This window comes from Dryas octopetala, chromosome 3 (genome assembly GCF_963921425.1).
Source record: "Dryas octopetala chromosome 3, drDryOcto1.1, whole genome shotgun sequence".
Lineage (NCBI taxonomy): Eukaryota > Viridiplantae > Streptophyta > Magnoliopsida > Rosales > Rosaceae > Dryas > Dryas octopetala.
Window position 1 is genome coordinate 23434273 of NC_141368.1, and position 60955 is coordinate 23495227.

The 60955-nt window shown below is 35.5% G+C and overlaps 1 protein-coding gene across 1 annotated transcript; it reads right to left on the reverse strand.

The window, feature by feature from the left end:
* Positions 1-16083: 16083 nt before the first annotated feature.
* Positions 16084-37272, reverse strand: NRPD1B (nuclear RNA polymerase D1B). The gene is made up of 18 exons (XM_086237370.1): positions 36939-37272; positions 36112-36195; positions 35692-35818; positions 35433-35548; positions 34734-34787; positions 33472-33639; positions 31976-32134; positions 29999-31894; positions 29687-29862; positions 27659-27734; positions 27416-27558; positions 26573-26730; positions 23694-23968; positions 21819-21992; positions 21572-21712; positions 19951-21461; positions 17393-17507; positions 16084-16618 (listed from the first exon to the last, which is right to left on the reverse strand). The coding sequence occupies exons 2-18, from the start codon at positions 36190-36192 to the stop codon at positions 16376-16378; spliced, it is 5613 nt and encodes a 1870-aa protein (XP_086093496.1). The 5' UTR covers positions 36193-36195; positions 36939-37272; the 3' UTR covers positions 16084-16375.
* Between the last annotated feature and the right edge of the window lie 23683 nt (positions 37273-60955).

Consider the following 60955-nt stretch of genomic DNA (forward strand, 5'->3'; position numbering starts at 1 on the left):
TGAGGAAGAGCTCCCCTCAAATACCTTTACCGCTCGATTTTAGAATTTCAGTGATGATTAGAGCATTTTCTTCTACCCCACGTGCTTTTCGCGTGATGTGAATTGGCAAATTTGGCTCGTTCCTAAACCAAGATAGAAATTGGCTCGGTACTAAGCCGAGCGAGATTTTGGCTCGGTCTTAAACTGAGCCAAATTTGGTGTGCCAAAACAGCAAACTTGGTGTAGTGATGAGCTAAGATCTAAAAATGCAACATAAAATTTCAATAGAAATGCAATATCAATTTGTGAAAATGAAAAATGCATTCTAAAATGAATAATGTTGCATTTATAGACCAAATGCAACATTTCTGTTGCATTTTCCAATTTGTCCCGATGAAAAATGCATTTGGATTCATCCGCATGAGCTTATAAATGAAAATGTTGTATTTCAGAAGAAATGCAATATTTTCTTCATTCTTTTTGGTATTACCTATGTTGATGCGCAAAATTCGTCACACAGTCAAACTAGCCTCTGACCTCCATGTCACTCTCCTTCTACCTTGCACATTAAAACTAAGAACACTAAGCGCAAAGAGGCATCGGTGTGGTACCAACTAAGAACCTTCCAACGCTCAAGTCAATAATTACACATTTCAGAGTAGTCTAGAGAGCTAGGGTTGCATATCTTATCTGAGGACTAGCGTGCCCTATTTAGGTGATTATGGCCAAGGGTCTCCTAGTCCTTGTACAATTAGGGTTCTTGACAACTTGCTGCCTAAGTCTTAACTTAGGATAGGCCACGACTCCTGCAACAGAAATGCATTTGGTCTATAAATGCCTAAGTCCTTGTCATCATGAACCGACATCAATACCGAGCCATCTCTAGAGCACCTCCCTCCCAGAGTGTCCCATGGGTGTAAGCCTCCGAGACACTCCTACAACGAAGCCCTAAGCCTAGATCATTGGGGCTTGGGGCTTCCGTTAATGCCAAGGTTAAGGGGAGCTTAGCATTGCGCGTCCAATGTACCAAAGACCTCTTAGGCCTTGCGCCTTTATGATATCGAGCGCTCGTATCCATGCATGGCCGCCAACACATGGTCCATCATAGGCTACAACCTGTGTCTAAGCCCAGGCTTGCCAAGCCTCACTTCTCTTTGCCCATTGGTCGCCAAGTGTGACACCCCGAAACTGGAAACGCCACAGCGGCACCCGTCTTAAATATCCCAAGACTATAATACCCCTTACCCCAACTATTATACTCTCAAGCTCTCTAAAATGAGTTAAGCCATTTTTGTTGAAAAACCCGAGTTGGAACAAAGTAGTAAAAATGCAACGAAAGAAATAACTAAATATACCTCATATTATAATTAATAATAAAGAGTACCAACCTGTGAGTGTTATACGTTTCAAATACATTAACCCTAGTTCTACATAATAAAGCAGTAGATAAAGAAAAACAGTAGATAAACAGATATGTCAGGATAGTCCAACATACGCCAAAGTGATTCAGACATCAATAAAGTGGTGCAACAAATTGGACTCATGGGTAGCCAATGAGAGATACCACCTACGAGGATGAAAGAGAAACACCACCATGGATCCAAAGAAAGGATCTAAACCAGATAACAAGGCTAAAGCTGACAAGCTGCAAGTGCCACGTCCACGACCTCAGACCTGGTCGCAAACAACTGGATTATCTACACTCATAAGAATACAGTAGGGGGTAAGCATCACATACGTTCATCGCTTCCCCTCGTGGGAAATCATGATTAGGTTTGAAAACATTATTAGAAAAAATAGGATTTCAAGGAAAACAATTAAAAGCAGTGCATACCCAAAAAAAAGGTATCAATACCAATAATATTGTAACCAATGCCAATATAATAATGGATAACGATAAAGCCAATAATTAGTGAGTAAAACATTTGCATGAGTATCCATTTACCTCGTAATACCACATTGGTTAGCCTTTTTCAATGGCGAGAGTATCCATTTATCTCGTAATACCACATTGGTTAGCCTCCCCAGAAGGACATTCGACTAACCAGTCCGTACTTACCCCTCTAGAGGTTTAAGGGATCGAAACCCAAGGTCATAACACATGCCCTTTACTCTCAAGTCGCCCAAGGTATCACACAAAGAAAACCACACACAGATATGTCATACAAAAATCATGCACTTCTTTGTGAAAACATTCCCTCATATATATATAGTACGAAAATATGCAAGAAATCCAATAATCGGGATATGGTACCTTCCCCTACCTGTTTTACCAAAGTGTGTCCCTTGCCTGATCAATTTCATGTGTCTAGGTCCTACTTGTACCTGCTGAGAAATTGGAGATTCGAATTCGACAACAACTATTATGAACGTACTAAACGTACTCCCAACCTTTGTCTCTTAAGACCAGGTAAAATTCAGAGGTTTGGCAGTAGCATAACTGCTAGACTTCTCTGAATTCTTGATCTAGCATGGCCTTGCTTTTCGAGGAAAAAGTTCATGTCAGATCGTTTGGTTTCTACCTAAATTCATTTTAATTTATTGTCAAGGAGGTTGATCAGATATGAACCTACAATGTGACTAGGTCAGTACCCAACGCCCGTATACTCATGGACTGACCTTAATTGTCACGTCGTTTGGTTACCACTGATATGACCTCAATATTTATTAGGTTGATTTGATAACAACAATTAAATAACGTTTTCTTTATAACCACAACTTAAATAACAACAGATTAAATCAGCTAGGTTAAGAGTATACCTGTTGAAGACCTCCCACAGGCAAATTCTCAGTACTACTAGACTTGCTAAGTAACAAGATTAAAAAATTCTAATTAACAAAAGATTAATCTAACAAAATTTCAATAGAACTTTGACAGGTATCAAGAAATTACCTATGAAGCTTAGAAATGACTTTCTTAAAACTTCATCGAAACCTAGCCTTCACACTACTAGAATCGAAGAGCACGTCACAACGATCGAGTAGGTGAAAATGGATCGTCGATCGAAGCTCAAGAACTTAAGATAAATTGAAAACAAGATTTGAAGTGAAAGAAAGAGATGAGATGAGAGAGATAGAGTCTCTTGGGAAGCATGTAATTGAATGGTGTGAAGGAAGAAGCGCACGGACCGGGTATTTATAGGAGGGAAATCTAAGTCAAAATAAATTTGAAAATTTCTGAGTCTTACACCAAGCCCACAAATAGACCTTGGCCCCTTGGGTCACAAGCCCATGCGCGGGGCTTGCCCTATCTACTAGACTGTGGAGACTCCGTCGCTGCAATCGTGGTAGACAGCAAGCGCCGTCACGGTGTGCCTTAACATCTGTGTGCTCTTGGCATCGGCTTGCGGGTTTCCCATTCGGCCCGTCTTGAAACACGGACAAAGGAGTCTGACATATATGTGAGTCAACGTGATTAAATCCATAAGGCACAATGAAGTTGTCACACCCCGAACCCCAGGTATGTAACACATGCACCTATCTTGAATGTCCCAAGAGATTAATGCCACTAATCAAGCATTAATCCCTCAAGATACCCAAGATAGGTTGAGCATTTTAATTTAATGGAACCAGATTAGATCAGAGATAATAAATAGTGGAAAACATGTGAATTAAAAATAAGACTTCTTTATAAAAACCAATGTCCAAAGTTACGGTAGTTCATTACAACCTTGAAGAATTAAAAAAATTTGAAATTTATAGCAAGCATAGAATAAAGGTTTCAAAACTACGCAAACATATAATTAAACTAAATAACTCAAAACCATCCCCAAACAATTGAGGTAAAATCAATCAAGACATACTTCGATACGAGAAAACAATCAAATGACATCACCAAATAAATCCAGATAATTGACAAGTCTCAAGATGCTGCTCTACTCGACCCTCGTCCAAGTTCGCCTCTTTACCATGTTCGTACTTATAAAAACATCCAATAAACATGGAACAACAAAAACAATATAGGGGTAAGCATCTCATACGATCATAGCTTCCCTCAGGGGACCTTGTCAGGTTTAAAAACCACAAAACCTTTCTCAGAGAAAAAAATCCTGAAAATCCTTTTCCATTAGATGTTTACATCATCCAAAACAAGTTCTTCAAACATTTCCTTTAAAATAATTTACAAAACATTTATAACCCGGCTGTACAGCAATATGGCAAATATGCATAAAAATCCATAAATAACAATAATATAGATGGTCGATACACATAAGGTACGATTATGTTCAGTTATAATCAAAGAGGATAGCATTTACAGCGAGAGTGCCCTGGTAAACAGAAATAGGAACTCGTAATTGAGAAACCGTATTAACTGCCACTTGATCAATCATGGGTCTCCGCTTCGCACAAGCATACGTAGCCACGTATTGGCTTGACTAGGCTCTCCATAATATACAGATCAATTCTTCTAGAAGGTTTAGGGATTTGAACCTAAGTCACGTACTACACTACCCGAACTCTCAGACCAATCATACAAATATAGCATGTTATAATAATTTAAAAACACAAACACACACAAAGTTCATAATCAAGAATGGAGGATAAATCCCCCTACCTAGAATCCAATGCTCTTCACGTATTCTCTTACATAGCCTATGCATCCTCATCCGTCTCGAATCCATCGCCATCTTGTCACGTCTCAAAGAAATATTTCAGTAACTGATGTTCCTAGTGTCCAAGAATACGACAACTTAGTCAAAAGTTAAGTTCAACACAATCTCGTTATGACCCATCCTTTTAGGTCACACGTTCCTAAATACTCTAGTCCTAAGTGGCCTAAACTCTACTCTTTAGGGTTTTTAAGTTTCTAGTTAATTTCAAAATCAAACCACTTGACTAATTGCCTTGGTTTAAAGCAATTCCACAAATTAATTTATGTTAGAATAAATCAAATCTAAGTATTATCCAAGTATTTAATTAATTAGTATTTCTCCAAAATATTTCACTAATTAATCAAGTTTGCATAATAGCTTAAATCTAATTTAATCTCTACAAGTTAATAACCTTCAATTAATCTCCAAAATAAGGTTACAACTAATCATGCTTAATTAACCAAATAAATTAAGCAATTAAGTCTCCAAAGTAAACATAGGCATGCTTAATAAATAAATAAATAAATCATAATTAATTAATTTAAGCATGCATCTTAAAATTAAAGCCTAAGAAAAATAAATAAAGCTGAAAAATAAATAAAAGATTTACCTGGTTGTAGACCTCCAAAGTTAGACTCCACCCCTAAGGGACTCCTCCAAACTTGGGTCTTCTTTTCCAAGAAAAAACCTCAAAATGTTTTATTAGGAGGGAGCTTCTCATAAATATGAGCTTGCTCCAGAATAGAAAGAATAATAATCTTTCTAGACAGAGAAAAAGAAACAAAAGTTAGAGTGAGAAGCTCTCAAACTCTATTTGGTGCTGCAAGTGAAAATGAGGTACAAGGGTCATTATTTATAGGCATAAGGGGGTGGAAAGAAGTTGTAAGTTTCCAATGTGGGATAGGATGCTCAAAAGTGTCAAAAATAAGGGAAAACACTTAAAAAATTCGAACTGGGTCATAATTACCCTGCAGGTTGCCCGACTAGAGAGAGAAAATGGAGCCGGGTGGGCCTGTTACTATTCACACAGGTCAAAGGGCTGACTGGTTCTTTTAATCAAAATCGACGATTGAGATCTAGTGGGCTTTAATGAAGCTTAATGGTCACAATTAGATCGTGGAGGCGAATCAGGTGTGGCGCAGTGCACGCACCTTTCGTGCGCCTGCTGGGTTGGCTTTAATTAGCTGACGCCCCGTTAGCTCTGACTGGCAAATGTCAGCGCGCCACGTGTGCGTTGTTAGTCCCAGTCATCTCCCTTTTTTCTTTTCTTTTCATTTCCTATTTTTCCTATTTCTCCAAACTTCGTTAAATCACTAAAATTAGTTTGAAACTTCAAATAATTCTCCGAAAAATCCTACGGACTCGTATTGATGAGGACTAATTTCTTATAGCCTCAAAATAGTTAAATCACTTTCAGAAAAATTATGAAAATTCCTCATCTCATAATTTAATTCTGAAAAATGAAAACAAATAAAATAATCACCAAACTCTTGAATTTCCTTTTTCAAGAATTCACTTCCACAAAACTAAACTCCAAGACCATGACCAAAAGGTCCAAGTTAGTTAAAACAAGGTTAAGGAAAACTTTAATTCCTTAAACAAACCTTAAGAACAAGGTTAAAGACTTAAGTTATAAAATTAATATAAGCCGAAATTCAGGGTGTTACAGAAGCTGACTAGCGGGATCCCCTCGTGGGTTGCACCGCCGACCGACCTTGATCTTCTGAGAAGGATTCGAGTGAAAGTATGTCTGTCGAGACCCGAAAGATGGTGAACTATGCATAAGTAGGGCAAAGCCAGAGGAAACTTGTTGAGCTTAATTTATTTCATATTTTATATCCTAAAGTCTTATATTTTAGTCATTGTGTTTTAGCAATTTTGAGTATTTTATTTCTTATTTTAATTATTTAGATTATTTAGTATGTTTTATTAATTTTTGTTTTACTTTCTAGATTTAATTAGGTTTTATTTATTTTTCTAGATTAGTTTTTATTTTGTTATTTTTTATTTGTCTTTAAATGGTTGGAAAGATAGGTAATGAATGATGGTTGCTTTCGAGGTAAGAGATAGAGTTGAGGGAAAGGAGATGCCCTCTGCAACAAGCATCTTCTGTCAAATTGATAAATTTTGAAGTGTTTAAGTTTTATTTTTTATTTTTTTATTATTTAAATATTTTTTTCTAATGTGGTAGTGTGTCAGGCCCACCTGGCAAATATTTTGGAGGAAATTAGAAAGGTCAAGGCTGACATGGAATTGGGCGGGATCAATTCTGGTGGTGACATGTGGTTGCTAGCTAAATGCCACGTCATCACATAACGGATCTCCTAACGAAGGTACTAAATTATCATGAATTTGAAATACAGGTACGCGGATCCCACTTTTTGAAGACGGGGGTACTAAGTTGAAATTTGTGGTATAGTCGAGATACTAAAATGAAGTTTACCCATATATATATACAACGTCCTTCTAATGAGGGATCCTGCATCTAACACTAAATAAGGGATGGGCTTGACTACCGTTGGATCTCATTAAAAGGCATCTGCCGGCTGATGTTATAACCAAGCAAATAACTCATTCCCAAACAAAGACCCACAACGTGACTTCACCATAGGACTGAGAGAACAAAATGTAGCTAGCTCACGAAGATCCTGAGGGGTGTAAGCCTCTCACGAAAAAGATCTTCAGACAAAGAAAGATGCGAAGAAAAAAAAGAATCAGCACGGGTTACAGAGAAGATCATGGCAGGTTGCAGGAGAAGCTCGTGGCGGGTTGCAGGGAAGCTTGCAATAGGGAAGGGAAGCTTGTGAAGAGAAATCTCGCAAGTTGGTGTGAGCCTTTTAGGTACGTTCTTTAATTTGGATTTATTATTGGATTTATTATTTGGGTTTTTGATTTGTTTTCTTCTTCTTGTATGAATTAGGTTTTGCTTGCTTTAGGATTTGAAATTGGGTTGTTCTTCGATTTGGGGCTTTATTCTTGGATTTTGGGGCTTTCAAAATGCAGATGTAGTGCTTTGGGATGGTTTTTGTAGAAGCTAATGAGATGGTAGCTCCATTGCAAAGTGATTCATAAGTAAATTCATTTATGTGTGATGCCAATCATCAAGAAAACAATGAGTTGAAGTCGTTTAAATGTCAACCATTTCAAACAGTGGAAGAAGTTGAGCACTATTACACTATGTATGCACATAATGTTAGATTTTGACATTCGAAGTCACTTAACTAAGAAGAGTAAGGATAATGGGATCACAAGGAAGGAGTTTGTGTGCAATAAAGAAGGAGAAGACCCAAAAGAACATAAAGGTACCGAAAAATGGCGACATAGAGTAGGAAGAGAGAGTTATAAAGCGAGATTGATAGTTGTGAAGTAGAAAGTAGGTGGATTTGTAGTCACCATCTTTGATGAGGCTCACACCCATGACTTAATAAGCCCACGAAGACGCCACTTGATGAAGTCTTATCGTCAGTTTTCAAGTGCTCAAAAATCATTAAGTGAACAACTAAGCATGGTGAACATACCCCCTCATAGACAATTTGACATTTTTGGAGTGCAATCAGGAGGAATTAAAAATATTGGTTGTACAATATATGCAAGATATGTACAACTATCGCAGAGATAAGCGTGCTGAGTTGAAGGGGCACAATGGAAACATGTTACAGGACCATTTTCTGTTGGAACAAAAGAGATTATGGATTCACTTACAAGATCGAAGTAGATGATTCACAGAAGATAACTCATTGTTTTTTGTCAGATGCAAATTCTAGAAAAGCATATGGTTTCTATGCCGATATAGTTATCTTCGACATTACCTACAATACTAATCGGTATGGGATGATATTCGCACCAATGATGGTGGTAAACAATTATGGCTATACAATCATTTTATCTGGGACATTCTTGAGTGACGAGACTACAAACTCATTCAATTGGTTATTCAGAGAATTCTTGAAAGTTATGTCAAGTCATGCTATTAAAATGATCATTACTGATCAAGATCTAGTAATGACAAAAGCAATTTCAAAAACTCTCTCCAATACGTATCACAGATATTGTAGCTGGCATATTCTAAATAAATTCTCCGAGAAACTTGACACGGTCAAATATACAGATTACTAGGATGACTTTAAACGTTGTGTTTGGACATCAGAGATTAGAGATGAGTTTGACTCAAGGTGGAAGGATATTCTTGAAAAAAATGGGTTAGAAAAAAATTAGTGGCTGCAATCACTATATGAAATTAGATTTAAATGGGTGACAACCTATGTAAACCATGTTTTTGGAGCTAACATGTCTAGTAGATTTCACATAATCACTTGTTTGATTATTGTGTAACCTTACTTTTCATAATCGGGCATCATAATCTGATTAAATAATCATTCGGTTATTATGATGATAACAGTTTTTTTGAGAATTATATGTTTTGATTATGTTCATTCATGAGATGCTGGGGTGTGCATCATGTTTATGGATTGCTATATGGGTACGATTTAGTACCAAAGATGGATATTATGGCATGTTTAACTGCCGGAGATGACCTATTTATTGAGTTTAGCAGCAAGTGCATGGTTGACCTTTCTAGTTGGAATTTGACCTATTAAACAAGTCGCATAATTGATTGCATTATTGTTATTTGAAAGGCGAATCATATGTATTCAATTAATTGGTATATGTATTGGAAATACCCGAGACGGGTGTAATGGCACGGTAGTTGCCAGTTTGCTTTGGTAATAGAGCAGATTTGTTATGGTATTGTGATGGCACGGTAGATGCTGGTTATGCTCTTTTGATTGAGCAGATGCATGATTATATATACTTTGGCTATATTATTAAGCATTTGAATTGCCTAAATGGTTTCCATATTATTGTTGGAATTTGGTGAAATTGAGAATTATGATAATCTTGATGCCTGAGTTTTTTGTGAACTGTTTTGTTCAATAAATGGTACAGTAGTTAAAACGGTACTCAAGATGGATGTGATGGCATGACTAGCTGCCGATAATGGTCTTTTGAGCTGTTTTCTATATTGGATATCATAAGTTAATTAAATAGTTACTCGGTAAAGAAATTAATGTCTATTTGAAAACTATTTGTTATAATTGTGTTTGTGTTGAGCTAGTTGGGCCGAGACACAGTTGATGGGCCAGGCAAGCCGGCCAAGATACAGTTAATGGTGGGCCGGGTAGGTTTGATACAATCTGGTGGGCCAAGTATGCTAAGTTATAGATTGACAAGACCTGAAAGTAAAAGGTCACCATAAGAGTTGACCATGGGTTTCGATCCCCTAAACCTCTGAAGGCGATTGTATGTTGCAGGTAGCCAACAATCAGAAATGAATACTTTCGCTACCAGTTCAGTTTTTACGATTAACCCAAGTAGGGCAGTAGTTAGCCAAAATGAATCGGTCGTGGGAATGTTAGTTGTGTTAGTTGTGTTGATTGGTGGTTAGTGCCTTATTGATATAGGTACTTTGATTCTACCTCCAAATCCAGGTACGCTTTGATATATGCATGGATTGTGATGTGACTTGAGGTGTTATGAATTGCTCATTATCACATATGTTAATGATTGTTTATCAGCATTGATGATTGATTATGTTGTATGTGATATATCATGATGATTATGCCACTATCTTGTTTGATAACCTGGGTGTTGAATTCGATTATGAATTTCTCAATGTACTTGTTGATGAACTTAAAATCATTTAGTGGCATGTGAACCTCTTATTAGTTATTGCTATGACTGAGAGTCATTTTGAATTGATTTGATGTTGTTTGAGCATGAGTTGGTTGTTATTCAACTTTGATTTGGTCTCTTGCTGATTTGTAATTTTGACATAATCTTGTTGTGGTTGTTTATCAGCTTTGATATTACTTCATGCTGAATTATGATGGTTGTTGCCACTGTTTATGTGTGTGATAGCCTGGATGTTAATTCCAAGATTGGTGTTACAGGGTATTTTTAAATATCATATTGCTGAGTTGTGTTGTTTGTTATTATATGTTTATGTTTTCTTGTGAGTTTGTTCACCCATATAAGCTTCGTAAGCTTATCGGGTTTTTTCTTTAACCTAGTTCACTATTCAACGGTGTAGCGGTTTATAGAGTAGTCGAACTGTAGAGGCAGCGTGGAGGAGGGCAATTGGTAATCCAGGAGTTGATTTCTCTTTTGTTTTTATGTAAAGAGTATCTTTATATTTACTTCAGCTTATTAATATTCAAAAACTGTTTGTAGAGATTACGATTCATTTATATAATCTTGGGGGTTGGTTTTTTTCAAAGTATTTGATTTAACGTTGCTGGATGGTTATCTCTGATCTAACCCAGTATTTTATTTTAAAACTCAGCCTTAGAATTGACTATTCGGTTCTAGGAGCGAGTTACCAGAGCTTGGTAATTCCTTCTAGGTCTGAATCATCAATGTGACGATGTCATGCATCCAAATCTTTCAGGTCGGGGTTTTGGGGCGTGACAAATGGGAACCATTAGCTTTAATGACTTAGTTACTAATTGATAAAGACAATTAGTAAGCCCATAAAACAAGGGCTTAATTTAGGGTGATCACTTGACATAATTTTTTCTTAAGTAGGATTAGTTAGCTAATTAATCTACTTAGAGAGTAAGATTAGAAAATCAAAGCTTGGATTAGTTGACCCAAGGCTAAATCATCAATTATTAGAGAATAATTAATATTATCTTATTAATTAAGATAAATGATTAATTATTTAATCATTAGTCTTAACCCAAACACTAAGCTTATTTATTAAAGCATTGGGATGACATTATGGTCAAAGGACATTTGACTTTTATGTTTCACGTCCGGTAAGTCACATATATAATATCAAAGAGCTTGGGGCAATAATGCAAATAGATAAAAGATGGTGATAGGTGGAATTAAATGGGTGAAGGAGAGTCATCCATTTAAGATGGATGAATCTAGTCCCTTGGGTGACTAGATGAGATTAGCATAAAAGAAAGGGCAAAGCCCTCAATGCCGCACCCTCTCACAAGGATGAAATCTAGGGTTTTATCCATTCTCTTCTCCATCCTCTCTCTTCCTCTATGAAAGCTTGAGAGAAAAAGATGGGTTTTGTAGAACCCATCCATCATCATATCTTTGATGCCATATCTAGAAAGGATGTTAATTTAGTAGCCAAGATCACTCATTTCTCTTCATCTTTCCTTCTCCCACACTTGGTGTGGACTAGGTTTGGAGAGATCACACTTGGGGTCTTAAGCCTTTAGCCTCGATGAGAGTTCCATGAGAGATAAAGTGATCGAGTTCACCCTCTTGGTGGAGTCAAACCTTAAAGATGGACATGGAATGAAGGCATCTTCATGGATGTGTGCAATCTTGGGTTGCAATCTTGGGTTCTACCCAAAATGATTTTTAAGGGGAATTTCTCATCCTATTGTTATTTCTATTTTTTTAATGTCTCATACAACCTAATGATCCTAGGGCTAAGGGAAAAGATGATTAAAATTGAAAATTCACCATGCTTCTACACTTGGATGTTTGATTCTAAGTTCACCCACCTTTCCCTTCATTGACCCCATTGAAATTTGGGTAATTCAAAAAAAAAAAAATGAAAAAGAAACAACATACAACCTCACCAAATTTGGTTAAATAAGGAATGACATGTGAGACCCACTCCGCATTGTAGTTTAATAATCAGAGTCATCTATTTTATAAATCTTTATACAAGAATCACCTTTGCAAAAAATTAAACAAATCGGAAACCGTTAAAAAATCTAATTGTGATTGAATAAATAGACAAACATAGTTAAACGATTAAAAATGATGACCATCTAATAAAATGGTTAAACGGTTTTTGATTTATCTAATTTTTTGTAAAAATGATCTTTGAATTGAGACTTAGAAAACAGACAACTTCAATCATCGAAATACAATGCAAAGTGAGTGCTACAAGTCATACCTCATTATGTCTAAAATGAGGTATACCTCAAAAGGCTATGTTTATATATAGTAAATAATGAATTTATTAAAATATAGGTCTTCACATGTTCAATGCACATAACGTCTTTTTCAGCGGCGTTTTTGTTAAATGAACACGCTCTTTCTAACGACTCTTTATTCTCACTCTCATCCCACTTTTCTCGTATCGATCCCTTTCCTCCCTTTTCTTTCTCTGTCTTTCTCTCTTTTGAAATCTTAAAATTTGTTGGGACTTTCATACATTCCTAGCGAGACACTCTCCTATTATCCTTTTTTTTTTTTCATTGTCTTTCACTCTTTCTCTATCTCATTGTTGAAGAAGATTGACAAAGAGATCATATGTGTTTGATGGAAAAAGGAGAGTCCTTTGGGGGCAATTATAGGCAATAATGGGAAGTACAAAAATCGATTCAATCATTAGGCACAACACATATGAAATGCGAGGACCTTATATTGCTTGTAATCTTTAAAGCCTTATGGGTTGGAATTCAGCTTCAGATTCAATCAAAGAAACTTATTAAGGTAAAATCTTAACCATATTTTTCATTTCGACATAAATTTGTTGTGTGTAATTTTCAAGGTAAGAATCATTGTATTGTATTCATTTTTTCATTTGTAGATACGTGGTATTGCGAATGGGCATTTCTTTGCTTTTTTTTTTTTTTTTTTTTTGGTATTTTGTTCTATACACACCCTTACTAATTCTCCATTTTAATAAAATCAAAACAAATTGTCTTCTTAATTGTGTTCACTTCTTGGTCTGGTGTGAGGGAGAGAAGGGGAGGAGAGAGAAGAGAAAAAAGGCAGAGAAAGATAGGGAAGGAGAGCGAATAGAGATAAGAGAGAATGAGGGGTGTTCTTTTCACAAAAATATTCTTCAAAATGAGATCACATGCATTATATTTAATCAACTTTGTCGTTTCAAACCTTATTTATTGTAGTAAAATTTAACGCAAAAAAATAACGGATTGATGTTAGCTACCACATTTATGGATGGTACAACAACTTAAGAGTCACATAACTGATTTGAACATTTGAATTATTAATCGGGTCATAGTTCTATTAATAAAAAACTATATAATTTTGGTATTGTGCTTGTTTGGCTCATTTTTCACTTGCAATTTTCAATTTTATTAGATCAGACATATGTGGTTAACTAACATTTGTAAGTACAAATTAGTATTTCCAAAAGTTAAATATTCACGTGGTTGCAAGGGTATTTCGATATTGGATGTTCATATGTAGTACTTTTTTTTTTTTTTGGCCACTATTCATATGTAGTACTTTAAGGTAGTACTAAAGACCCAATAGCCTTGCACATGACGCCATGTAAGCATTTTGTCAATTAGTTTGACAAATTAAAATCCTGATTTGATCTTAGTTGCAATCTAATTAACTAGATAGATGCGATTTACTTGAACCAAATTGAAAAATGTCAACATTAAAGAGACTAAAACTGTAATTTTGACCTTTCTTTTTTCTCCTCTTAAAACCCTAGGTATAATATGTTTTTTTTTTTTTCGCCGAAATAGGATTTATGGTTTAATACATAAAGATTGATGCAACCATGACTGAACTATATTGGTGACTGAGTCATATTGGTGATTGAATCACATCAGTCATATTGAAATTCATAAAAGTTTAGGATTTATAAGGATTCAAAGTAATAAAATTTTAGGGTTTCGAATTAAGATTTTCGGTTTATGATTCTTTTTTTAGAGAAAGTTTTATGATTAATAGAGCTTGTTAGAGTTTATTAGAATCATAACTAAGTTGTTTTGTGACTAAATTAAATTGGTGATGGTTGGGTAGTAGTCACAAAGAACACAAAAATCAGTGATTTTAACGGATCTCACCTCAAGTGGACACACTCCTATAGCTAAAATTTCTTAATTTTGGAGCCACACAATGCATCCCAAGTCAACCATCCAATATACACTTGGACACATTAGCTGAAGATTGTAGAAATTCCAATTGGAAATAGTTATATTACAAGCGAAATGTGCAAATTTGGTTGTGAAAAATAGCCAATAAAGCAATCTCACAAACATTATGTAGAAATCACACAACATAGTAAAATTCTCATACAAAATACAACTTAGCAAGATAAGCAGCCAATATATATATATATATATGTGTGTGTGTGTGTGTGTGTGTTTCTGTTGGAACCTAGAAATGGGAGCTAGTGTGTAAACAAGAGATGAAAAACCCTCCTGTTAGTTTACTCCTTTCTTTTTTTTTGGTTGCCTTGGCTGGTATAATCCATGTATCTATAATTGTCTCTAATCCATGTATCTATAAGGGACAGAGGATTTGGGGACAAGAGATCCCTACCCCTAAATTCTAAAGAATGCTGCTATTTGCACACTTTTTTTTTATTCTTTTTGCACACCCCCACCAACTTATTTTGTGAAATTACTTAATTGACACAAAAGAAAATTACTTTAAAGGACAACCCACATCATTTGGGAAAAAAAAAAAAAAAAAAAAACCTCTCCTTACACACTTCAAACTCAACACTCCTAAACCACAACTACACACCTCACCCTCAACCTCACCCTCAACCTCACCTCCAACCACAACCAAAACACACCCCACTCGTGACCTCACCTCCATCCCAAAATTTCCGATACTCACCTCCCGCCGTCAACGCGCCTTCATCACTGCCATGCATCATCTCTCCACCATAGCCATTGGAAGTTGGAGGCATGCCCTAACCTAAAATTTTTGGATTTGAATGTAAATTTAATGCTTTCTTATCTAATTTCAATTGGTTAATCAGTCCCAATACATTTTTCGTCTGTTTGTGATGATTTGGAGTGAGATTTTTTAGAGTGCAAGAGTGAATTTTCTGGTTATTCATTTTCGGATTCGCAGGTCGTTCAACACTGGTCTTCTGAACATTTCGGTTTCGTTCGGTAGTAAGCTGCCGAATGAAACTGAAAGGTTCGACAGCTTACTACTGAACGAAACCGAAATGTTCGGTAGACCAGTGCCGAACAACTTGCAAAACCCTATAACCCAAACCCGAAATTTCAATCTTGAAACCTAAAAAATCCACACTTCAAATTATCTCAAACAAAAAAACATAAGTCTTGAGATGGATTAACCAATTTAAATTTGATAAAAAAACCTAGATTTGCATATGAATCAAAATAATTTAGCTTAAGGCATAATTATAGGTTGACAACAATGACTATGATGTTGTAGTAAGGTGGTGAGACCACCAACAACAAATTGACAGTAGTGAGTTAACGACGATTTCGACGGCTGAGTTAACGGCGGTGGTGACGGCTCCGATGATGATGTTGGTATACAAGGGTGTGTTCTTCGCTAGGATTGGGTGGGCGTAAGGTTGGGGGTGGGGGTGTGTATTGTCTAAAAGAGTTGAGTGTGTGTATTGTTTGAATGAATTGAGAGAGGTGTAAGAAAAATTTGGTAAAAAAAATAAAATTGGGGGTATTTTGATAGTAAGAGGGGTGTGTTAAAAATAAATTTTACATTTTAAAAAATGGTAGAAAAATATATAGGAAGTCAATTGAGAATATCAACAAGATTTCTGCATTCCATCTATAATTGATTTTGAACTGCAACACAAGTAAAGAGCTCACTTTTTCTGCCAATTCAGGGTTTGGGTTACATGTATCCCCAGTAGCTATCAACAGGATAACAAAAATGCTCTGATATTTAAAAAAGAAAAAAAGAAGAGCACTGATTTTGTCAGGAGCTGATAACACATGCCCAGTATATATACAAATAAAAAAGCAGATGAGCAGAATGTTTACACCTAATTACATCATAAAGAAAGAGACAAGAATCTCAAAATGACATGTCCAGGAAGGAGACATGGCCTACTGTGTCTCATTCTGAGTGTGCTCAGGCATGGGGCTTTGACTTCGAATGGGGGTCCGCTCCCGATTCCCTCCCGAGCGCGGTTTTTTGAAATACTTTCCAAGGAATGTATCAGCAACATCAGGATACTTACACCTGATGTAGTTTTCCAGACATTTCCGATACGAAAAGTCTTCTTTATGTCCACTCGTTGATACAACAAAAAAGCATCTGCTTTCCTGGAAACTGCCGTGCCTATCAACCTAACATATCCATTACCAACCATCAATTAGTGGAACATGATACCAAATAAATCATTTAATTCATAAAGCAAAGTGCATTATAAAAGAACACAACATAAGAATTATAGTGGCATCACAAGAGAATGGTTCCCAGAGGAAGGTAAACAAGAATGGACATTCCAGCCTTGGAGGACTAAAAACCCTTTCCCCATCATTACTTATCCACAGACCTGAAAACTCTTCAAATGGACCAGAGTGCAAATTCATGTTTAAAGACAGACAGACAGACAGACAGACACACATATATATATATATATATAATATCTATTTCCTTTAATATTCCTTTTATCTGAAAGATTAGATCTCTACTTCGGCAGCCTTGCATGAAAGCTAAACCAAAGACAAGAAAATGGTTTTTCCAATCAAACCCTGTCCAAATCATCACATTATGTGTAACAGCTCTTTTATGATGATAAACTTTTTTGACGTAAGTAGGGTCCGGATTTTCCATTGAGCTTGGTATTATTTACAAGCCATATATAGAAATTCAGTTTGCATCCTCATATTTGCTGCAGGAAAAATTTAAGTATGCAACCAAATAAATTATATAAATGGCCAATCCAGGAAATTCCATATAAATGTTCTGCTTCAATAACAAATAAAATGAACATTAGAAATAATCAATAAAAAAATAAAATAATCAGTCACAATTTCCCAATCTAATGCATCATATGAGAACAGAAATATAATTATAAAGAAAACTTAGTGAGGCAAGAACAAGGTAGACAAACATACTGTGATGTGATCAATTCCAGAACCCATTTTAGCAGTTTTTTCCGGGTGGTAATCGAAGATATTATCACGTATATATGACTGATCATCAGCAGACAGTGGATCTCCATCATTGTACCTGGATAAAAAAAATTTAAAACAAGAAACAGGTGAATAACAACATTGTCAAACACTATGCAAAGATATTGCAGCCGGCGGATAATGCCCCCAAATGAAACCATTTCATTTATAAAGAGATCGGTCAAGATATGAAATCCCTAAGAGCATCTCCAGAGGAAAGTCAAATGAAATATGCCAAATTTATCATAGTACTGTACTTTTTCTTTTATCTATTTTGTTATATGATTTTGTAAAGATAGGTTTTAGACTTCATACATACATATTTTTTTATAGGAAGCATAATAATTATACTAATGAGAGTAAGGAGTACAATCAAAGTGAATCAGCAGTCCACAAAAGATACAATCCTCAGCCTACATTAAACAGATACAAAAAGAAAAGTAAATCGCACTACATCATCCAATCATGCAGGAACAGAACAAAAGACAATCAAACTACAATCTGGACAACTACGATAGAGCAGCTTCCCAGTCCATATTAAGAGGCAATCTTGAAATAAAGAGACCAAATCCCTCAGTGGGGAGCGAGGTGCAAAATCTAATCTCATAAATATTCCAGACTCCATGACTTTTCCTTCAAAGATTAAACTGTTCCTAACCCAAATCACCCAAAAAATCCGCTAGCACAGTAATAAACAGTATTCAAATCATTATTATTTCTGGCATATTTGAAAATTCATGTAACTGAAACTCTTTTTTTTTTTTTTTTTTGGTGTTGTGAAAACAGTTCAATTTGAAAAAAAAAAAAAAAACAGCCCAAACAGATAAAAAGTTGCATTTGGCTGGGACAGACAGTTGAGGAAACTTTGACAAGGCACATGACAATTGGCATAAGTGATATCCCCATGCAGCCTCCATCTTGGAGAGTGCCTTGGATCAACAAGAATACCACAAAGAGGAAAAACAAAGAAAAACCAGCAAGGTATGGGTAGCATTTGACACAACTCCTGAAAACTGTGTACCATATAACAGTATACATTCAATATTCGAAACAAACATTTTCCAAAACAAGGAGCATTCGTTAAGTAAATATAGTTAGCATATTAATGAACTACAAATTTGGTAAGCACTCTTTTCTACATCCAAGACCCCTACCTTTTAGTATATGGGTAGCATATGACAAAGAAGATGACCTTTGTCCAATTTCCTGATGAAGGGTAATTTGATGGAGAAATCAAATTTGGTATTTAAATAAAACTCGGGATTTAATAAATGACACATTCTAATTTTCTTGTTTGGGTTCACAAACAAGGAAGTTCTTAAATTCAGCCTGGAAAAAAACGTGGCATATGGTGGTCATAAATTCCACCTAAATAAGTGGTATTTCCAAATTCTAAGAACAAAATTTTAATAAAGAAGCTACAACCACAACCACCAATCCCCTCCACCACTGCTGCTGCCACCGTCACGAACACCACCCTACCATCATCATTATTACAACCACCACCCTACCACCATCATTATTACCACCACCACAATCATGATCATCGTTCCCACCATTATCGTTGGCACTGCTATCACAACACCATCACCATCACCACAACCACAACTCATTTACAGATTAATGCAGGCATTTTTGGTCCCTGTACTATGGATGAGTCGCACTTTGGTCCCTGTCATTTCAATTTGAATTTTTCAAGGACCATGGTTCCATTATGTCGCAATCAGGTCCAATCCGTCGAAACCGAGACAGCAAATGCAGACGTGGCACCAACTAATTGGCTCCAAGTAGACGATTTTGACAGATTGGACCTGATTGTGACATTATGGAACCACGGTCCTTGAAAAAATCAAATTGAAATGACGGAGACCAAAGTGCGACTCATCCATAGTACAAGGACCAAAAACGTCTTTTGGCAAAAAAAAGAAATTATACATTTAAATTCCATCAGACTTTATAGGTTTGCCAAACAAGAATATTACAAATTCCATAACTTTAAACTCAATCTTTTTAAATTCCATCATTTTAAAATTTCTTGGTATTTTTAAACTTCCTTATCCAAATAGTACCATCGACGAAAGGTGATCTTCTTTGTCCTATGGAAACCAACAAGTTGAGTATAAAAAGCATTAATTTCATAGCAAACTAAATTATTTATATGTGTTACTAGCTGACAGCTCAGAAGAATTGCATAATCTATGAACAGCATCATTAGATCATTCAATGGAACTTATGATCTGCAGCCCCTCACATTTTTGTTTTCATTTTTCCCCATCATTTTCAAAATTTTAGAAGCATTTACTGCAAGGGAGGATATTTGCAAGGAAATTCTCCTGCGTTCAAGAAGACTCTTACTTGAGAGATGACATCTAACAATTCAAAAAGAATATTTTCTTCCAATATAAGGATCATTTCTCCTTTAGAAGATTGAAAAGTATCCTACATTTTGATCTGCAACGCTAGTCCTAATTTCTACAAAATTTTATAAATAGAAAACATACCCAGATTGATGCATTATCCTTCGGATAGAGAGCATAATTGATTCAATGTTGGAAAGAACATCTTGTTCCTCGGAACTGAATATATCCAATCTTTGTCTTGTTGCGGTATATAGTCCACCCATGCTAGAATCCTCATTCCCCATTCCAGGTGATTTAGCAGGACGGTTCTTACTCTTCCACTCCCCAGAATTTGAACCCCAATTCCTCGCACCTTCAAAACGGCTTCTCTTGGTTTGTCCTCCACTATTCTGTCCCCACTGATGATGTCTTTCACCAGCATTTCCATCTCCAGAACTTGGTGAGTCCCACCCATGCAAACTTGCAGGTTGATTCGACTCAAGTTGAGAGGCCTGTCCTTGAGAAATTTCAGGATCCTTTTGCTTCCCCCAAGAGCTTTGTGAAATCTCAGGAGACTTTTGCTGCCCCCAAGAGCCTTGAGAAATTTCAGTAGACTTTTGCTGCCCCCAAGAGCCCTGAGAAATCTCAGGAGACTTTTTCTGTTCCCAGGAACAATCATCATTGGTAGAGAGCATATCTTTCTTCTCAGCATTTTTCATGCCCCAACCAGACCAAGCATTCTCCTTTTCTTTTATTGTTCCTCCAGCAGCAACAGCATCCCAACCATTGGATCTAGAAGAGTCCTCTTGGGTTTTCATGGACTTGACATCTATTGATTCAGCTCTACCCAACCCCCTACCAGACCAAACATTCTCTTTTTCTGTATCTTTCCCCCATGCAGGCGTTTGACCCCAACCATCAGATCTCTTAGAATCGTCAACAACTTCGGCAGAGACGACGTCTTTCTTTTCATTGTTTTCCTTTCCCCAAGCAGACCAAGCATTTTCAGTTGCTGTCTTTGTCCCCCCTGTAGAAAAAGCATCCCAACCATTAGATCTTGAAGAATCCACTTGGGCTTTTGTGGACTGGATATCTATTGATTCAACCCTGCCCACCCCTCTACTAGACCAATCATTTTCACTTGCTGCATTTGTCCCCCATGTAGATGTGGAATTTTCTCTTGCTGGATTTTTCCCCCAGGCAGATGTGGCATCTTCTCTAGCTGTATTTGTCCCCCATGCAGTCGTGGTATCTAAACCAATGGATCTCTTGGAATCCACTTGGGCTTCTGCTGAAATGCCATCTTGTGTTTCACCTTTATCTGTCCCCCAACCTGACCAAAGGTCAGGTACTGCCGCAGTTCCCACATTTTTGTTAACACCCCAGTCCTTCCCATCACTAGAACTGGTGTTGAAAGATGAATCATTTTCCCAATTTGATTTTCCAGGAGGATTCTCTAAATTATCCTGGAAATCAACAAAATCTTCAAACACAGGCTTATCAAAACTAGAGTTAAGTTCTGGTGACAAGCTCAAATCTGCATTTTCATCTTCCAGCACAAGATCATCAATTTCTGCCCCCAAAGCTGCAGTAGTTGATTCTTCTCCATTTGCAGTGCTCACCATATGCAGAAAGTTGAAAACATCTACCCCACCCTCTTGATTCATTCCCACCTGGAAAAAAATTAATATGTACATGGTGTGAGACATTCCAACATCAGATAGGACTAAATTCAATACAACTGAGAATAACTTAGACAAGTGTGTTAAAAATCATGAAATACCTCTCTTGTGTCCCACAGGATATCAAACCTGGAGCCAGTACCAACAGCTACATGTTTACCCCAGGAACATGATGCAACTATGCTTGACAAAGAATCCATATGACATTTTTCGGCTGCTTTCTCAAAACACTTTTTTGGTGTCTACAACAACATATGATGGAAACTAAAATTAGTTGTAATTATAGTTCATGTAACCAGAAATTCTGCCCTTCAAATAATTAGACAAGAAAAAGGTCCAATTACTTACAAACAGTGTTGCTTCTGTAAATGGTACTTGTATATTTAGTGAGCGAGAAAGTGCTTTATAACCACCAGCATTGAAGCCAACAAAATTTCCAGCGCATGTCATACTGTTTGCTAAGAGGATAAGATGCTCTTTGAGAACACCTTTTGCCACCATTGCCACTGCAGTTGAGAGGCGCTGCATAATCAATCACTAAATGTAAGTCCTCAATTGAGCTAATAAAAGTTTCAACCATAAGAAGGATAGGATATCTCATATTCCCACAGAGTTACGCTAATATGATCCAATTTTCCTAGACAATTAAATAAGTTAAATTTCATATGATGTACATGATATGGGTCTAATAAAGAGGGTTACATGCCACAGGACACCAGAAATTCAGCAACACTATAAAGTAAAACATAGAAAGTTCTTTAAGAGGTCCACAGTAAAGAAAATCAATCATATGAATACCTCGTATAACCACCTGATAGGTACATGTATGATAGTTAATTAATAAAGCACAGAAAACAAATGGACGTATAGGGAAAAAAGTCAAATTTATACACATGATATAATAAAGAACTGCCACTAGAAAGAAAGGGCAGTCAAGAATTAAATGATTTGCAGAAGAAGGCTAGAAATGAAACACTCCGAAGGTAAAGAAGCTTATTATGTAGATATAATGGAAGGTACGAGACACTAGGGGTGAATTTTCAACTCACTGCTGTAAAAAGATATAATCCCAACACAAAATTGTACAGAGAGTTGACTATTGTTTTTTATGAGAGTTGACTATTACTTGACAGGAACCTGAAATTAGCAAACCTGGTAACACAAATAATAAAAAGGCTGAGTTGGTGTCAAACACCTAATTTTGACAGGACAAACTATTTAACTGGTATTGTATGAGGGTTATGTCTTCTTTTTTTTGTTTTCTTCTTGATTTGTACTATTCAAATCTTGGTAGAAGAGAAAATTACAGATTTGGTCCACTTATTTTATACTTAGTTTAATTTTGGTCCAAGATTTTTTTTAAGTTCTGTTTTAATTCACTAATTGTTTCATTTGTTCAATAAAGATCCAAATTTGTGACTTTAAATCTTTTGGGTTGTGTTTTCTTCAATTATAATTGAAGTATAAGTTATATTTCATCATTTCTTAGTCATAAAAACAAATTTGAAGTATTATATAATCTAAGAGAATTGAGATTGAGTGAAGTTTGAAAAATTGGCAGTTTCGGGTACCCTATTTTGGGGTCAATTATCTTGAGTTTTAGAACTCCAATTTGAATGATCTTTATATGGTTGTAAAGAAGAAATGCATAGCTTTAAAAAAAGTATATGTTTGCTGAATTTGGGTGAGATTTAAAAGATAAAAGACAGGCCAAATTTGAGAAAACAAATCTGGACCTTTATTGAACAAGTGGAACAATTAGTGGACCAAAACAGAACTTAAAAAAGATTGTGGACCAAAATTGAACTAGGTATAAAATAACTGGACTAAATTTTTAATTTCCTCCCTTGTAGAATTAAGACTTTTTTCTTAGTTTTTCCAGCATACGGATAGAGCGCATTATTATTTTATAGAAGCAACGCGTAATGGATTTAGTTTAGGGATAAGGAAGTCCTAGTCTTAAGTTTTCGGTTCACAAGATATGTGTCTCTCAAAACTTAAAACATAAACATATGGAGTTGGTGTCAAGTCATACAACTCGATAAATTAAATAGGTTGGGTTAGGATGACTAGTACTAAAATACATGACCAAAACATGATATGCCATGACTCTACTGCTACCGCTACTAGAAACAAATACCTATAAAAAGCATTGCTTCTGATACAGGGTTGTAAAGTACAAGATCTGAAAAGAAGAAAAATTACGAATCTCTATTATAGTACCTGAACTGCTTGATCAAAAGCACAGGAAATCCCCAACAATTCCTGAACTTGTTTGATAGAATATGGGATGGAACGCCTGGTGTCAATTAGGTGAAGCACAGGAAGGCAGCAATCCAGTACTATTCTCCATGCATCACCACTTTTCTTGACGACTGATTTCTCCAGAACAACATCCAAGGCCAATTCACCCTTCTGAGATTTGTTTGGGCTTCTTATCCAAGTTGTTGTATCTGGATTAATCCAAATTATATTCGCTGAGCAAATCCGAGGGTCACCTGTCCATTCAATAGACATGATTAATTTGAGAACAAAATCAATATAAATTTTTTTTTTTATAAGAAACACAGACTTTATTACACCAAAAGTCTATGAGTAACAAAAATAATGTCCAGCCATGAGCAAGAGGTCCACCATCTAGACAAAGCTATAATAAAATATCCTCAAAACAGCAAAGAATAAACAGCTCCTATCTACCAGCCCCAAAACTCCAAAGATCAACTGCAGCAACCCAAGCATCAAGTGACTTTTCAACAAGTATTAGTTTACTCCCCAGACTTCTACTTTAGAAATTTTAGCAGTTTTGAAATTGTGTCAATTTGAGACATGCAGTCAATTTTTTCGCATGCCATCCAATTTTCCATTGAAAATGCTCTAAACATACCCCCAAATCTTCTTTTGCTAACCACCCTATAATTTTTTCTCATAAACTTCTAATTTTACCCTTAATTCAACCACCCCACCACCTCCTTAAACCCCCCACCAACACCAACACCACTCATTTGCTAAGCAAACCAACCATTTTGCATGCATTCCTACAGCTAACACTGTAGCTACAAATGAGATTCTGACTCAGACCCATTGGCTTCTACATTAGCAACCCTCAACTTTTTCCAAGAATCCACATTTTCTTCATCACCATATTTCTGCAGCTCGCTTCATTTCTGCATCAAACCCCAAATATTCCACCTTTTGTGCCATCTTTGTGACTTAGAATCAACCCCATTTGAGGCAACAAAAGCAGCAGAACCAATGCAAACTGATTCAACGCTAACACCACCCTCTGGACAGTCATCTTTATTTTTTTTTATTTGAATTAAGGGTGGACCAAAGTGCCCTCAAAAAATGCCCACATGATGGGCATGTGATGTTTTCTAAACGGAACTTTGCATGGAATCTCATAAAATTGACAGTGGGTCACAAATTGAGAGAATTTCAAAACTCTGAGTCCTAAGATTTCTAAATAAGAAGTCTGGGGAGAATTTTGGCAGTTTCCTTTAATATAATCAGGAAGGGTACAAAACAGAGGAGAATTGATTATAACTACCCTGACGGTTCCAATCTCCATTTTCTTGCATCAACTATTTAGAAAGAAACGCACCCTCCGACTCTATTCGGAAACAAATGCACCCTCTTTCCAGAACCAGTAAGAATGCTGACAGCTCCCCAATTTCCAACTCATTCAAATTTCTTCAAAACTCAAGATCTCAAGAATATGGAAACTAGGACAACTCCACCAATCTTGAAATAAGAACATTGAGAAATCTGGACAGGAAATACAATTCGGGAAATAGAGATGCCCGGGACTTCACCTCAATCCAAGCACACTCCCAAACTTCACCTTCTCCCCATTCCCCACAGCGAAATATCCTTATGATGGTTCAAATTCTTCAGAAATATCCTTCCATGGGCTTCTACTTGACCCTCGCTCAACTACTGTTGCATCCTATCCATTAATAGACAAGCCATACTTACTTTTTATCACAGAATGCCACAAAGCCCCATCTTCCAAGGGAAACCTCCAAAGCCATTTACCAAGCAGAACTCTGTTTTTTACCCTTGACTTGCCAACTCGCAGTCCCCTTTTCTCCTTAGATTGAGACACCAACGCCCATTTAATTAGATGGTCTTTCATTTCCTCAACTCCTCCCCACAAAAATCTCTCATCAACCTTCCAACTTATTAGCCACTCACAAGGGACCTAGAACAGGGATAAGTAAGAAGTTGTATACCTCCCCAGCACTGCTTCAATTAATGTCAATCTCCCGCCTTTTCCCAACTTTGTAATTTTTTCTCTGCCTTCTCCACTACCAGATTCCAAAAATTCACAGCTCTAGGATTACCTCCCAATGGAAGACCTAAGTATCTCATTGACCAAGACCCCAATCCACAACCCAAAGAATCAGCTAGCATCTTAACATTATTCTCTTCCGAGTTAATGGCCGCCATAGAACACTTGGTTTTATTAATTTTAAAACCAGAAAGGACACAAAGTAATCCAAAACCTTTATTCCAGGACTGCTCTATCACATTTCAGAAAATAATTGATTTATATATGTAACCTTAAATAATAGAAATTTCATGGTTTGATCCAAAATGGGAAAAATTTGACATGAGTTGCCCATGAAGTTTAATTCAACACATGACGAGAAAAATCAGAAAAGAAAAAATAAATAAATAAATTTACAACCAAAAAAAGAGATACTCTCTTGGTTTTGGTGGATAAGTAAATCCAATCCTGAAGCAAAATTTTTAAATCACCAAACTTGTATAGAAAACCACATCAAATTGGAGAAAAACGGACTCAAAAATCATAATTTAATCTTGTGAATGGAAAGATATCTGGGGAGTGTGTTCATTTTGTACAGTTTAAGCAATTCAGGAGGTAATAAGTCCTACTTTCACATAACAATCGCCTGGGAGGGGGGGGGGGGAGAGAGAGAGAGAGAGAGAGAGAGAGAGAGAGAGAGAGAGAGATTGCAAATATTTCTGTTTCACATATTAGTCACAAAACAAATGAAAAGAGAGACAGTCACTGCAAGCAAGGAAACTTAAATCATAAAGTAGTTTTGCACTTTTTGAAAATTTACTCTAAAAGTTACCTTTAATTATTGTTTCTAGAAGAACTGGGCAAATAAAGTCAGCAAGGTATTGCGAAGTGGTTTCTAACTCTGAATTATTAGTATCTGGATAGAAGAACATCAAGCATGGCGAGCCAGATCTATTGTCAGCCGATGACCGATGAAAAGAGCAACATTCACTGCAAAACAGGAAGCTTAAATCATTATCTAGTTTGCACTTTTAAACATATACCACTATTCTTAGTTATAGCTATAATGTGGAGTCAAAAGTAAAATCACATAGAAAACAGGGCAAAGGGAAACGGATGGCAACAAAGTACAAATATTGTAAACAATTATGCCTGTATGCCATGTAAATAAGTACTACATGCAACTAATTTTGACTGCGTTTAAGGAGACACGAATCTTCTTTTGAGATTGATTCCATGACTCTGGGGGTTTTAAATCCAGTGCACAGGAAAAATTCCTAAAAGGAAGCATTTACATGGTGCAGCAACAACAGTGATGATCTTCCTACATTACTGTGTTGGGCTTTGTAGGGATGGTGCATCTCTTACCAAATTATTGTGTTTCTCTTTTCTTTCAGAACTTCTAGTGAAGCTTAACTAAATTGCAATTATGAATTCAAAGAAAAAAACCAACCTCTAGAAAAAACTAAAAGAATAAATGAGAAACGCAGTTTGCAATGTTCCTCATTTTTGTTCAATAAATTTACAAATATCGTATTAACCAAAATCCCTTAAAGCTTTGATCTTACCTCAGTGCTATCTCACATATTAAATGTTCACCACACAAATATCATAAATGATCGAGTCCATAGAGTAAAAATAAATATGATACAATTATCAGCCAGAAAAATTCAACCTGAAAGACAAAATTGTCCTTTTAAAAATATCACCAATGTTCATCTTCTTCTTCCCAAATTTCTTCCTCCGAAATGATATAATAGTTTCTTGGCATTTTTGAAGAATATCATGCATACTAACATTTAACTTCCGTAACAGCATCTGTTCAATAAAGCTCTTGTTAATCCAAAGAAGCAGGCAACAGAAACTTTGTAAGTGAAGATATAAACCAAATTTATAATAATTTGAAAATGGTGCCAACCTCATTGAGATGAATATGACCAACAAGACCAGAATCCATTTCCTTACTACCCGAAATAGCTCGCTGATCGTTATATCTGCATGTAAGAATTATTAATAGCTCATCAAGCACATTGTTACTCAATTTATACCACTGCCAAACAAATTAAGTTGAACTTGAAAAAGAAGACAGAAAGCAACACTTAATACATGCAAAATTCCATATCTTTTGTCAATTACATGGAGACCACATAATTTGCTGGTAGTAACAGAGCAACATATTCTCACAAGATAACATGACCTGATCTCTCTCTCTCTCTCTCTCTCTCTCTCTCTCTCTCTCTCTCTCTCTCTCTCTCTCTCTCTCTCTCTCTCTCTCTCTCTCTCTCTCTCTCTCTCTCTCTCTCTCAACAACTGATTTTGCTAAATCAACTAATTTGAAAAAGCAGAGTATGCTACCTATCCTAGGTGGTAAGGTTTCATCAGTGTTGTTCTGCATCCCTGGACCCCTACTTTTGTCCTGATCACCCCTCTGATATCTCAATATTATTGAACCGGAATTTTGGATAATTAACACAAAAAATTATGGATCAGACAGCTACAAACTATTAAATATACATGTCCGCAAAGACACCAAGTTTTCTAGGTAGCAAGTTGCGGAAGGCATTTACAAAATACTCAAAATTAATTCCTACACTTATTCATGTTTCAAATAACTACTCCAGAATTTTAGCATAATCTCCTGAGAGACATGAAAAATTTTCTAGGAAATAGTATCGCACTACAAGCAAGATCCACTAAATTAGATATCAAGACAATTCAAGAATACATTTCAAATTTTAAACCTATACTATTATAAAGCCAAGCCTCAACCTTTAGTGTTACAGGCTTCACCAAAAATAAGTTTTCCTAAATTACCCTTCTAATACAATTTGTTATCCTAGACAACCATATTATAAAAGATAAAATTGTAAAATCAAACAACCAGGTAAAAAATAAATAAAAGAAATTTCCGTTACCAAAATGCATGCCTACGTTCAACATAAGTGGGTTAGTTACTTAGTTTGTTATGGTTATTAAAAAGAAATAAAATAGTGAAACATCATAATTATCTCGAATAATTTGGGGGCACGTAAATAGCAATAGTGCCAACATATGCCGAGGGAAGCAGCATAGATAGTTAAAGCACGAAAGAGGTAGTAATAGTTATTGCTTCCCATTGTGGGTGGGGGCCATGGCCATGGGTCAAAAGCTTTTAAGAAAGACTTGACACAGATATACACACAATCATAGCTCCAGTTCTTGGATCACCAAGCATCAAAGAGTAAGATAGGTTCCAGATATTTTGAGTTCAAAATCTAACTGGACACCCAATACACCTCTTAACATGATTGTTCTGATTCTGTAAACCAAAGAGGAGGTTTTGTGAAAATGATTTAAGAAAGGGAAGAAAAAGAAGGGGAAAAGGAAATAAAATGAGAGAGAAACCAATTTAAGGTATAATCAAGACTGAGTCAGCATTAACAACCCCAAACAAGTAGGGCCCATGCATCATTCATAAAAACACTAGACTGTGCAATGGTATACTGGGAACATACTAAACTGTGCAATGGTATACTGTGGGTGCCAGAAAATTTATAATAAGACGAGATTAAAGTAGTCAACGGACAGACAAACAAATCCTCTATATAAGCACTTAATGCTTATAGTAGTGCTTACTGTAACTCACATCTCACAAGATAAGCCATCCAGAATATTTGAATTTTTAACAAAAATTTGTATCAATAGAACTCAATCATGAAATTAGGTTTGTTAAGCTTGACTAAAGAGAAAAAAAATATAGCACATGGTGAGACAACCAAAATATCTATAAATTAATAAAAGTAAACAATGCCAAGAATATGACAACTGACAACATAACCAACATGGACTAAAGGACTGAAGTACACACACATACCTATACATGTTTGTACACCAGTGCAAGCATATATAAATACTTATTAAATATATGTAAAAATGTTTCCAAAAAAGGATAAGAGCCAGAGCATACTCAATCATAAATTCGACTGCAGTATCTTTAAGACTGACTTTTTTCAACTGATTCTTAACCAAATATGCTGCATGTTCTCGGCAGTACTTCCTTCCACAACCACAGTCATTCAGATACAAGATTACACGGCGATCAATGAGCTCATTCTTAAAGTTGACTTTGCAAAGCAGTATTTCCTGGATAAAGAAAATGAATATTTAAATTATGATCAACACGCATGCATGCACTGCACCCAAAAAGAAAAAAAAATATATGAAAATTCAAGTGTTGAAAAGAAAGGGACTATCAAATTCATCAACCAATACTACCCACCTTCATCATCTCCCATGAAGAGTTGCTGCTTGGGGTAGAATCAAGAACTGCCTTATATGCAGGATTTGACATAGCAGTTGCAGCTAACACACCAACAGGTTCACCAGGAGGGAACAGATTCTGGGGCCTAGATCCGGTCTTCACTCCATACTCAAATTGGATTATAGAATTGCTACAAACATTTCTGACCGTGCCATCATAGCAAATAACAACATCCCGAAGTATGGCCATTAAATTTTTAAATAGAGTCCCAGGTTCAGATAATCCTCTTGAGGACCGAACAATCACCTCTCGTGTAGCAATGGAGTGAACTATCTCCTCGTATGGATCTAAACCATGAAAGAAACAGCTTTGAATTAGTCCATATTCTGCAGAGGGGTAATCCATGCTGTCAGATGGATATTTACTATGATAGAGGGAAGCCACATCCTCAACCAATGTCTTCGAGTAGAATTTTCCCTTATCAGAAATTTGCAGACCAAGGAACCCAATTTGTTGCACCACTTTATTAATGGCGGAATCACTCTTGGAGTCAATTAAATCACCCAATGCGGATGAATTTAAGATAAAAGTTGAAACTTGTGCTTTCACAGCTCGGATGTCATTCTCCATTTGCAACTCCACAAGCTCATTGTATGTTGACCTCAATTGAATCAACAAAGGAGAAATAACCTTTTGAATGTTCTTTTGAATGTCTAGTATGGACACCCTGGATATGGAAAAATCTTCCAAGCCAACACTGAACCCTTCTGAAAACAAATTCTCCATCAACAAGGGCTGTAGAGAATTGAAGAAATTGAGAACATCTTCAGCACCTTTCTCAAAGAAAATAGATGTACCAATGTCATTGATCACAGTTGGCATAACACCTGTATTAAAATCAACGTTCAGTATCTCACTTTTACAGACATGGTACATGTCCCCACAGCAGTCAAAATCAGCTGGCAATGCAGTCTGCAATATCTGCAACGCAGTCCAATATGGGTGAACAGAATTAGCTTTCAATAAAGCCGGTCGTGGCAGTGAAGATGAAACAAACATGGCCAGCTGCTGCACTGATGCTTTGTCCAAAAAATATTTCTTAAACATGACCTTTAAAGACAACAGCGAATCAGTGGCCAATTGCAAATTTAGCTTGCCACTATGAGAGCTAAGCAGCTGCTTCTCCACCGAAAAAAGCTCCAAAACTTCTGCCTTTGCAGCAAGCGACTGGGGATAAAACAAGTGGATGCAATCACCATCGAAATCAGCACTTAAGGGCCCACAAATGAGAGGATTTATCTTCACCGCATGGTCATCGTGCACATACACTTGCAGTGCTTGCAGTGAATGTTTATGGGTAGTTGGGGGCCTATTTACAAAAACAAGATCCCCATCCATTATCCTCCGATGCACCACTTGACCAGGCCTCAGAAATGTGTGCCCCTTTGAACCTTCGCTTAATGAGTAAGTTGATGAACCATCCCTATACGTTAGGCACAACTTGCTATCTACCAGCTCTTGTAGATAACTAATGTTATGCACATTAACCTTCTCCTCAAATGTGATTCTTTGAGCAATTTCATATGGGATGCCTACTTCATTCACCCTTCTATATGCATCCCCAGTAATTACTGAGCGGGAAGAGAAGCCTGAACCCTTTCTGATGAACAATGTCCTCATTTTTTCAAGCCATGCTTTCGTTGAAGAATCATTCAGCTCCTTGCTTACACCAAATCTTGCATCAATATCACGAGATGCCTTTCCAGTGCCCCTAACTTGAAGATACTTATCAACTATTGCTTGCAACTCATTAGCTTCAACAATTTGAGATTCAAAATTTGCTGTGCCAGACCTTGAACTGTTGATGACTTCAACTTGCTTTAGAACTTTTTTGAGCATTGCAATTGAAGGATCCTGGAAAGTGACATGGAAGTACTAGTTATAACCAATCCGACAAGAAATGATTAAGGTCCATTATTATGCCACGCAACTTACCGCAGACATAACACTAACACCATCAGAAATTTCAGGCACAGACAAACAGTTTGGAGGGACAGGTATATGACGCAAGATATACCCATCTTGAGGAAAATAGCCTTTAGCAGCAAGCTTTTTCCTGGTTTCTTGAGGGATTCTTTTGAGAATCTTCTCTACCTGGTAGTCATTACCAAAATCAATAACAAGTATTAGGAGACAATATCATGTGCCATAAAATGCATTTTTGAAAAATGTTACAATCAGCACAAAGAAGAAAGCGCCACAACATTCTGTAAGATCAGTACAAACTTGCATTATTTTTTGAAAAGAAACATCCTTTTATTAATAAAAAAAACAGAGAGTACAACATAGTGGATAAGATATCCACTTAAACACTAATGATAAAAACTTACAAAACAGACAACTAAACACACCAATAACAGAACAAAAACCATCAACAATTAAAACGCTACAGCCTTCCAATCCATCATAATGACCACAAAGGAATAGTCACTAAATTCTGAAGAAACCAAAGCCCAAAATGGACTCGCTCCCACAAAATTCCCATCTCTTCCCCCTTAACATCCTCAAGTACAATTTGCATTATGAATGATTGGAATTTAATATATTTGGTCAGAATCTATTTATATACGTCTGGCCAACTAATTTAATTTATAAAATAAACAATGCCAGTTGAAAATGCAGGGAGCTGACAGAAGCAATAGCACCCACTGATCAATGCATTCAATAAATAAAGTAAGTTGTACAGGCATCTGAGACTAAGGTGCTCTATTCACCAGATTACTGTGATTAGTGAGAACATGTGAGCAAGTGTGTCATTCTAGAAATAAAAATGTAATGGTCACAATAAAGCAGAAAATATTTCCCACTAATTAAAACAGCATAAAAATAAAAGTGAAAATGAGCAAACCAGGAATTCAACTATAAAAAAGCACCCCCTGATCAATGCATTCGATAAAGTCAAACATCCAAGACTAAGGTGCTCACTTTCCCAGATTACTGTGATTAATGAGGATGTCTTTGTGTGTGGGCAAGTGTGATTAGTGAGAACGTATGTATGTGAGCTAGTTTGTCATTTTAGAAATAAAAAGAAATGGTCACAATAAAACAGAAAATATTTCCCATTAATTAAAACAGCATAAAAATAAAAGTGAAAATGAGCAAACAAGACTTCAACTAAAACTAGCACCCCCTGATCAATGCATTTGATAAAATCAAACATCCAAGACTAAGGTGCTCACTTTCCCAGATTACTGTGATTAATGGGGATGTCTTTGTGTGTGGGCAAGTATGTCAAACTAAAAGATGTAATGGTCAGAATAAAACAGCAAATCTTTACCACTAACTGAAAAAAAAAAAAAAAAAGAATAGAAATATAAGTGAACTACAAGCAAACGTAGACTTCAAACCACATAACTGGACAATAAAAATCAAATGAACTTCCAAAAATGTGACATGTGCAAGGAAAAGCAGGCAAGCAGTGAAAACCTAACCTCACAAGGAAGCAAAGTGCGTTCAACACCACCACCATAAATAAAACCATAGATTCCCAAAAAGTTCCAGAAACCCGGTGGTACTTGTTTCTTAGGAGGTAGTTTCAACTGCAAGGAGCATGCACCATCTGTTGGTTTAATCTCTACAATTGAAACTTGCGAAGCATCCTGCACAAAACATGGCAGACCATAAAACTTGTAGATGGAAAATGCAGAGAAAGCATATTGTAATATCTTCCAAGTTCTATGCAAAAGTAGCCCAACTTCAAGTGCAACACCCATTTTAAACAAAAAAGATATATACTTTAGATCAGAATAAATCCAAGTTAGTCACACAAAAATCACAAACTAAATCCCATCCTCTGTTAAATACAGAAGCTGATATATTAAAAACTATTGATATTTGCATTCATCTCCAAAGTTCAGTAAAATAAGCTGATAGAAGAATACATGCCCAGTTTATAGAAAGCAATGCCATCTTACAGTAAATGCAACTCAAATCAATAAATCCTTAATTCTAATTGGGTAGACTAGAAAAAACACATTTCGTGCCAGTTGAAAAACATTTTTTATCCAGTTATGTTACTTTTCAATTTTTTAAACACAGTACACCGAATTTAAGAATCAAACCTCTGAATGACCCATCACTATTAAGTGCATGGGAACATCAAGAGCAACAGATTCAGACATATGAGATAACACAAATGATGTCCTGGAACATGTATAATGCAATCCACAATTTGACCTTTTTTTCACAACTTTTTAGGGTCGAAATAAAAGAAACTTTACTTTTGAAGGAGCTAAGTTTGACATCAAGATATAAAAGCTTTCTTCCAGAATAAATGGATACTTTTTCTTGATAAGAAACACACTTTCATTAACAGAATAAATGGATACTCACTCCTTCAAGTACTCAATTACTGATCTTTTTGCAAGCTCATGGCATGTATGTGATTCCAATACAACTTTTTGGAAACTTAAAAACAATAAAGCACAACTTGAATCACCAACATATACTAATCGAAACATAGTATAATCAAAGATTGCTAGCTAGAAGCATATAATAGTAGTTGTGCAACTGAGGCTCAAAAAATTGATTCATTGTGATAGTTTTTATCTCTGTGTGTGTGCATGCGTGCACAAATGCATGTGTCTGTGGGGGGGGGAGAGAGAGCGAGAGATCCACAAAATTACTTGATACAGTAAGCACAACATACTTCATGTCTAGCAAAAGAAAAAAAGTTAAATCAACTTATACTCACCTCACAACAGGAAGATAACAATCTTTCAGCTAAGCCAGCATTCTTGGTTGTAAACTGAATGGTATCAACCCAGCAAGATCAAGGATATAGAATGTAAGCACAGAAATTTTTTGATAAGAAATAGTAGCTAGTCAAATACAAAGTGTACCATACTAGTTTACAAATTTAAAAACTGATGATCGAACAATAGTCGAAAAACATTCTTTCCATGAATGACATGTTTACAAAAAAAAAAATTGCGAAACCCTTGGTTGGCAAACTAGAAGAAATTTTCATATAATGTAAACGTGGATTATGTAGTATTTAGTTCAAACTTCAATGGCCTCCATTGCGAATAAATTTGGAATGTTTAAGCAGCTTTAAAAAGTTCAAAAAAAATCAAGATTATTGCACAGACTACAAATACGGTGCAATGAACAGCCCTCATACAAAATAATGAAATAAAAGTGATATTTATGAAAGATTGAGAACACAGTAAAAATAGCTTCAAAATTCAACTGCTTCTTCATGTAAACCTTTTTGTTCCATAGCTGAAAATTAAAACAAAAACAACCAGCGTCCACAGTTCTTCAGTACACATAGAAGAAAAATCCAAATAACTAGCCAATAGATGAGATCTATAGTCTCTGCTTTGTATGCAAAGTTATGAACTTATGATCATAGAGACCATTATAAACAATGAAGAACTCAATCAGGTACCTTGTTCTTCTTCATTTTTAAACATTTCAAACACAATAAGCTCAACATCCTCCTCAATTCGCTAACATGATTAGGATGATATATTGGTATTGGTAAGTCAATATATCCAAAATGACCTGAAAAGGCATGAAGAATACACTTTGTTACTTTTCAAATCATATGCTATGGATTTATAATTTTTTTCTTGCATGTTACTTTGTTTCACCGCATTCTATAATTTAATTCAAGATAAAAAGGGTGACAAAAGAGACTTAAGTACCTTCGCACTTCCCAGGTTCAGAAGTACCACACGATTCACACTTTCCAAATTCAAGGGGGAGACCAAGGAACGGATTTCCCAGCTGACTGGCATGGCTGATCGAACAGTCGCTGATGGAGGTGATTTTCTAATTTAATTTCACAGTCAATAATCAGGCCCTAGTTGTGAAGGAATACTTTATAAGATAAATGAAGAAACATAAATGTTTGTTTTTCATAATCCCATCACTGCAGGCGCTAAAAGAGCTTAGATTATAAATGTCTCATATGGACTCTAGGGGTCAATCCCTCCAAGAAACTAAACAGAAACCCCCCTCCAACTCCTATCAATGTATCAGTGAATGCAATTAAGACCTCTCAAACAGTAGATGACACAAACAGAAGGACTAATGAATAAAAAAAATGTCAAATGCCCACTTACAATTTCCTGATCAGTTGCCAAACCAAATTTGATCCCAGTTATCTCCCCCTCTAAAATAGTTGAGCAAGAGGGCTCCTCCATTTCCTTTAAAGAAACCAAAAAAAAAAAGGGGAACAAGTCTATTAAGTGCCAGTTATATGAGACTAAATTCACAACGGAGATAAATAGGGAGGACTGTAACTATTATGGCAAAACCAACATGCAAATGTACCAAAGACAGCATTCTTAAGTTACAATTATTATTTTTAATAAAAAAAACAAAATTTGTGGAAGGTAGCAACCTGTTAAACGATAAATACATAACCAAATAAGTGAAAAAAAAAAAAAAAAAAAAACTGAGCAATGTAGTATGCTTGGTTTCTGAGAAAATATGAAGAATACAAAAACCAGCACAACTCAGCAAAAAAATTAAAAAATTAAAAAAGAAAATAGTCTAAATGTTCCTCCACTTTCTCAGCAACCAAACACAAACGAAACATGCAGAAAGAGAAACAGAAATATTAGCTGAGTCTTTGCGTTTGTTTTTATTTCAACAGCTACTTGTAAGCAAAAATGCATAAATGGAACCCATAAAATCAAAAAACAAAACTCAAAGCAAATGCGTTTAGTGTTACAGTCAGATACACACACACAGAGTGAGAAAGGTGAAAAGAAAACCAGAAAAATAAACCTAATGCCCAACATTTTCTCCCCCTTATATTCCCAACAAAGAAAGAAAAAAAAAAAAAACCCATTTCTACCGGCGCATTTTCCTTTAAAAACTCGTCCACTTTCTCACCAACCAAACACCGTACAGCAAAATGCAAACAAGTCGGAGCAAAACTCACCACAAATCCTCGCTTCCACCGTACACTGACACTGTGGGTTTGAACCTAAAACCCTAAATTAAGCCCAGAAAAAAAGGGGTTTTTGAAAAAAGAGAGAGCTCTGCTCAGCAAAGCGTTTCAAAGCAATTTCAGTTTTTCCAAATGACACAAAATTGGCCTAGAGCCTCACTGTGACAAACTACAAAACGACGGCGTTCGATTCTCTGCTGGTCACTTTCACTCTCCCCCTCTCTCTCTTCAGAGACTCTGATCAGAGAGTGTGTGAGACGGTGAGAGAGTGAGGCATGAGCTTTGCATGAAGAGCCAGCAGAATTAGTTGAAGAAAAAGAACCTGGAAATTTTGGAATATATTTTTGGGTTTCTTTTCACTCCCACTATCAGAGTCCAAAGTAAAAACAAGGATTTTGGGTTTTTCGAGAGAAAATTAAAAAAATATATATGAAAAGGTTATTGGGTTTTAACTTTTGGAGCCGTACAGGGCACTGGGTGTGTGGCGTTTTGGGGTTTCAAATGACCGAAATGACTCATTGACCATTTTCTTTTGCGGAATGTTGGTTTTCGTTGGTCAACAAATGGAGGGGCAAAAATGAGAGTTCGCTTCGTGATTCGTGAGAGACGGAGAGGAAAGAAACTAACTCTGAAGACTGACGTCATTGGTTAGATATTAACCCTGGTTAGTTTTGATGGTTTTGTAACTTGTGTTCAAGTTGGATTGGAAATTACTAGAATCTCTTTAAAATTGCTTTTTTTAATGAGCATCATCTCACAATGAGGTAATGTTTATGAGTCTCATCTCATTATAAAATAATACCCCATAAAAAAAAGAACAATACTTGGGTCACCCTTTGGGAGTACCTCAAGATCACCCCACCCCCACCCCAAATTTTTGATTTCGGTAATGTCGGCGCATAATTGGAACCGTTCACTTTTTAGATAACATATTAAAGATCATCTCTGCAAAAAATCAAATCAATCGGAAATCGTTTGGTTATATAACTGTTATTAATTAAATAGAAAAAATCAACGATTTAGTAAAAAAATCACTCTTTAATTGAAAACCATCTATTTTTTCTATTTAATTGACAACAGTTATATAATCAAACGATTTTCGATTGATTTGATTTTTTGCAGAGATGATCTTTAATATATTATCTAAAAAGTGAACGGTTTCGATTATGCACCGACATTGTCGAAATCAGAATTTGGGAGGGTGGGGTGACCTTGAGGTACGCCCAAAGAGTGACCCAAGTATTGTTCTAAAAAAAATCTCACATTTTAGAGTTGCAAAATAGCATATGCTTAGAATACTCTATCTCTACAAATTATTTTTGAAAACCAATGAGTCAATTTGAGTTTGTAATTATTATTTGCCAAATAAAAGGGTTTGTCATTCTTATTTCCTGAAAATGCATTTATTATAGTCTTTTATGTCCAAATTACCCCAAATAAAAAATAATGAAAATATTAATTAAATATCAAGATCTGCTTTTTTGTTTAGTTGATCAATAAATATAAGGCAAAATTGGCAGTGCACTTTAAGAAAATATTTATTTGTTTGTGATTTATGAGAGGAAAGAGAGAATGAGAAACTAAACCCTCAAATAAGATGTCTTTGGTTAACTATTAACTACGGTTGAAATTTGATGGTTTGTGTACAAGTTGGATTGAAAACTACAAAGTTCTTTCTATTTTAAAAGAACTAGCCTTTTAACATACATTCCACGCGTGCCAATTGACTTGTCCTATTGCACAATTACAATAAAAGAAAAAAATTGGGTTAATTACAATTATATACCTCAATTATACACCACTTTGCAACTTAGTATCTCAAGATCAAAAAGTTGCATTAAGGTATCCCAACTATAAAACCATGTTAATTAGGTACCTCCGTTAATCTGGCCGTCAAGAAGGTCGTTATCTAATGACGTGGCACAAGCGGACATCACCATTAAAAGGCTTAATTTCAATTTAGTACCTCAAATTTACCATGTTTTTCAAGTTCATACCTCAAGTTCAAAAACTTGCAAATACATAAATGTTTTTTAGTTTTTATCTGAACTTCACCTCAACTTTTGACTCATCAAATCTTCACCAAAATTAACAATCTTATACTCATTTTGAAGCTATGAATCTCCTCTTTACAACCATATAAAAATAATTCAAAAAAGAGCTATGAAACGAGAGATACTTGGTCACAAAGTAGGTTACCCGAAACTGCCAAATTTTTCAAACAAATTGGCAATTTCGGAAAGCCTAATGATAAAGGTAGCAAGTGTTCACGAGAAAGGTATTGTTAATTTTTAGAAGACCAACGGTGCAAACCTCGTATTTTTTGGAGTTCGGGAGATTATCCTATGAATTTTCAAAGAGTCTAGAGTATTTAATTTTATAGAAATAAATTTGGACTTCCCAAATTTTATGAAATACTTAAAGAGAAAATTGATATTTTGACCCCACAGTAAATTAGTAATAGTCAAGATGAATTTGTAGGAATTTTTCGTGTATTTTTCTAAGAAAATAGTTATTTTTAAATAATTTTCAAAGTTTATAAAAATAGAAAAATAGCAAAAATCTGAAAATAAAAGAAAAGATGTGACACGTGGCGCACATCCAATGAGCCATGTTAGCATTAACGGCTACGTCAGCATTTTTTACGGAGGTGTTGACGGAATAAGGTAAAATGGACACAGGTGTAAGTTATAGGTGGTAAGAGGTATGAAGTTTCCTTGTGATTTCCTTGTTGGTATTTGAAAGTGAAGTTTTCACGGTATGTCCTGCATGATCAAAGTTAGAGGATCTAAAAATGCCAAAAGAATTTTTTAATTCAAAAGAGAGATATCCTCATAAGGACCCCAAATTAGAAACCAAGTTTTGAACCAATTTGGAAGATGGGTTTTATCTCTGATTTGAAAATTGAAGAACCAGGAATGCGAAAAGATTTCATTTTGAATGCATAAAGTATTTTCCCATGCATGCTGGTAATCAAAATAACTGTAAAAGTTTGGAAATAATTTTGGGTTTCTGAAACGTCTTTTAGACATTGGATTGGGACCCAATCTTTCCATGAAAGCACCTTTAAGATGTACATCTGGGAGAATCCAATGATCCTTTTAGAATCATTTTTGTAATTATGGGTTATTTTAACTGATCTAGTCTCAATTAAGATAGATTCATAGTTGAACTGGTTTTTACCCTCAAATTTAAGGTGCAAATGGCCTATCAAGTACATCGTAGCTACTTCAGCTGGATTTGATTATGCATGAATGTCTTCAATGGGTCAAAGAAGGATTTCCATTGCAGGTAGGTAAGGAGACCTTTTAGGTTTCTCTTCTTCTGCTATTTGTTTACATTTTCTTTCTAGTGGACCCCTGTGGTCCCTGGTTTGGTTGTTGTAATGCCGCGATGGTGGAGGTGTTCTATTCATCTTGTTTATCCTTCCCCTGTAAAAATTTACGAGTCAGGAAATCTGGGAGAGAATTATTTTCTCCGATCCTTTTATATATTCAATTTGGAAGTCAAAAACAGATAATATGGTTTGCCATCTAGCAAAGATTTGTTTAGAAGCTATATTTTTAACATCTTTAGTTAAAACATCTTTAATTGCCTTACAATCTACCCTTATTAAAAATTGTTGATTTAGGAGGTCACTTTCAAATTTAGTTACACAGAGAACAATAGCAAGGATTTCTTTCTTAATTGTTGAGTAATTTTGATGGGCCTGCTTCCAATTACCAGAAGTAAATCTTACTAGTTGTTCCTTACCATTAATCCTTTGTTTAAGGATTCCACCATACCCTTGTTCTGAGGCATCAGTTTCTACTACCTTAAAAGCTTCAGGGATAAGTAGGGAAAGACATGGAAGTTCCTTGGCTTTGGCCTTAAGCCTTTTAACTGCCATTGTGTGCTCTTGTGACCATGGTAAAGGATTTTTCTTCAATCTCTGGTGTAGCAACTTGTTATCTTTAGCCAAGTTTTGATAGAAGTCTGCTATGTAATTCAGGTTTCCTAAGAATCTTTGGAGCTGAGTTTTTTCTTTAAGCTCATGAGGGAATTTTTCCACAAAAACAATTGCCCTATCAATTGAAATTATAGTGCCATGAAAGATATTATGGCCTAAAAACTTAATCTTTACCTGAAAAATCTTCATTTTGTTGGCAGAGATTACCAGACCAGCATCCATAATAATTTTTTGGAATATCTTCAAATGTTTAACATGCTGTTCAAAAGACTTTGAGTAGACCAAAACATCATCAATGTAAACAATAGTAAATGAGGAGTAAGGGTTAAAAATTTTATTCATGATATTTTGGAATTCTGATGGGGCATTCTTTAGCCCAAATGACATTATATTCCATTCGTAATGACCAAAAAGAACTGTAAAGGCAGTTCTATATCTTTCCTCATCTTTAATCTGAATTTACCAATATCCAGATTTCATATCAAACTTTAAGAAAATAGTAGAATTACATAACCTACTTAATAAGTCCCTTTTGTTTGGTAAAAGATACATAATCCACCTAAGGACTTTGTTAAGAGGCCTGTAATTGATTACTAACCTGAGAACTCCTCTTTAGATCTCTGCGGCTTTTTCAACATAAAAGGCAAGACAACTCCAAGGGGAAGAACTCTTCCTAATTAGTCTTTTCTTTAAGAGATCATTTATCTCTATTTTACATAACTCAAAATGGGTACTATTCATTTGAATAGGTCTTGCCTTGGTAGGAATCTGAGACTCCTTAAAATCTGGCTCATAAGGCAATGCAACTATGTGTCGTTTCATGTTCCAAAAAACATTAGGTAAATCAACACAAACTTTCTTTTTTAAGGTTTCTTCAATTGTCTTTACATGATTCTGGGCTTGAGGAGTATTAAGAATTTGTTCAGTATGTTTATACTGGACTTCTTCTTTTAAGGAAAAGAGAAACCTTTCTTTTCCTCTGATTTTGTCTTTGATGACATTGATATATTTAACATGGGGTTCCTGAATAAATTGAAATTTTAGAATGGAGCCTTTAATTGAAGCTTCAATTCCTGCTTTTGTAACCTGCATAAGATATAACATATTTAGAAAATGAGTGCCAAGAATACAGTTTTGAGAAAGGTCTCTTACCATTAGAAATGGTGTTTCTAGGCAAATCTCATCATTGCAAACTGCTGCATTTGACAACTTATAATCTATCTGCATCTTTTTCCCATTGACTGCATTTAAGGTTTGGGTAGTTTTCGAGAAATATTTAGTTGGAACTACGCCTTCTTTTAAGCAGTTCAAATCTGCCCTTGAGTCCATTAAGGTTATGATTGAAAATTCATTATTTTGGTTTATCAAAATGGTTATTTCAACAAACCATCTTTGGGAAAAGACCTTATCAATTTGGTTGATATAATTTAGGCTAGTCATGCCTTCATTTTCCAAGTCAGAATCTCTTACCTTTTTCCCTTTGATTCGTTCTATCTCTTTAGAGAATTCATCTTCGAATCCTTGTTCTTCAAAGTGTTCCGAGATTTTGGACAATTCCAGGGCATTGACTCTTCCTTTTAGGTCTTTGATTTCCTCCTTAACCTGCTGCATTTCCCTCTTAAGATCCGGGATTGTTGTTTCTTGACTTACTCTGTTTTTGGAAGCACTTAATCTTTCTAAGATGCTTTGGAAATTGTATGGTTCAATAGGGGAAGTGAAAGCATTTTCTTTTCTCTTTTGTGGTTCTTTAATCATTCCTAGATATTGTTCTAGGGTAATTCTTTTTTGGGCAGGATCTTCTATTTTATCAATAAGGTCCAGGAGAAGGTTATCTTGGCTGGTTAAAACACTTACCTCCATACAGATGCAATCTATCTCTAAGTCTTGACTGTTTGAACTTGTGACACTTTATGGTTCACTATCTTCTAAACCTAACACCTCTTCATTAGAGGAGCTTTCTGAGTTTACAATGATACTGAGAAGTTCTTCTTTTAGATCCTCATCGATCTGCAGAGAGTTAACTTTATCTTTAACCCTGCAATCATTTTTATAATGCCCAATTTTTCCACATTTAAAACAAGTTGGTGGCCTTTTATTTTTTAAACCTTGTAGATTTATCCTTTGAAAACCTTTTATATTTCTTCTTAAGAAATGTATCATTTTTAAAATTATTTTTCCAGGTTTGCTTACGCCTTGGATACTTCCTATAGGTTTTTCCTCATGATTTTCTTTTCAAGTTTTTTGGGATTTTGGAAAACCCAAATTGCTCACAGAAATCTCTCATTTCTTTTCCCCTAGAGGACTTTTCTTTTTCTAATTGTTTTTTGAGCTTCATGTCTGTACATAAAGCTAGACCCTCAGCACAAATTTTCGAGATTAACCCTCCAAAAGTAATATGTCCATAAGGAATCCTTCCTCCATTTTTTGTTTTAAGTCTGTTTCTAACCTTTTCGGCAAATAAAGGGGGAAGACCAGACAGGAACTTTTCCTTCCAGAATTCTTGATGGCAATCATCTCTGGTAAAAACCTTAGCAAAAAAAACATCTTTGTACCATCTAAATTGGGACAAAGTGGAACACTTTAGGTTCATCAGAACTTCTCTAGACCTGTCATGCTGCAGATCTATTGTTCCTACAAAATGAAGAGTAATAGTGTAAATTAAAGTGTTTACCCCATTCTCCTCTTGACCCTCTACTTTTATTTCATGTTCTGTTTTTATAATTCTTGTTGTTGCATAAAGGATCTCATTTCTAGTTTCTTCTTTTAAAAAATCCCACCAACCTTTTAATTGACCTGAGAATCCCGTGCCGATGGCTGAAGCCACCTGGCTGTTTGCTTGGCTAGGTAATTTGTGCTTGTTTGCTTGACTGTATCGAGGTGAGAACCCTCGTATTTACACAAATGTAGTACTATTGTTGGTACGAGAGATGACTCTATCGGAAGCTGTTATCGGAGTCTCAATGCGTGTTGATTGCATGGATGCGGAATCGAACGTCCATTGAGATGAATGTAGCATGCTTCAAAAGTTTAATTATTTTGTTAGTCATGCTTGGAGTATGATAGTAAGTGAGAACACGACCTTTATATTCATGTGATCATGATTTCGTGCTAGAGTTAGGGAAAATAACTGATCACCGTGTTCCCGAAGCTCGATAGCGAATTGTTTTGATCTAATGAATATAGGTTACGCTAGATAAAATGTTAAGGAAATTGTGTCAGGTACCCGCAATTTCCTTAGGAATTAGTGCGTGAGTCTAATTCAGTGCTGAGTTAGATTTAGGAGATCAAAAACTTTAGGTTTGGCAGAACGATTTGTGGTTGCTTGGTGCTCGATTTGACGTAACTGCAGCGGATTGCTCGTGAATTGACCACCAGTTTGGACATGATTGTTTGATTTGAGTTCTTGTGTTTGATTTGTGTACGGACTCACCACCAGTTTGGTGTGAGCTCGGTGTTCAGTGAGTTTGTTGAGACTCTAGAGGTTAACACCACCATGAGATCAGAGTTTTGTTTAGGACTTGTGCTTTGGGACGAGCCACCAGTGTGAGAAAGTTGTGTGTGAAGTCTAGTTTGAACACACTCCCTTTGTTCTTCCTCTACTTCTACAAAAGTTTGGTTTGATTCTATTATGTTTCGTCCTCTTCTTACGAGACTTTTCTTTTAACTTGACAGTATTGTCATCAAAAGCTTTATATGAAGTGTCATCCTGCCTTTGTCCCTTAGAAATTTCGAGAACGAAATTTTTATAAGGAGGAAAGGATGTGAAAGTCAGAAATTTTTCAAATTTATTTTGAGATTTTTCTAAATTATTTGGCTGAAAATCGTATTTTTTCCACCATGGGCTTTAATTTGTTTGACTAACTTCGATTAAAGTTTTGACCCAAGTTAGATCTTGAAAATGTAGTACTTATACCCATGGATCCAACGGCGCGAGTAATAACCTAAATTATTTTATGAATTTTCCAAATTTTCCTTAAGTTATTTTATGGAGCTTTAATTTTTCTAGAATTTTTTCAAGGGCAAATGTAATAGCCTAAATTTTTTTGAAACTAACTTATATGTATGTTAATGACTATAATTTTATTTTATTTTGTATTTATTTATAATTATAATTAAATTGGTTTATCTTATTTATATTACCTATATATATATATTTTTTTTTTAAAAAAAAAAAAACATCATTCTCATGTTATTAATGTGGGTGTGAGTACGTGGAGGTGTGTTGTTGTATTTTATTTATTACTCGCAAATATACAAGCCTTGTAGTAAGGATTGTATACTAACGAGGTCGAACCTCAAAGAGTATTTAAAAAGAGACACTAATTGTGGACTTTATATTAATTTAAATCTAACCTAGTTTTGAAGATTTTTGAGTTTTTGATAAAAGAAACTAAATAACAAACTAATTAATAAACAAAAAATGAGAAATATGGGTGGAAGGGTCTAGAAATTGGTATGGAACCAAGATCTAGGATCCACACCACCATGTAATTATTTATAGTAAAGATTTAGAAATTTCTTATTGAAAGGAGGGCACCTAAGACTCAACTTGATGCATTTATCAAATGTATTTATATTTTAAGCACCAAAAAAATGATATTCTATGATAGATCTTGTTATTGCTTAAAGATACAACTTCTAAGCATTCCAAGTAAAACCAAATTTTAGTAACAACTAAAGATCAAAGGAAATTGCATTAAACTTTAATAACCAAGCATAGATGTAGAAAAAAGGCTTCTAACAACTCATGATACATGGTATCATGGATGAAAGTTTACTCTTTTCACAAATTATAAACAAGATCTATAACTTTGATGAACTAAAACATGATAAATTAACCAGAAAATGTGACATGGTGGTGCTTGCCCCTTACCTTGGTAAGAGAGCTTAGTGACCACCCATGGTCTTCATAACATAAAAATAAATTGCAATAAATAAAAGGACATTAATTTAAATGAGCAAGAAAAGGAAAATAGAACTCAAATTAAAATTAAATAAACTAGAATGAGAAATTACAAAAATTAAAATTGCATAAATAAAATAACTCTCCAAAACTCTCCATAAATTTCACCCCCAGAGGAGTGGATAATTCCTCTACCAAAAACAGAAAATATAAAAATGGAGAGAATAAAAGCTAGAAAAAAAAAAAGTCCCTGAAATGTGGGTTGGGAGTTGCCTTTTATAGGCAAAATACACAAAGAAATTTGGCAACTTCTAGGAAGATGCATTCACAAAATATCTGAGCTGGTGGACAGGTGTCGCTGTGAGAGAGGAGGAAGAAAGCAGCTGGAAAATGGCTAGACATAGCTGTTTGGACAGCTGTTGCGCGTCTACTAGGTGGAAGGAAGATTAATCAAAGTGGCTGTAGCAACAATAGAGGAAGCCGGCTAGGCTGAGGCTCACATGGGCACAAGGAAAAGCAGAGAGAGAAAAAAGGGGGAGCGGCGACTCGGCTGGGTTGGCTTGGAAAGGAACTGATGGGCGACAGCTGGAGAGAAAGAAGCAAAGAGGGATGAAAGTCATTGGGCTCTTGGGACGTGTGTCAGCATCCAGGTGAGTGAGAGGCTGGGAGCGAAAGCTTCTTCTCAGTCTTGTGACTGTTCGGCTCTCCTAGCTGGGTAGGGCTGCATGCGTGTTAGGCCGACTCTCTCTCCTTCTTCATCTTCTTTATTTCTTTCTTGGGCTTTCATCCTTTCTTCTCTCTTGTTCTATTTTTGGGCTTTTCAAATTAAAATCCTATAAAATAAAAATAAACTAATTATATTTAAACTTGTAAAATTACTCTAAACTAGATAAAACAAATAAAACCTAATTAAATCTAAGAAATAGGATAAAAACTAATATTTCTCAATATTTAACTAAATAAAAAAAATAAGAAGTAAAACACTAAAAATGCTAAAAGACATAGACAAAAATGTATGATTTTAAGGATATAAAATATACATATCAATTGAGCTCAACATGTGTGATGTGGGTGTGAGTACATATTAAGAGATGGAGGTGTGTATGATGTGGGTGTAGGTGTTAACTGGTGGAGGTGTCACTACAAGAAAAACAGGATATGACAACATCGAGAAGACAACGCACAAAATGCATGTTGTTGAAAGCAGTCATTAACAACGTGCAACAAAGTATCTGTTGTCGTACACTATTATTAATCTTAATCTCACAACATGCACACAATACGTTATTAAAACCATATACGACAACATGGAGTGCGTGTTGCGAATTTTTTTCGCATATGACCACTTGAAACTGCTCGTTGTCATTTATTTAGGAAAACACAACGTTTGTTTATTGTTGTGGATTCTCTAATAATGACCACATGCATAAATTGTTGTTATATCTTAAAATTATTGGCGCCAAAAAGAAATATCTGAAATTGGCGCCTACATTTCAGCTCCAAAACCAATAAACTAAACTTCAGGATTTGTTTTTTTGTTTTTTAAATAATTAAATTAACGTTGGGTTTATTTTTGGGAGAAAAAAGAATCAAACGTCAGTCTCATTCTCCTTCTTCCACCGTTTTCTTCTGTCGACCTAATCCCACCTCCCTCACTCTTCAGACCATCTCCCTTGCTTTCTATTTCTCTGCTTACCCTATTATCGGCGCGTCTACTCCGGCAAGGTGAGCGTCTTCTTTTTTACTTCCTTTTCTCCAAAGTTTTAATTTCTGGCTTTGATTGAGAAAAAGAGATTGGGTCAATTCTTAGGATCTTTCTTTTATACTTTATTTTTCTAGAGTTTTAGTTTATGAGTTTAATTTTTGGGTTTTAGTTTCTGGTTTTGATTGAGAAAACAAAAATGGGTCAATTTTTAGGATATCTAGGTTTTAGTTTCTATGTTTCTTTTTTAATTGGTTAAATGATGGATTTGGATTGAAGTTTATGGTCTGGAATTTGGATTCAATTTGTGGGATTTTAACAGAAACTCATGTCAGTGATATTGGATTTTTCTATCATTCTCTATGATTATTTTGCTCTAAAGTAGTGTTCCTTCTTATATTGATGACCTTTTAAGTGCAGATTGCTTCTTATTCTCCCTTCTTTCTTTTTTTGCTTCTTGTACTGTTGCTTTTTTCTTTTATTTTCTTTTTTATGAAAAAAGACCCAAATTTTTTCTATAATGATCAAAACAAAATGTAAACTCAAGTCACTGACGTCGTAGACTAAAGTATTAGGATCTTCTAGGCCATATTGGAACAATTTAACAAGTGAAGATGAGCTCTGTAAGTTACTTTACTCCTTTAGTTTTGATTAACAAACTCATTTGCTCATTTGTCTTATTATAGAAGCATTACCTCTCTATCAAAATTCTATAGAGAGGTAATATTTCTATAATCGACCATGCATTTCATAAGTAGTAACTAATAGATAAACAAAGACGCATGTTTAGACATAATGGTACTTTTGGATCATGAAGCAGAAAGAAATTAATGCACAAAGACAATATGAACATAACCTTTACCTCTGCTATTACATCATTGCGTATTTTTCTCCACTAATGCACGCTTATGTATTTCTATTTTGGACTTTGCTAATTTTTGAATTAAATTATGTTAGTTTCTAGGATTTGTTATATTGGTTATTTTCCTTATCAAAATCATTGTATTTATTTTTATCTAATCACTCACAAACTCTAGGCTAGATTAAGGACAAGATCAATTGTATTAAAGAAGTGAAGAATGAACAAATTAAGACTCAAGGTATACTGCACTTCATTCATTTCATGAAAATAACAATATTTTGTCTATTTGACTAGTCTTTCACTGAACATAAGGACAATGGTCTTCACGTACAGTGGTTACATGACAGTCATTGCCGTGGGGCCATTTTGGGTTTTACTTATTAAAACTCATTTCATTAGAAGCCCATTTTCTATTTTTCTAAACATGCATGTGCACAGCACATGACTTGTGTTTCTTCACTGAATCAATCAGATATGATTGCATCTCATCCTTTCACGCCACTCACTCACACACCTCAGCACTATTCATCATCTTCTCCATTTCTGATTTTTACAAAATAAAGCAATATTTGATTTTACAGCTCCTCATTCCTATCCTTAGCAATACTAGGATACCTCTTTAGGACAAAAGGAATATGCCCTTTATTCGTCTCTTGTGGACAGCCATTGAATGGCTTCCACGTGGCTCGGGTAAACATGGAAATGGCGTGTGTGGTGTACGGGTATATGGGGTATCAGTTCAGATTTTTTCTAGGGTGTTGATGAGCATATTTTCAGTGGGTATTTTCGTGTGTTCATGCTTGGGTATTTTGGGTGAATGCTCATCCTTTATCAAGGAAGAAAATGTTTTTGATTTTCAAAAACTAAATGATTTTCTTAACTTGTTATTCTTCTAAAATCTGAATGGGTTTGAGTGTTGTTTAAAATCTTTTCACATATTCATAAACACATTCATTTAGATTTTTAGATTAAAGATTCTCCATTAGCTTTTTCATGTCTCTTGCTTGAGAAGGCTGATTTTTATAGAATCCAGATTTGCATACCATTTCACATCATCTATATCATTGAATCCATTTGCTTGGGTGCAATCAGTGCTGTGCGTTGAAGAGCTCAAGGAGGAGCTGCCAATGACATGAATGATTGATTGCTAGCTTCAAGGTGTTTGCACAAGGATGCACAATGGTAAGAAGCTGCCACTTAGTATCAGGACTAGAGTGATTGAGCTTGTTGTGTGATTGCTTGTATTAAAACCCTTGATATTGGATTGCTTGGTCAGCTGGAAAAGACCTCCAGTTTTTAACCGTTAGTGGTTTTTTGGGTGAACAATCTTGTGCCTTGTTTGTTGTTTATTTCCTCTGTGTTGCTAATTAATTTGGAAATAACATCACAAGATTACACACTTCACTTTAGCATGTTAACTTAACCCTTGAATGCTAAATGAAAGTTTGATAAATCTGCCCATACACCACTTTAGTTGTTGATAGCATTGTGATGCCTACATTGATGGATCCTTTGAGTGCATAGGTTGTCACTCAATTCCTTGGTGTGTTCTGACTTGTGATATTTATTAAAGGTGTTTTGGTTTTACAAGTCAATCTGGAGTTTCAGATTTTAGCTACTGTATCGTCAGAGTTGTGTCTGCTTGACTAGTTCCTGAATGATCATATAAAACAAAAATTGGGGTCTAATCACTAACAATGGATTTAATCAAGTTTATTAAGTAGATAAATCACCTAATACAAACTTTCAATTGGTATCAAAGCGCTACTCTAAAAGCAAATAGAGAGATCCTAGGGTGTTGTTTGGTTTTAGGTGTGTCTAGATGGAAAGAGATCGAGTTGCAGGGTCTTACAACTCTCCTCCATTCTTTGATGGCAGCAACTAGGCTGCTTGGAGAAAGATTGAAATTTTTTTAGATGCATATGATGAATTGGCTTATGAGTATCTTATTGTTGAGTGGATTCCTCCCACTCGAACTATTGATGGGATTGAAACACCTAAGCTTAGGTCCGAATGGTCTGTAGCCGAAGTCACGACCTCCAGCTCCAATAAGAAGGCTAGAAATGCTATTATCACTGCACTATCTTCCTCACAATTTGCACACATACAATATTGTGTCACGGCTAGGCAAGCTTGGAACAAGCTTAGAGTTGTTCATGAAGGGGACAAACAAGTTAGGTCACTTAAGCTTCAAATGGTTCATGCCAAATTTGAAGGAATTAGGATGAAAGAGTCCGAGTCCTTTTCTGAGGTCTATGAAAGGTTGGAAGCCCTTACAAATGAAGGCATGTCCTTAGGGAAACCTTATGATGAGTCTACAATTGTCCAAAAGGTTCTTAGGTCCTTACCAAAAAGATTTCAATCTAAGAAACATGTAATTCAAGAAGTCCAAAACTTAGATAAACTTACAATTGGAAAATTGGTTGGAAAACTCAAGATTTTTTAGATGGAGCTCGAAATGGATGAGAGGGATAGTAAGAAATCTAAGGATATTGCCTTGTATAGTGTAAAAGAGGTTAATGAAAAAATGGCTGAAGAATCATCAACATCTGATGATGAGGTTGACTTGTTTGTCAAAAAGTTTAGGCGAATTCTTAGGAATAAAGGGAGAGAAGCTAGGACTAGTGGTAACAACTCTAAGGACTACAAGTTCAAGCCTCAAGGAGAGAATTCATTTGAAAGAAAACAAGAGAGGAAGCTTAACTTTAGAGAAGGTAGAACTTCCAAGAGAGATGTGAAATGCTATACTTGTGGTGGGGTAGGTCACATAGCGGTTGAATGTGCTAATAATAGAAATAATTACTTCTCAAGCAAGAATAAAGCTATGAAGATCACTTTGAGTGATAGTGATAGTGAATACTCAAATGATTGTGAGTCTTCATTCAACAATGAAGGTGATGAAGTTGCATTTGTTGCATCAATCAAGGAGATTGATCATGTTGAAGATGTGTCTGACTCAGAATCTGTTCTAGATGACGAGTCTTACACTGCACTCTGTGATAAGTATAACTTACTTTTCACCGAAACTCTTAGCATAAAGGAAGAAAATCAGAAACTAAAGAATGCAAAATTGAAATTGAGTGAGAAGATTGAGTCATTAGAGAGTGAATTAGAAGGATTGGCTATCTTGAAACAAAATTTAGAAAGTCAAGTCGAAGTGCTTAAGGAAAAGAACATCTACTTTAAATCTTTGAATGAGAAACTCCAAAAAGAAGTGAATGATGCAAATGAGAATATTGTAGAGCTCACCATTGGGGCTGAAAAGGTTGATAGGATGCTTAGGATGGGGAAGCATCATGGGGACAAGACCGGCTTGGCTTTTAGTGAAAATAGTCCTAGTATATCTAACACAAAGACCATTTCTGTCAAGTCAATAGTTGATCATGGTGTCAAAAGGTTCTAGGTTTCATTGATATTGGTCAAAATACATCTTATTCTAGGTCAAGTCAAGCTACACCAAGTGTCACACAAATTGATTACTCTACTTCACATAGAAAAACAAGGTTTGTCCCGGTTTGTCATCATTGTAATGTCAAGGGTCACATTAGACCAAATTGCAACAAACTTAGAGGAAAAAAATCAAATGAAGCAAATAGAAGTATTTCTCTATAAGAGCAAGTGGACAATTTACTCAAAGAGGTAACCAAAATTGCTTTACTTGTCACCCCACTTCCCAAAAATAAGTCAAGTCCACATCAAAAATGGGTTGTGAAGAGCTCCACTAAATGTCTAGTACCCATGACTGCATTTTCAGTCACAAAAAGAAAAATGACAGGTGTTAAGGAAGTATTCACTTACTAGCACCTTATGATGGTGATATTGTCACTTTTGGGGGTGGTGAAAAGTCTTATGTGAGTGGTAAAGGAGTGGTCCATGTTCCTAGTGTACCCAATGATTGATCTATCTTCCAATATTTGTGCTTCAATGTCAATTTTATTTTATGTCTAATTGCATTTTGCATAATAATTGGAGGATATCAACACTACACTCACACTCTACTTGATTTCAAAAAGGGATCTTTGCACATAAATTTTAATATGTCAATAAGCATAATTCCTTCTTTTTGTCAAATGTTAGCTTTGAGGTATCTTTCTATTTAACATTTTATCATGGTCAATCAAACTTGTTAAATACTTTTCAAAGACAATTTGTTTGAGGATGCAATTTAGCCTTTCAACATAATTCCTCTTTTGTGACTCATCTTAAGCTAAGTTTTCCTCATTTGAACAAATGTGCACCTTACAAAATAAAAAAAAAAAAAAAAAAAAGGAAGTGCATGTGACCAAAGAAGTCACAGCCCTAGGGAGTAATAAGGTGTTTTTGTGGTGTTCTAGGGTAAAGAGTCGCAAAATTGAACCAAATCATTGCACTTAATATGGGATGTGCGTAAACAAAAATATGAAAATAATTTTCTCATAGTCATTGTCATGAGTTGAAAAACTTTGTTTTTAAGAATTTTTTTCAGTGGTCAAATTCTAATCTCTTTTTGTGGATGAAACTTATCTAACTTTTTTGTTGTCTTTGACGTTGTTTTATTCCTAGAACAAGACTTGATTGCTTATCATGACCTCCCTATATCCCAAATGTGCTCATTTGATCGTAAAATCTTGCAAAGTTCTCTTTTTCATATCAGTTGGAGTGAGATAGATGTGTTTCAAATCCTTTCATGAAAATTTCATGCATTTAGTGTCCTTTGGTTTCAATTCAAGTGTCATGTTTTAGTTCTAAATTTCAATAAAACAATGAAGCACAATTGTTTGGAAGTAAGATCTTTGATTTCTAAGTTCTCTTATTGTATCAATTGTCATTGCTTCCATCTCCTCTAAGATTTCTCTATCTCTTTGTCAAACCATATGGCTGTTTTATGTTCCAGTACGAACTTTGTCCATTTTGACTGGTCTGACAATCGTCAAATACAGTCATTTTAACAGGTCCATTCAACTTCTTTGAATTACTGTTCATTAAAGGGAATTTCAGACTGTTCTGCATGCCTATGTTCTTCTTTAGTTGTCCCTCATATTACATGTCTATATTCTGCAAGCCCGGTATCGAGATGCTGCAGCTACTGCAGATTATCAGCTTTAGGGAAAGTTAGCATTTAGAGGGAGTTAGTTTTTAGGGGGAGTTTGTCTTTAGGGGAGTTAGCATTTAGGGGGAGTTAGAATTTAGGGGGAGTTCGTCTTTGGGGGAGTTCAAATTTCAGGGAAATTATGGCATTTACTTTAGTTTCTTTTTGACCATATTGCCATTGATTTTTCTTGTATACTTTTCCAACTCTATGTTTTCTTGAACTTCACTTTTATTTTTCTGTGTGCCCTTTTGTCTTTCCATGACAAAAAGGGGGAGAATGTATTTGTTTAAACTACATTGGTTGTTGTACTATCATGTTTTGTGTTGTGCAAGTACTTCTTCTTGCAAATACACTTTTTGGAAGCTTATAACAAAGTGTTGGGTTGATATTTTGTCAAGGAAAGCCAAATGGGGAGATTGTTAGTTTCTAGGATTTGTTATATTGGTTATTTTCCTTATCAAAATCATTGTATTTATTTTTATCTAATCACTCACAAGCTCTAGGCTAGATTAAGGACAAGATCAGTTGTATTGAAGAAGTGAAGAATGAACAAAGACTCAAGGTATACTGCACTTCATTCATTTCATGAAAATAATAGTATTTTGTGTATTTGACTAACATAAGGACAATGGTCTTCACGTACAGTGGTTACATGACAGTCACTGTAGTGGGGCCATTTTGGGTTTTGCTTATTAAAGCCCATTTCATTGGAAGCCCATTTTCTAATTTTCTAAATATGCATGTGCATAGCACATGACTTGTGTTTCTTCATTGAATCAATCAGATATGATTGCATCTCATCCTTTCACGCCACTCACTCACACACCTCAGCACTATTCATCATCTTCTCCATTTCTGATTTTTGCAAAATAAAGCAATATTTGATTTTATAGCTCCTCATTCCTATCCTTAGCAATACTAGGATACCTCTCTAGGATAAAAGGAATATGTCATTTATTCGTCTCTTGTGGACAACCATTGAATGGCTTCCACGTGGCTCGGGCAAACATGGAAATTGCGTGTGTGGTGTACGAGTTTATGGGGTATCGGTTCAGATTTTTTCTAGGGTGTTGATGAGCATATTTTCAGTGGGTATTTTCGTGTGTTCATGCTTGGGTATTTTGGGTGAGTGCTCATCCTTTATCAAATAAGAAAATGCTTTTGATTTTCAAAAACTAAATGATTTTCTTAACTTGTTATTTTTCTAAAATCTGAATGGGTTTGAGTGTTGTTTAAAATCTTTTCACATATTCATAAACACATTCATTTAGATTTTTAGATTAAAGATTCTCCATTAGCTTTTTCATGTCTCTTGCTTGAGAAGGCTGATTTTTATAGAATCCAGATTTGCATATCATTTCACATCATCTATATCATTGAATCCACTTGCTTGAGTGCAATCGGTGCTGTGCGTTGAAGAGCTCAAGGAGGAGCTGCCAACGACATGAATGATTGATTGCTAACTTAAAAGTGTTTGCACAAGGATGCACCATGGTAAGAAGCTGCCACTTAGTATTAGGACTAGAGTGAATGAGCTTGTTATGTGATTGCTTGTATTGAAATCCTTGATATTGGATTGCTTGGTCAGCTGGAAAAGACCCCCAGTTTTTAACCGTTAGTGGTTTTCTGGGTGAACAATCTTGTGCCTTGTTTGTTGTTTATTTCCTCTGTGTTGCTAATTATTAATTTGGAAATAACATCACAAGATCACACACTTCACTTTAGCATGTTAACTTAACCCTTGAATGCTAAATGAAAGTTTGATAAATCTGCCCATACACCACTTTAGTTGTTGATAGCATTGAGATGCCTACATTGATGGATCTTTTGAGTGCATAGGTTGTCACTCAATTCCTTGATGTGTTCTGACTTGTGATATTTATTAAAGGTGTTTTGGTTTTACAAGTCAATCTGAAGTTTCAGATTTTATCTACTGTATCGTCAGAGTTGTGTCTGCTTGACTAGTTCCTGAAATGATCATATAAAACAAAAATTGGGGTCCGATCACTGACAATGGATTTAATCAAGTTTATTAAGTAGATAAATCACCTAATACAAACTTTCAAATTAAAATTAAACTTTTCCAATTTGCTTCATCATCACAAAAGATATAAGAGATCCATATACCAAAATTAAGATTGATTTTAACTGTTGACACTTACAAAAACAATGAAGGGGCAAATACATGTATCATATATATATATATATATATAGTTCCTGGAAGATGATTTGTCCAATGAAGTCCCAAGCTATTTTTAGATTGCTTTTGTAGTGTGAGAGCTCTTCTTCTATTGAAATGTCAATGACTTTTGAATTAAAGGGAGAGCTTGGGAATTACTTGCAAGGCCTTTAACAATTAAAATGCTGATTTTACTTGTTTAAACAAAAAAAAATGAGCATCCTTAAAAATTTGTTGACCTTCCACCAAGGCTAACTGGTTGTGCATTTTTTTATTTTAATTGAAATGGCAGATTCATGAAAAGGAATTGCTCCAGAACTTGTGTATAGAAGCCTTATTTGGTGATGACAAAGAGTAGCTAAGCTTTATTGGAAGAGAAGTATCTTTTTGTAAGTGGATTTATTGTTTTGAGGAAGAAACTTTGGCTCTAGGGTGGATGTTTGATCTTTTGGATAAGCAAACTTTAGCTATTTTGCGGAAGAAATTTTTGTTGTAGGATGAAATTTTGCTCTTTTGGAGAAGGGAAAAAAATACTATCATAGAGTTTGGCACAGTAGGAGCTTGTGTTGGATTTTAGGTGTTAGATTTTGTGCTAGTTTGTTAATTTGTTAACATGGTTGACTTGTGCTAAATAGTTGGTTTTTGTATTTTGACAGGTACTTGGTTGGTTGTATAAACGATATTAGTCATATTGGTTCTATTTAATGAATGATATTAGTCATATTATATTGGTTCTATTTAATGAATGATATTAGTCATATTGGTTCTATTATTTTGTATGTTAATGATATTTAGGAAATATTGCATCTTTAATTTGTTTATGAACCAGGTTTAAGAATTTTGTTTTAAATGTAAATTTTTATTTAACAACGTTCATATTTATGTTGCAAAGAATAATGACAACAATAAAAGCATGTAGTCAAAAACAATAATAATAACAACATGCACAAGATGTTCTGGAAAATAAAAGAACAACGTTTTAAAAACGTAGTTATAAGATACCATGTTCTTTGAACGTTGTAGAAAAATATTTAGCAATGTTCATTAACATTTTAGATGACTTGAAAGGCACGTTGTTGAATGGGCGAAACTTTTAACAACTTCAAGATACGCAACGTGCACTCGAACGTTGTTAAACGGCTTTGACAACATTTCTCGCATGTTGTTATATCATGTTTTTGTTGTAGTGATGTGTGTGTGTGTATTTGGGATACATAAGGATGAGTTTGGCTAGAAAACCCAGGAAACCAAAGAAGAAACCAGGGAGAAAAAGAAAAGAGAAGAAGAAATTAAGAAAAGGAAAAAAAAAACAAAAAAAAAGAGAGTCCAGCAGTTAGACTAGACTGCCTAGACATACCCAAAACCCAAAGGAAGAAAATAAGAAAGAAAGAGAATGAAAGAAAGAGAGAGAGAGGAAGAAGGTAAGCTTGAGCCTTTGTTTTCGAATTCTTTGTTTTTATTTGGAATTAAACTTGGGTTTGATTTCTGTTGTTACTTGTTGGTATGATTCAAAGTGAGGTTATAGAAGCTAACATGATCAAACTAACTTAGAAATTGATTAAAAAATAGATGAGATTTTTGGGTTTAGGTGTATTGAGCAAATTTTGGCTTTTTTGGGGTTTATGTTCTTGAAGAAGATTTTGAATTCCAACCTCAATACAAAAATCTTTTTCTTTGTTTATTTATTGTTTTTTGTTGCAGAGGTTATATGCAACAGTTTTGAAATCTCAAGGAGTGTATATGTAATTTTTGAAACCCTAGAATGTGTATGTGAAAAGACGTCAAACCGCAGAGTTGTAAGTGTAAATAATTTTCTTGTAGATATGGCTATTCGTATTCTTTTTGGACTGAATGGCTATTCCTATTCAGTTGTAGAGTTTCTTCTCAAATTTACTTTATAATTCTTGATACTAGAATTTCACAATTGACACAAAAACTCAATTTCATCCAGCAAACAAATAAACTCCAAATAGGGTTCTACAACATTTGCTGGCTATCACCACCAATTATATATGTTATCTATTGAGTCAACAACCACTATATTTGGTTTGGCTTGCCAATTGCCACCCTTCAACCACTATTATCATGTTAGAGGTACAAAATGGGGTGGCAAGCCATCTAAGGAAACCCAAATATAGGAATGGTGGATTCTGAAGACACAAACTATCAGCACAGTCTGACACCCTTGCTTCTCGATCACTTATCCTACGGATAGTTGGTTTTTCCCCTTCATCATTACTTATAAAGTTACTACATTGGTGGAACATTGATTCCAATAAACAATGCCATCCCATGGACATGAGTACTATTTTGTTAAAAGTGGGTTAGGTAGATCACTAATCCTAACAGTTGGATGCTGCGCATCCCCACCATTTGTGAATTGGTTGATTATTTGGTTTCCAAATTTCAAAACTCCTCCACCATTCCAGAATTGTAGTGATAAACTAATTGGCATTCAATTTGCATTTTCCACCACATATGAGCTGCAATGGGATTAAAATTTATGTAGTAACCAATTAAAACTAAATTTGCAAGTACTAAAACTGCATTTCTGGGTTAGTTCAATGTTAATGGTAGTACTTGCCAAGCATTTGTTATAATCTTATTTTCATAAGTGTCCTAGTTTATACTTGCATGACAACATGCACAATTCTGCACCACCAATTGAATACATCTAATTGGTACCAACAAATATCCCAATTTCATATCAGCAGGGAAAATAAACTGTAAAAAATTAAATGAAACAACCAAACCAGAACAGACTTGCAAGTTTGATGTAAAATGGAAATGCTGCATATATTGAAATTCTTTGAATATTACAAGCAGACTTAGAAGTGCAAAGTTACAACTATTCACAGTAACTTAGATATTTCACAATTTCTACAACTACAATTAGCAGAGATACCAAAAACCATATTTGATAATTACTGGCTGCAACACTTAATCATATACTTTTCAAGTATTTATCTACCCTTACAAACTTGATAATATATATCATAGCCTAAACCATAATATAAACTATCAAGTTCACGTTTCCATCATAAAGGGTGTCCAAAAGAGCTTAATTAGCATAATACTCAAAACAACAAAAGGATTCTTACTTGTAGCCTTGCACCATCTGCCATAATTAGGTTGAAATGCCAACAGCTCCATCCTCCGCTCCTATGTCATGATTAGGAAGCTGTTGCGTCATATGTGGGGAACCATCCATTCCCCATCTAGAGAAGGAATTAAATGCAGATGGCCCATGTGGAAGATCAAAGGAATTTGTGCCGGTTTGAAGTGGGGGCAGTAGGGGTGCCAAGTAAGCAGTGTTGCTCATACTAGCTTGTGCCAATGCTACCCCTGAAGTAGTTGTCTAAAGCTGTGGTCAGCCTCCTATTGAAGTTGAAATTTTGTTGGGACTGCTGCCTTTGCATGTTCAATATCTCTTGAGTGTTGATCATCCACAACCTCTCCATTTCAACACGATACTGCTCCATTACACCTCGGTTGTGCTCTATCTCAAGCCTCTGAACCTCCACTTGCCTGGTTGCCTCAGCCACCAGTCGCTCATTCGCCAACTTCAGTTCTTGAAGCTTTGCCCCAACCCCATGACGCTGAACTACCAGGTCAGGTATATCTGCGGATGCTACCCCGAGACCATAGCCCTTTACTCATCCACCAGTTTCAGGTTCTACTACATCTTCAAATATCTTGTTGCAGACAATAAAAGTGATAGCTGGGTTTGCTGGGATCCCTTCATACTTTGCTATGCGCCTATCCAGCTCTTCCTGTCAATCCACACTTACCTTATTAAAACATGTAAATGAATATTTCAAACAACAGTTCAACCAGAATTGGCTATCACGTTTACTGCTCAATTGGATGGTTTACCACATGCAATATCATTTCTAGTTATCTATATCCAAGTCAAATTATCATGTATAGCATTTAAATGTCGCTGCAATCTTTAAAGTCTCAAGCAGTAAGTGTATCAGTAAACTCACCATGATTTCATGAGAAGCTTGGTCAACAGGGTTGCCATTGGGATCTATAGTGAGTAAGTTTGAATAGCTCAATACGGTTTGGTTCCTCACCATCATGCTCCTGAGCCTATAAACAATCATTCACTATCAACCGGATTCAAAGCCCACTACATTCAACTGTAAGATTGCTAAATTAAGACTGTATTTGGTCTAACCAAATTTGACAATCATCTACTTACATATTCATCTCTCACTTGGGCGTGAGACTTCGTTCCAGTTGTGTGGCCTACCAACGAATTGCCTCGATTAACTTTGTTCACAGCACATCGTTTCTATTAGACATACCATATGGTAAAAAACACCATATTAGTCAATTATATATGATACATACTTTTGTATCTATTTATTTGAAAGAAATCTCACCAATGCCAAATGGTTAAAAACAATGCCAGTTAGCTAATCTCACATTTCCCTCATTTGTTTCCCAGTGAGGGGACGATCTATTGTTGTGCCATTAATATCACGTCTAGGTTGCAACATGTTGTCGTCTGTGCCAAGATTGTTTAAAACTTGTGCACTACAAACATCCCCACCACTCACAGTTGACATGTCGTATAAATCACGGGGTTGGGTGTTTATTGCAACTTTCCATCCTTTATTTATAGAGTTGTCGACGTAGAAGACTTGCATAGCATGTTTCGAAAGGACCAAGGTGTCATCCGACCAGAGCAATCTATCAAAAGACACCAATTTAAAACCAAACTCGTCTTTTTTTACACCAGTGACCGTGTCAGCCCATTTGCAGTCGAATAAAATAACAAATATATTCTCATCGTATTGTAATTCTATAATATCGGTCAAAACACCGTAGTATCCGACAGGACCAATCTTGGGGTTCCTGTCTCGTCTGCTAGCATAACTATTGGTGTCAGCTATAACAAACACTCCATTATTCTGGTTCTTCTTCTTAATGTCAACATCCTTGATTCTGAATCGGAATCCATTTGAGAGATAACTTTTGTACCAAGTGGCCCAGTTACTTAGGCCGTATGATAGTGCCACTAAGTCAGGGTCCACCTGAACTCCAGATTTCAATTAGTTGTCAATCTAGATGCCAAAACAGTTCTCTATGAGATATAGATTAAGGCTAGTACCAATCACTACACCAAAATTGGGTTGTTACGACATAATGGAGTAGTTGCAAAATTACAACCATTATCATCAATAGCTTAATGGAGTAGTTCTAAAATTCGATCAACTTGCATAAAAATGAATCCATATTATATTGTAAATGGATTTATTTATAACTTTTTTATTTGAGTATATGGTTGATTGGTATAATATCTAGCCTAATATTTAAGTTGAAGTGTAATG

Bases quoted from the DNA above. Each gene is read 5' to 3' on its own strand.
- NRPD1B (XM_086237370.1), bottom strand. From the start codon at position 36,192: ATGGAGGAGCCCTCTTGCTCAACTATTTTAGAGGGGGAGATAACTGGG. The intron at 33,640-34,733 runs GTGAGTATAAGT...TGTTTTGTGCAG, and splicing joins TGTTATCTTCCTGTTGTGAG to GATGCTTCGCAAGTTTCAAT. The intron at 27,559-27,658 runs GTTGGCACCATT...TTTATTGAACAG, and splicing joins GTCATATTCATCTCAATGAG to ATGCTGTTACGGAAGTTAAA.